The following is a 72,089-nucleotide window of genomic DNA, read 5'->3' as shown; positions in this document are numbered from 1 at the left end:
TCCTTGCTCGCACACACTTTTTCAGTTCTGCTCACAAATTTTCTATGGGATTGAGGTCAGGGCTTTGTGATGGCCACTCCAATACCTTGACTTTGTTGTCCTTAAGCCATTTTGCCACAACTTTAGAAGTATGCTTGGGGTCATTGTCCATTTGGAAGACCCATTTCCGACCAAGCTTTAACTGATGTCTTGAGATGTTGCTTCAATATATCCACATAATTTTCCTGCCTCATGATGCCATCTATTTTGTGAAGTGCACCAGTCCCTACTGCAGCAAAGCACCCCCACAACATGATGCTGCCACCCCCGTGCTTCACAGTTGGGAAGGTTTTCTTCGGCTTGCAAGCCACCCCCTTTTTCCTCCAAACATAAGGATGGTCATTATGGCCAAAGAGTTCTATTTCTGTTTCATCAGACCAGAGGTCATAACTCCAAAAAGTACAATCTTTGTCCCCATGTGCAGTTGCAAACCGTAGTCTGTTTTTTTTATGGCGGTTTTGGAGTAGTGGCTTCTTCCTTGCTGAGCGGCCTATCAGGTTATGTCGATATAGGGCTCGTTTTAATGTGGATATAGATACTTTTGTTTCCTCCAGCATCTTCACAAGGTCCTTTGCTGTTGTTCTGGGATTGATTTGCACTTTTCTCACCAAAGTACGTTCATCTATAGGAGACAGAACACGTCTCCTTCCTGAGCGGTATGACAGCTGTGTGGTCCCATGTTGTTTATACTTGCGTGCTATTGTTTGTACAGATGAACGTGGTACCTTTTGGAAATTGCTCCCAAGGATGAACCAGATTTGTGGAGGTCTACAATTTGACGTCAAGCAAAGAGGCACTGAGTTTGAAGGCAGGCCTTGAAATACATTCACAGGTACACCTCCAATTGACTCAAATTATGTCAATTAGCCTATCAGAAGCTTCTAAAGCCATGACATCATTTTCTGGAATTTTCCAAGCTGTTTAAAGGCACAGTCAACTTAGTATATGTAAACTTCTGACCCACTGGAATTGTGATACAGTGAATTATAAGTGAAATAATCTGTCTGTAAACAATTGTTGGAAAAATGACTTGTGTCATTCACAAAGTAGATGTTCCAACCGACTTGCCAAAACTATAGTTTGTTAACAAGAAATCTGTGGAGTGGTTGAGAAACGAGTTTTAATGACTCCAACCTAAGTGTTTGTAAACTTCCGACTTCAACTGTATATGCTTCTTCCTGTAGATTAAATAAAAATTGTTTGACAATAATCGTTGTCAGATCTGTAGCCAGTACAGTATCCTGCAGGTCTCATTCCAACATCCCTCCCATGGGGATAGAGAAAGGGATGTGCGCTCACTGTGCTGCTGTGGGCCTACACAGTACTCAGTAGTGGGAGGAAACATCATCTCACGCTCCTCTGGGTATTAGTGAATAATTGTTCAGCCAGATGATAGGAAGTCATTGCTCATCAGTAGGGCCATATACAAAAACAGATACATTACATTGACAGTAGGCCTGCGTCCCTAATGGAACCCTATTCCCTCTGTAGTGCACTACTGTTGACCAGCTTCATGGTAGGGTGCCATTATGACACAAACTAAGTCATCACCAGTAGGGCCATAAAAAAAAAAACATTAGGAATGTTCCTGTATGAAATGGGATCTTCGTCACCAAGGGCTTTTGTCGAAACCAAAATAGTAGTGTAGCCTACTGTAAATGTTCATATGACGAAGTAATAGTTGTTAAGCAGTAGAGGGCAAAAACAGAAAGGTGGGTCTCTGTATCCCCAAGGCTAGTGATAACAAAACAGTGGTGCTGTAGGAGCCAGACCGATGGATGGGAACAGTGTTGCTTGAAGGTTATAATGGAATTGAAGAAAAATACATGCTTCAGGTTCAGAATAATGCCTGTAGTAAAAAGAGTAATGGTGGACATGAGAAAGAGAAATCTAATGAAAAGGTTCTAAAAAATTAATTGGCACTCCCAGGTCTATTAAATACGTGGCAATAGCCGGGTGTAATTTCTCTCGATCGCAGCACTCAATGCATTGAGTTCAAAGTGATTGCAGAAGTTAATTATGTTCAAAAGAGCTGCGTTGTTTCATCACACTAGATTGCAGGCAGCTAGGATTAATGGCAGCAGGCGTGGAGGGAAAATCCAATAGAAGCATCATTAACATTCTCCTTTGAGATACTCGCATTCAGTTTCAGTGTATTGCTCAATAATCACAGCATATTACTCCTCCTCATCTCAATACAGAACATGTGATTCCCTCCTGGAGTACGACTATTTTGTGTCAGTGATATGAAGGACAAAATCATTTTGATGAAATCTTGTGAAACGGATCAGCATTTTTCTTTTCCACCAAGGGGTTTATGTGACATTATATGGCTCTCTCTCTACATGTAGTGTAACAACAATTACACATTAATGTACAGCTATACATTTTGCAGCACCTGTTATTGTACATTGTAACAGTTAGGCGAGAGAGATTATACGGCTGTGTTCCAGATCTTCATTTTCTGGGGGAACAGGCTTTGCAGCAAAGTCCATGCAGCCCCCATGCCTAGACTCATGTGACCCCCTCTCTCACCCCCACCACAGACACATCTCTGGTGCCCTGTATCTTTCAGAGCAGCACCAGGCATTACTAAAGGTGTTCAGGCATTCACCCCATTCCTCACATGTGTTGTTTAAGCATTGACGCTCCTCCACCCATGTTCAGCTCTGGGCAAATTTTGTTTATATTAATTAGCATAAATACATGTATGTGATTCCTCCTTCCCGTCTCCTCAACCAAACCCTAGTAATCCAATATGCAAATGATAATTGGAAATGTATGTATTTCAAAAAAGCTCTACTGTAATGACATCGCTGGGGTGCCTGATGATAATAAACCTGTAGACTAGTCTAGTAATCCTACTGAAGCTTCACTGCTGAAGAATATCTACTGGAATATCACTACTGGAGCATCTCTACTGAAGAATCACTACTGGAGCATCTCTACTGGAGCATCACTACTGGAGCATCTCTACTGGAGCATCTCTACTGGAGCATCACTACTGGAGCATCTCTACTGAAGCATCACTACTGGAGCATCTCTACTGGAGCATCACTACCGGAGCATCACTACCGGAGCATCACTACTGGAGCATCTCTACTGGAGCATCACTACTGGAGCATCACTACAGGAGCATCTCTACTGAAGCATCATTACTGGAGCATCACTACTGGAGCATCTCTACTGGAGCATCACTATTGGAGCATCACTGCTGGAGCATCACTACAGGAGCATCTCTACTGAAGCATCACTAGAGGAGCATAACTACTGGAGCATCACTACTGAAGCATCACTACTGGAGCATCTCTACTGGAGCATCACTACTGAAGCATCTCTACTGGAGCATCTCTACTGAAGCATCACTACTGGAGCATCACTACTGGTGCATCACTACTGGAGCATCTCTACTGGAGCATCACTAAAGGAGCATCTCTAATAAGCATCTCTACTGAAGCATCACTACAGGAGCATCACTAATAAGCATCTTTACTGAAGCATCACTACAGGAGCATCACTACTGGAGCATCTCCACTGAAGCATCTCTTGAAGCATCACTACTGAAGCATCACTACTGGACATCTCTACTGGAGCATCACTACTGGAGCATCACTGCTGAAGCATCACTGCTGGAGCATCTCTACTGGAGCATCACTGCTGAAGCATCTCTTGAAGCATCACTACTGAAGCATCACTACTGGACATCTCTACTGGAGCATCACCACTGGAGCATCACTGCTGAAGCATCACTGCTGAAGCATCACTGTAGGGCCTCTTGAACAATAATCCTAGGCAAGCACCCCTTGAAATGAATGGATTTGGCCACACTCGTTGCTGACTGGTGTATAAAATCAAGCACACAGCCATGCAATCTCCATAGACAAACATTGACAGTAGAATGGCCTTGCTGAAGTGCTCAGTGACTTTCAATGTGGCACTGTCATAGGATGCCACATTTCCAACAAGTCAGTTGGTCAAATTTCTGCCCTGCTAGAGCTGCCCCGGTCAACTGTAAGTGCTGTTATTGTGAAGTGGAAACGTCTTTGAGCAGCAACAGCTCAGCCGTGAAGTGGTAAGCCACACAAGCTCACAGAATGGAACTGCCGAGTGCTGCAGTGCGTAGCGCTTAAACATTGTCTGTCCACAGTTGCAACACTCACTACCGAGTTCCAAACTGCCTCTGGAAGTAATGTCAGCACAGGAACTGTTCGTTGCACCATGTGCAATGCCAAGCGTCGGCTGGAGTGGTGTTAAAAAGCTCGCCGCCATTGGACACTGGAGCAGTGGAAACGCGTTCTCTGGAGTGTTCAATCACGCTTCACAATCTGGCAGTCCAACGGACTGGAGGAATAATGTTCTGGGGCTGTTTTTCATGGCTCGGTCTAGGCCTCTTAGTTTTAGTGAAGGGAAATCTAGATGCTACAGAATACAATGACATTCTAGACGATTCTTTGCTTCCAACTTTGTGGCAACAGTTTGGGGAAGGCCCTTTCCTGTTTCAGCATAACAATGCCCCCGTGCACAAAGCGAGGTCCATACAGAAATGGTTTGTCGAGATCGTTGTGGAAGAACTTGACTGGTTTGCACAGGGCCCTGACAACTCCATCGAATGCTCTTGTGGCTGAATGGAAGCAATGTTCTAGTATCTAGTGGAAAGCCTTCCCAGAAGAATGGAGTCTGTTATTGCAGCAAAGGGGGGACCAGCTCCATTTTAATGCCCATGATTTTAGAATGAGATATTCGACGAGCAGGTGTCCACATACTTTTTGTCATGTGGTGTATATGGTGATTTTCATTTTCGAGAACAGTTGTATTACTGTTGCAAGTTACATTGGGCAACGTTTTGACCAGAAGGTGTTCCTCAGGCTTTAATGATAAAGACATTAGTCATGTTTTCTTTTAACATAGACCTTGTGGTCGAAATGCTGTCTAGTAAATTCACATGGGAGCATAATTCAAGCTGCCATATTGACGCATTCATTAACAGTCTGTTGTGACAATGAAACGTCTGCTGTGAATGAGAACGTACACTGTTATGTGTCAAAAAAAAGAGTGATTCTTGTTTACATTTTTGCATACCGGGTGTTGTGACGGCTTTCACCATCAAACTAATGCTTTGAATGGCACATGACAAATTTAATCTCTTGACAACGTTGTCCACTAAATGGAGTCTCTGGCCTCTGTAGCTGAAATAAATTAAATGATAGACATGGGGTGAAATCCTTTTGTATGTACAGCACTACCTGGTCAAGATAGGTTGACCTGACAGTAACAAGAACTAACAGGCTACATGCTTGACATCAACCTTCATTTTGAATGCATCCCAAATGGCACCCTTTTGAGCAGTACCCGTAGGCTATAGGGTGCCATTTGGGACACAACCATACTGTTCTTTTTTTTTAAACTTTCACCCAAATCCAGCCAATGAGGGAACTGTAGCCTAGCACTGTATCTAATCTACCCACAGAAAGACACCCATCTGGTAAACATTTCAACTGGAACCATGCAAATGAACTCTGGGTAATTATCAGTTTGATGGATGGGAAGGGGAGGTGAGGTGACAAAATTACAACTCACCTGTTGACGTAGTTGGGCTAAGTGATAAATATCAATATCGCCATGGAAACTGCGAGTTGCGTGCTTACTGATCTGGAACGTAAATGTTCGGGGCGGGGTGGACGTTTCAGAGAGAGGTGGCATAGCATCACAGAGGGTGTCAAGAATTAGTGTGTCCCAAATGGCACCCTATTCCCAACATAGTGCACTGCCCTTGTCAAAAGTAGTGCACTGCATAGGGAATAGGGTGCGATTTGGGAAGCAGAAGGGTGTCAAGGATTAGTGCTCCAACCTGCGGGTGATAAATAACATAGGCATGCTGATATTCCTCTGCTGGAAACCCCTCATACTTCTGAGTGGTTACCAAGGAAACCAGATAGAGAGAAAAGGCCCCCTAATTTAATGTTGGACTAGATGACCTCTTGAGTGCACAGGGTGGGTGGATAGGGGGAGGGGTTTCTCTTGTGGACATTTCTAGTGTAGTTACAGTAAAATGCATACAAAAGCACTTCATATACAGACAATCAATATACACAGGGCACAGAATAGCAACATCAACATACTCTAACACTCCTGTATCATAGCTTCAACTACGGTAAATGGCGTACCTCCTAAAACTCTGCATGGTGGTCAAATTGAGTCTTTGAGATTGAGAATCAATCCATTTTTCACATTCAATTATTCATTTGCCATTAATGTTCATCAAGAAAAGACCTTGGGAAGTTTAGTTGTCCATTATTTAATTCTCAAAATATTGAACAACAGCTTACAGCTTTTGAAATCACTCAGGGCTTGGAAGCATTCCATAATGAGAAATAATCCCCCTGCTTCAGGTTCTCTGTATCTGTCATACAGCAGGCTATAAATCAATACTGTATCAGTGGGAGCGACATCTGTGGGAAAGCTGGGAAATCAGAACCTTTGGGCAGAGAGAGGGAGACGAGTTATCAAATGATCAAATAATGAGCAGCTCCAAGAAAATATTAGTGTGTGACAGACGCATCGAAAGTTCAGAGGATTAAACTCAGTCAAAAGTGTTTGTGGTGTATTTGAGCGTGTGTGCAGGGCCGGCTCCAGGCATAAGCAATATAAGAGGTCGCTTAGGGCCCCAGGAACTCAGTCGGGGTCACAACTTACTGGTGAGAGTTAGAATAGTAGGTACAAGTTTGACATTTGGTTGTGCATCAGAAATGTTTCTCTTGTTATGTCATTCAATGGCAATCACTCAATTCGCCATGTCAGCTAAAAAAAATTATATTGGTAAGTTAGTCTATCTAAACTGCCCAGGGGCCCTGACCTACAGGTGGCCCCCATTGATTTTGTTAGTCACTCACACTCAGATATCACTAACATCGCATTAGTCATGAGCAATTGTATTATTACAGTATAAAATAACATAATTTAAAAAAAATGTTAGCATACAGTATAGCTCAGTGTTTGTATTATTTATTTTAGTTAGTCGTTTTTGATCATCTTTATCAAGGGTACCGATAATGATGGACCTGACTGTAGGTCGAATTAAGATCCTACACCTGTATGTCTTGCAACATGTGAGTACGTGCACTTATGCAAGTGTGTTTTGTCTTCGAATGTGTTTAAGTTTTGGCTGGATTTCCGAGTTCATTCATAATGTATCAAGGAGAGTGCTCATAAAGCATTACCACGCTGATCATCTCTCAGACAGTCGTCTGGCATTGATCCCAGTGCTGCCGTGGGCAACACAGGGCAGGACACACTGGGGAGGAAACTAAAGCCCTTCTGTTCAAATATTGATCCAACGCCAACGGCTCCCTCCCATTCACACTCACTCACACTTCTGAAATCCACATTCACATCTTACAGCACATCAAAGAGAAAAATAATGGCCATGAACTGAACTGTTACAATGGCAAGGGCTAATGTCTATATCAACAGAGAATTAAAATGACAACAACATTCTACAGCCCTGAAGGTATAGGCTGATTTGTTGTTGTGTTCTTCTACCCTGAACAAAATTCTGGATAATCAATGTTATGAACACTGACAGTTCTCCAGCTCAAGGTTTTCTCCCTGCAGACATGCCCAGGGAGACAGTGACCAAAAATTTGCTCAGGCATTTCAAACATGGCTCATTGTTCTCATTGAGGCCCCCATTATTAGTCAAATAATGATAATTCTTCACACACAAAAAACGAACAATTTACACCAGCCCACTGCACTAAAGCTGGACCAGCCCATCTGCCATTTCCCCAAACTGCCCAATGGCCAGTTCGTTCTGGACCTGCCCCCAGTGAGTCAAATAGTAACTAAATGAGGATCTGAACCTCCACCCGTTTAACCCTTCGTAGGTTGAAGAGAAGAAGACAGACGAGTGGCCTGAAAGAGTCGGGTCCTAATGGATTGTGTGGATACAGCGTAATGAGGTAATGTGTCTTGTATAGAGGAGGGAGTCTGTGGCTGTTGTCTTCATTAACCTCCAACAATGGGCTTGTGTTACATCACTCAGTTACAAAGCAGTAGGGAGAAAATAGTATTCCTAAAGGACAGGTGTTTACTGGTACATGTAATAAACCACAAGGGATTTTAACACTAAACTCCTGATGGACTACTATGGTCTGTAGTTTAAAAGAAATGAACAGAATGGCAAAGCTGAGTAGTGTTTATTCATTATTTAATTGCCTAATGCTTGAAAGTGGATGTTAAGGATAGGATATGACCTAGACTCCATACTGCTTTCAGGGCCTTAACTGAAGAGATGCATACATGTACAGTAGCGGCTTTTACAATACATTCTGCTCTCCCTGAAATTCACTCTCCCAGTATTACTGATTGAGGTGTAGACCCCGGGCTGCATCCCAAGTAGCACTCTATTCCCTACATACTATAGTGCACTACTTTTGACCAATGCCCATAGGACTCTGGTCAAAAGTAGTGTACTACAGTATATAGGGAATGGGGTTCCATTTGGGATGCATCAAGGTGAGCGAGCTCGCCATCTCATCACCCCCATAACATACCCTCGAGAACTGAGCTGAGCAGGGAACAAATGTGCTCCTTCATAGCCCAGTAAACCACCAACTCAGTAACCACTGGAACCAGTGGAGTAAGAAAGATGTATGGTCCTGTAAACCATTCCAGCCCTCCTTCCATGTGTTGAGGCTGTAACTTGACACCTTGACACTACACATCACATTCAGAATAAAAAATGAGGTGAGGCGGAGCAAAAATGTGAAATGTTGTCAGCTGGGAATGTCTGCTCTGGGTGATTTAGTAACTGGGCTGGAGTCAATTAATGCCATGTATTAGGCTAATGTAAATACTATGACAAGGTTGGTCAGGTGGTTGACTAGAGCTACTTTTAGAACTGTTGAGGGTACTCCAAAGAAGTGAATGGGAGATGTTATGGAAAATAAAGTGTTCCTCCCATTTTCTGTTTTCTGAAATGTAGTACTAGATGTATAGTTTCAAGTTGTATTAGTCTTATGTACAGGATACACATAGTATCCACCATCCAACGAAATGCTTACTTGCAGGTTCCTTCTCAACAGTACAACAACAATAAGAAACAATAAAAGATAAGAACACGAACATGAAGTATAAATGGCTCAATAGAATACTTTACTTATTGAGTTTATTTTTCCAGAGACAGTGCACATGAATCAACGTTTCAGTACAAGTGACGGCTTTAGCCAGCCGGCTAAATATCAACCGCAGTCCCTGGACAAGTTATTAAAAAAGTAACAACACAGATGAACAATGAGCTTTGAGCACATGCAGAGCAACCAAGGACAAGCAACACACAGCATGCAGACAGAGCCACAAAGGACAAGCAACACACAGCACACAGACAGACAGAGCAATATACATAACAGCAACTAAAAGTGTTTACACACCTCAAAAGCTACAGGCAACAGATAACATGGAAAGTGGCAATACACAGCTAGGGATTATGTTCACAAGTGTGATTGAATAAACGTTTTAGCATAAGTATAATACAGGAAGGCACAATTTCTAGTCCAATATTTACAGAGTCTGGTAGCAGCAGTTGTGATGTGTGTGTAGAATTAATGTACAGGCGTAGGATCTTCATTTGATCACTATTTTTTTGCTGAGAATTTTCCTGCACGGCAGGAAATGCAAACTTGTAGTGTACTTGAGTTTTAAATTGACTTTCCACTTTTAAATATCAAACTTGGTTTGCCCTAATGAAAAATGTATCAACCCCTACAAAAATGTCCCATAATTATTAGCTACATAATAATTCACATTTCCTGTTGCTGCAAGATTATTCCCTTCTATAGCAAACGGGTTCAAATTCAGATCCTACATCTGTATATGTGTGAGCGTATGTCTGTGTGGGAGCGTGCATGAGCGAGTGCATGTGTGCTACGGTGCAGAGAATCAGGTGCTCAGTCCAGTCCAAGTGTTCAGCAGTCTGATGGCTTGTCTCTGAGCCTGTCGGTATCAGACCTCCTACTCTGATACCGTCTTCCCGATGGTAACTGAGTGGACAGCTCGTGGCTGTGGTGTGTGGTGTCCTTGATGATGCTGCTGGGCTTCTTCAGGCACCGTTTCGAGTAGATGTCCTGGATGGCTGAGAGCATGGTCCCAGTGATATACTGGGCCGTCTTCAACACGCTGGAGGGCCTTGCGGTCGTTGACAAAGCAATGCTCATACCAGGCCGCTCTAAATGGTGGATGACACATTTATTCAGCCGCCTTAGGAAGTAAAGACGCTATTGTGCCCTCTTGACAAGAGTGGTGGTGTTGTTGGTCCATGATAAGTCCTCGGTGATGTGGACGCAGAGGAACATAAAACTGCTCACTTGCTCTACTGCAGTCCCATTGAAGTGGATTGGGGCATATTCGCTCCTCTGCTTCTTAAAGTCAACAATCAACTCCTTCGTTTTGCTGACATTGAGGGAGAGGTTGTTGTCCTGTCACCACAATGACAGTTCACTTCCCTCCTCCTTATAGGCTGACTCGTCGTTATTGTTTATCAGTCCTACAACCATGGTGTCATAAGCAAAATTGATGATAGAGTTGGTGTCATGCAAAGCCACACAGTCATGGGTGAACAGGGAGTACAGCAGAGGGCTGAGGACACACCTATGGGGGGCCCCTGTGTTAAGAGTCCGTGTGGAGAAGGTGTTACCAATCCTCACAGCATGTGGTCTGCCTGTCAGGAAGTCCAGGATCCATTAGCAGAGGGTAGCGTCCAGACAAAGGGCTCTGAGCTTGTTGACGAGCTTGGAGGGAACAATAGTGTTGAATGCTGAACTGTAGTCAATGAACATCATTCTCACACACAGAAAATTCTCCAGTGTTAAATCAACACTGAATTAGTGAGACCATATACACACTGGAACCAGTGTTAAATTAACACACTGCTTAGTGTAAAACCTTATTGAAATATTTCCAAGTGTGCCTTTCGAGTGAATTGTAAAGTTACCACCTATGACTGTATTTGTTTGTGACAAAGACATGGTTGTTGCATTCATCCATTTTCGGTCCTATGGACTTCACCAAGGGAGATCCTAAGTGAATATGTTATCATAAACATATATATATATTTGACACAATACCATACATATTTCATAATGTCTTATTTAGATCCTAAATTTAGAACCTAATTTTACCCTACAGGGGCCTGAAACTCACTGTGAACCCAAACCACGCCCATCGTTATTATATTTTGCAGTGTGCTCTGTCGCAGGCAGATTTTTTAAATTGTTTGTTGCAACATCTGTGATTGATTACACAACTATAAATTACATACATTTTCTAAACGATTTGGACATACTGCACCCATTACTGAAATGGTTGTTTAGATGCTTTAGGTCAGGGATGGGCAACTCCAGTCCTTGGGGGGCCCCAGTCCTTGGGGGGCCCCACATCCATAGCAATACAGCTGATTAAACTAATTGCATTCTAAACTGAAGATCATGATTAGTTAACTGTTGTAGTCAGGTGTGTTAGCTGGGGCTGGGGTGAAAATGTGACACCATTTCATGCCCCCGAGGACTGGAGTTGCCCATCCCTGCTTTACTGTAGGTAGTCTCATATAATAGTCTTCCCAAACCTGACAGAGGTTGTGGGTGCAAAAGAATTCCAAATGTCAGATATCCTCACTCTGGCTGGATTCCAACAGGAATTACGCAATACGTTGGAAGCCAATACAATGTGACTTGCAAGCCTAATGTGGCCTGTAAACTGTGAGTTTCAAGCCAATGTATTACACTAAACAAAATAAGGTTTAGATTTGTTCCTAAATGGGTACAAAAACAACTTAAACTGGTATACTCACGGGTGGCCAAAAATTACTAACTGAAAGCCATGCCACCATTAGGCCATGCCATCAATATAATTTCCCAGAGTGCCTTGCCTTTTCGAGTGAATTGTAGAGTTACCACCCATGACTGCATTTGTTAGTGACAGAAACATGGTTGTTGAATTCATTCACTTTCAATCCTGTGGTCTTCACCAAGTGAGTTGCTAGGTAAATGTTATCATTAAAGTTGCACTTAAGGCACTAAATGACATATCTCACAAGGCATTATTTTGAGGCCTAGTATAACCCTAGTACAGTGGCCTGGCACTTGTGTTTTACAGGAAACATCAAGCCTGCAAGTATTTCCAGTAACATTTGCTAACCTTGGGAAAGGCAACGTGATGTGTAATTCCTATTGGAATCCACCCAGAGACAAAATATCCAGCAGATGGAATTTTTATTCACCTGGAACCTGAATTCAGAAGTACTGGCAAGGTCAGGAACATTGTGAGGAGACTACATAAGCCATTCAATCTGGAACAACCATTCCAGTAACGGGTGCAACAAATCAAACTAACTTGATTGGATTAGTTTAGAAAAATATATGTTATTTATCTTTGTGTAGCATAAGATTAATCAATCAATGTACACCCAAAAACACACGTATAAAAATGTAAATCAACCCCACAAAATAAGGCCTTATAAAATACATACGTTATTGTGTTAAATATTTTCTTCATTTTTTATGATAACATATTCACTTAGGATCTCACTTGCTGAAGTCCATAGGACAAAAACTGGATGAATGCAACAACTATGTCTCTGTCACTAACAAGTACAGTCATGCGGTGGCATGTAGCCTGGTGGTTAGAGCGTTGGGCCAGTAACCGAAAGGTTGCTAGATCAAATCCCGACCTGTAGAGGTAAAAATGTGTTGTTCTGCCCCTGAACAAGGCAGTTAACCCACTGTTCCTAGGCTGTCATTGTAAATAAGAATTTGTTCTTAACTGACTTGCCTAGTTAAATCAAATGGGTGCTAACTTGGCAAGGCAAGTTATGTGTTAATATAAGACTCTTTCAGTGTTGATTTGACACTGTGTAGGTGTTCCTCTTGTCCAGAAGTTTTGGGGCCATGTGAATAGCGCTGGAAATGTCATCTTCTGTGGATCTGATGGAGCGGTAGGCAAATCGGAGTGGGTCCAGTGTTCCTGGCATGTTGACCTTGATGTGGGCCATGATGACCGGGGTGAGTTCAAAGGGGATGTCAAGTTCTTAGGCACTGACTGGAGATACGGTGGTCTACCTGAAGCAAGTGGGGACCACAGCCATGGACAGGGACATTTTGAAGATGTCAGAGAAGTCGCCCGCCAGCTGGTCAACACACGTACAGGGCCAGGGATGTCTTAGGGGCCGACGGCTTTGTGAGTATTCACTCTTTTGAGAGTTTTCCTCACGTTAGCTTCAGAGAGTGAAAGCACCTGGTCGTAACAGCTAGAGCCTTCCTGGATGGCTCGGTATTGTCTGCCTCAAAGTGAGCTTTAAATGTGTTAAGCTCGCCTGTTAGGGACGCTTCGGTGGATTTGCCTTTGTAGTTTTTGGAAGTCTGTAGTCCTGGTCACATGCGTGACGAGTCTGAGTTGTCGAACATCGATTTTGAGTCCGCATTGTCTTTTTGTGTCCCTAATGGATTTGCAGAGCTCATACCTGCTTGCCTTGTACGTGTCGAGCGTCATCGAGTCATCAAATCAAATCCAAATCAAATGTTATTTGTCGCATACACATGGTTAGCAGATGTTAATGCGAGTGTAGCGAAATGCTTGTGCTTCTAGTTCCGACCATGCAGTAATATCTAACAAGTAATCTAACCTAACAATTTCACAACAACTACCTTATACACACAAGTGTAAAGGAATGAATAAGAATATGTACATACAAATATATGAATGAGTGGTGGCCAAACGGCATAGGCAAGATGCAGTAGATGGTATAGAGTACAGTATATATATGAGATGAGTATTGTAGGGTAGGTACATTATATAAAGTGGCATTGTTAAAAGTGGCTAGTGATACATTTATTACATCCATTTTTCCATTATTAAAGTGGCTAGAGTTGAGTCAGTATGTTGGCAGCAGCCCCTCAATGTTAGTGATGGCTGTTTAACAGTCTGATGGCTTTGAGATAGAAGCTGTTTTTCAGTCTCTCGGTCCCAGCTTTGATGCACCCGTACTGACCTCGCCTTCTGGATGATAACGGGGGGAACAGGCAGTGGCTCGGGTGGTTGTTGTCCTTGATGATCTTTTTGGCCTTCCTGTGACATCGGGTGGTGTAGGTGTCCTGGAGGGCAGGTAGTTTGCCCCCGGTGATGTGTTGTGCAGACCTCACTACCCTCTGGAGAGCCTTGCGGTTGTGGGCAGAGCAGTTGCCGTACCAGGCGGTGATACAGCCCGACAGGATGCTCTCGATTGTGCATCTGTAAAAGTTTGTGAGTGTTTTTGGTGACAAGCCAAATTTCTTCAGCCTCCTGAGATTGAAGAGGCGCTGCTATGCCTTCTTCACCACGCTGTCTGTGTGAGTGGACCATTTCAGTTTGTCTGTGATGTGTATGCCGAGGAACTTAAAAGTTCCCATCCCATCGATGTGGATAGGGGGCTGCTCCCTCTGCTGTTTCCTGAAGTCCACTATCATCTCCTTTGTTTTGTTGACATTGAGTGTGAGGTTAATTTCCTGACACCACACTCCAAGGGCCCTCACCTCCTCCCTGTTAGCCGTCTCGTCGTTTTTGGTAATCAAGCCTACCACTGTAGCGTCGTCTACAAACTGATGATTGAGTTGGAGGCGTGCATGGCCACGCAGTCATGGGTGAACAGGGAGTACGGGAGAGGGCTGAGAACGCACCCTTGTGAGGCCCCAGTGTTGAGGATCAGTGGGGTGGAGATGTTGTTACCTACCCTCGCCACCTGGGGGTGGCCCGTCAGGAAGTCCAGGACCCAGTTGCACAGAGCGGGGTCTAGATCCAGGGTCTCGAGCTTAATGAAGAGTTTGGAGGGTACTATGGTGTTAAATGCTGAGCTGTAGTTGAGGAACAGCATTCTTATATAGGTATTCCTCTTGTCCAGATGGGTTAGGGCGGTGTGCAGTGTGATTGTGATTGCGTCGTCTGTGGACCTATTGGGGCGGTAAGCAAATAGGAGTGGGTCTAGTGTGTCAGGTAGGGTGGAGTTGATATGGTCCTTGACTAGTCTCTCAAAGCACTTCATGATGACGGAAGTGAGTGCTACGGGGCGGTAGTCATTTAGCTCAGTTACCTTAGCTTTTTTGGGAACAGGAACAATGGTGGCCCTCTTGAAGTATGTGGGAACAGCAGAGTGGGATAAGGTTTGATTTAATAAGTCCATTAACATACCAGCCAGCTGGTCTGCGCATGCTCTGAGGACGTGGCTGGGAATGCCGTCTGGGCCTGCAGCCTTGCGAGGGTTAACACGTTTAAATGTTTTACTCATGTTGGCTGCAGTGAAGGAGAGCTCGCAGGTTTTGGTAGCGGGCCGTGTCAGTGGCACTGTATTGTCCTCAAAGCGAGAAGTTGAAGTTGTTTAGTTTGTCTGGGAGCAAGACATCGGCGTCCACAACGGGGATGGTTTTCTTTTTGTAGTCCGTGATTGACTGTAGACCCTGCCACATACCTCTCGGGGAAATTCTCTGAATGGTAGTGGATTGAAATCAAGCAGTGTAGTGTCTATCTCTATGTCAGTAGGCTTTGCAATGTAAAACATTTTTAAAAAAGGTCAGTTTCCACATTGAATTTCGTGTTTGGTTTGGAGTCTTTCTACAACATGATCTGAGTTGCTTGGTGATAATGAACGCTCAAATATGGTAATTCGAGTGTTTTGGCTATACACTGTTATACACAGACTAGCGTCCTGTCCATGGGGTGTGCTTGTACATCAAACTGCCTCACACTATAGAAACAGGAGGTTTCTGCCCCTATGGACCGTTCTGGCTCGGACAATGATTCCTTTTCCAAGGCTTACTTTACTTATGTACTGTGCAAATTTAACACGATTCTGCATTGCTCTACAGGATGCCAAGAATTCATCAAGATCAGAGTGATATCCGTTGCTTATAATGAGTTGTACATATTTGCTCATAACTTAGGATCAGTACATACAGTGTCTACTCTGTCACTCAACGTGAGAGCATCCACAAGCTCCAATCAAGAGTGCCTGACCCCTTTGATAATAACTATTTCATCTGTATTGTTTGTCACATTTGATATCATCAGTTGTGTATCAATAACAACCACGAGCTCAATGGACTCGACATTAAATCATGTTTCCTCATCCTATCTTGCTATATCATGCTGTATAAAACAGAATTTAAAAAAAAACTGGGTTAAGATTACCTCCTGATGACAAACGGAACATTACAATCTCCTCCACCTCCACTTCTCTGTGTTCAGACTTGACACAAATGAAAACACATTTCTGTAGATGATCTTATCACTCTTCTGCAGATGAGCCAAATAAGAGCAGCTGCCAGATAGTCTTGATCTTTTTATATCACGCTGCTGTCTAGGTTTGATATGGAAAATAGATGAGAATCCACTGCTGTGATACTATGGGATTGGTGACTAATAACAACTAACGGAACGACTTTTGATATATTCTGTGTATATTTTCAAATGCCTCCTAGTAAACTGAAGGCATTTGGTCTTTATTAACTTCTGGATCGTTGGACGTTGACAATGGTGGCCTGCCGTTTTATCTCTGAGCTCTTTCGCCATAACACAGTAATTGGTGTGTTGAATCCTTGGTGCTTGTCAGGGCATGTTTTGAGAGGACAGACAGAGATAGTGTGTCTGTGTCTTCACTGCCCTCCTGGCCTCCTGGCCCTTTCCCACAGACTCTGTGTCCCAAATGGCACCCAATTCCCTACATAGTAAGGCCACAGTATCTGACCAGCGTAAACACACTCAATCAGTGGCTCAGGCTGTCAGACGCCCAGGATGTCTCAGACCGCTGAGCTCTGCCTGACTGATTACACTGTCACTTACAAACTTTAACCTTTGAGCTATAAGCTTCTGGTTGGTCTGGAGCCTTTCTCCCCTTATACCTGACAAGAGACTTTTCTATTAAAAACATTGTCGACACAGCACAAAAAAAGTTTTGTCCCTAAATTCAGGCATGTCATATGCCAAGTTATTGTAGGCTTCATCTTATCCTCCCTGATGTTTTCAAACCAACTAGTTAGTTGGAGGTAACATGATCAATATGGATTGTATGTTTTGTACAGGCAGAGAAGATATGCCCATACTGCCGTTATTTCCTCCAATACAGAGTTCCATTTTGGATAAGTAGTATAGAACTTGTGAGAAACTTCACTTCGGGCCATAAAATAAGCTGAAATTTCAGAGACTTCAGACAGGAACCCAGAGGAACTCTAACTTTCTCAAAGCTTCAGCCCTCTTAAAAACACAGAGGTAATTGCAGACAGTTGATTTGCCAGCAACCCCTTTGGAACATGCACTAACACACACACACACGCCTGCACGCACGCACGCACGCACGCACGCACACACACACACACACACACACACACACACACACACACACACACACACACACACACACACACACACACACACACACACACACACACACACACACACACACGGCCTCTGGAGATCCCCAGCACTGTTTAGGTTTGAACCAAACAAGACAGCTGGACTCCGCTCTCAATGTCACGATGTGTCCTCCCCATGTGATTCAATGTAATCCACTACTTTGGTCTCTGGTCAAAAGACATCATCTCTTCTCTGAGCCTGTCCGTCTGTGGGTCTAGGACAGCAGGGCTATGTTCAGTAACCACTCACCTTATTACCAGGGATCTGGGAAGGGAGACCAGCCCATCAGTTGAAACAACCAGGCTGCATCCCAAATTGCACCTATTTCCTATATAGTGCACTACTTTTGACCAGGGCCTACGGGACTCTAGTCAAAATCAATGCACTATGTAGGAAATAGCGTGCCATGTGGGACTCAGGACCTGTGGTGGTGTGGTATAGCAGGCTACTGACAACATGCAAATGACTCAGATATAATTGGGCATGCTGTGTCAACCCTGATAGTCCTCTATGAAAACACATACTGTAGTTCTGGCGAGTGGGGAAATCAGAATCATGATGGTGTAATAAAACACCATCTAAAAGAACAATCAATATTTCCATAGCAATTTGAATGTGTTACACACATGTCTTGTCTGGAACAAGTTAATCGAAACCATCTAACATGAGTCATTGATCATGTCATTGTCACGGCGGTTAGAATGGACGGACCAAGGCGCAGCGTGATTAGAGTTCCACATCTTTTATTTAGAATAAAAAAAAACAATAAACAAACAACGTCCGTGAAGTAACGTAGTGCTACAAAACACTAACACAAAACAATATCCCACAAATGCAGGTGGGAACAGGGACACCTTAACTATGATCCCCAATTAAAGACAACGATAATCAGCTGCCTCTAATTGGGAACCATACTCAATCCCAAACATAGAAATAAATTGACTAGAACACGCATTAGTCACGCCCTGACCTACAACACCATAGAGAACCAAGGGCTCTCTATGGTCAGGGCGTGACAGTCATATGGTTTAGGAGTGTTGGTGGGCAAGTACTGTAGTAGGAAAATAGATATAGCTAGAGCACTTAAACATCTTCAAACACAAAAGCCATGTCATATAAGACCTTATGATAAATACACCATACCAATGTTGATAACAAAGGCTATGCGAATGAAAAGGAGAATTTAAAACAGCTTTTTGCTAAAAATTCATGAGATGCCTTGAATCTCACACAGGAATGTGTCACAGACATGAGAAGCGTTAATATATCACCCTGTTAGACCTGTCATGTAAACGATGTGACGAGGTAAGAAATACATCTCAGTAGTGGTGATAGCTGAAATGACTGTATTTACAGAATATTTGGCACCGATTCACTCAGTGGTATTAAACTTTTGAAAAAGAGCTGAGGCCTGATGGTACCATTGTTCTCGACACAGCAGAGGAGACAAGAGACTCATACACCCACCTCACATTCAAAGCAAACTGATGAGACAGCAAAAAGACAGCAGCCAAGAAAAGGTTGTCCCAAATGAACAGTAAAAGGGACCCTGCATGGGTCAACGATGACAACGTAATAGTGAGCTAAATCTGGATCCTGTGGCAAAAAGGTATTTAGCCTTGGCAGATGATTTCTCCACTATCTGATCCCCTCATTAGTCCCTGAGGACCTGGGGTGCGTCCCAAATGGAACCCTATTCCCTGTGTGGTGCACTTATTTTCAACAGAGCCCTCGTCAAAAGTAGTGCGCTACACAGGGAATAGCGTGCCATTTGGAACGTAAAGCACTCGTCTTGGCTGGGCGGTTCACCCGAAAGACAGCACCACTGGCAGCTTGGCCTTTGTTTGAGCTGGGTGGGAAACGATGACAGTTCCATGGGTGCGATTCATCTCCAGCACCATGTTCTTATCATGGCTATATGACCTCATGATGTGTCCAACCATAGAAATATAATTAGTTATATTTCAATATGTCCAAATGTCTTCCTCTGCTAGAAATTGTGTGATTTAACTAGGTTATGTATCTGAGATCAAACAAGAGGTCATTCTTGGCAGTGGCAAAAATGGCTTCTTCCAAGGTGGAATTAGTGTGATTTGCTCCATGTGTGAAGGCTTGCGTGTGGATGTGTGTGTTTACAATACTATACACCAGTATGCACTGTACCTTCAAAATGGCGTTCCACCTCAAGTCTCGCCATAACTGTGTAATGCATCACTGTCACTCAGTCTGTAATTACAGTGATATTACTGTGCAATTACAGAAACTGCTCCTCTCCTCCATCATTCCTGGCTTATTACCTGTCAGAGGAAAATGCACACATGCACGCACACGTAATAAGCCATTACATTTTTTTGGTAACCAAATTTGACACTCTCTCATTGATCTCCTACAAAAACTCCTTGTTTGGTGAGCAAAAATGTTTTTGTTTTTTTAAACGCCACCTGCTGGAGAAGACAGATTTTGGGCCAAGTTATCCTTCTCGCTTCGCCTCTTAGATCTACTCTCCCCACAGAGAGGACCCTCTCTCTCACTCTCCTGTTATCTCTTCTCTCTCTCATCTCTCTCTCAGTGCTCTGATGCTGGCTGGGTGGTGGTGGGGGGGGGGGATAGCCATTTTAGAGCTACTCTAGCTACTGTAGCTAGCTACAATAGTGAGCTTCTTCTCACACATACACACCCCTTGTTATCTCTATCTCTCTCCGTAAATCTCTCTCTCTCACTTGCTGTCTCTCTGTGTAACTCTCTCTCTTTCCCTCTGTGTTACTACTCTCAATCACACTCACATAAACACTCACACATGGTTATCTACAGCTACCATAAGTCTTGTGTGAAACAACAGCGGGTTCAAATCACAGCATAACCATATAATCCCCTCATGACTGCTGCTATTTTTGTTGTGTTTGGGATTATTTGGAGTAGTGTGTGATCCACTATGATGAATGTTACACGGTTGAAATCCCAACGTAAAATAATTTATTACCGTACACACACATGCATGCACACACACACAAACACACTTATTGTTTTCCCTTGACTTGCGCATGATCCCCCATGATGCATAGGAATGGCATACAGTTGAAATCCCAACTTCAATGAGAAAAATATACTGTGACAAGTTCATCGAACACATGATAACATTTTACAGGAATTCAAGCCCTGTTACTGTGAAGTGCCTCAATAGATAAGCAAATGTCTCAAACACCGACATCCTCCTCCCTCCTCTGACAGTAAGATCATTTATCATTGTACACAAACACTCACACCCACACATACACACCCATACCCACACACACCCACACACACACACCCATACCCACACACACCCACACATACACACCCATACACACCCACACATACACACCCATACCCACACATACCCACACACACCCACACATACACACCCATACCCACACACACCCACCCATACCCACACACACCCACACATACACACCCATACCCACACACACCCACACATACACACCCATACCCACACATACACACCCATACCCACACACACCCACACATACACACCCATACCCACCCACACCCATACATACACACCCATACCCTCACCCACTCATACACACACCCACACATACACACTCATACCCACACCCACACATACATACTCATACCCACATCCGCACATACACACTCATACCCACACCCACACATACATACTCATACCCACATCCGCACATACACACTCATACCCACACCCACACCCACACACTCATACCCACACCCACACACTCATACCCACACCCACACACTCATACCCACACCCACACACTCATACCCACACCCACACACTCATACCCACACCCACACACTCATACCCACACCCACACCCACACACTCATACCCACACCCACACACTCATACCCACACCCACACACTCATACCCACACCCACACACTCATACCCACACCCACACACTCATACCCACACCCACACACTCATACCCACACCCACAAGGTCTCACAGTCTCACGTCAGAATGAGATGTTCATCCATGTTTCTCAAACGTCAAATTTTGAAATTGTTCCAAATGTCAAATTGCAAAGTGTTAAGTTTAGGCATTAACTCTGAATTGTTAAGGTAAGGGTTCATGTTTGGGGTAGGCTTAAAACCAAATAACTTTCTATCATTGTATTTGAACCTCCAACCTGCCCACACACACACACACACGCACGCACGCACGCACGCACACACACACACACACACACACACACCGCAGTGTAGTTCTGTCATATAAGACCTGTTACTATGACACAACTTAACTCGACACACCCAGTCCGGTGTGACTGGCAGTCAGAGATAGAGACCTTGACATCCTCTTCAGAAACTTACCAACCTCAACCCAGATGCACAGAGTCAATCGTTCCTACTTCCAAATGAGAGATTTGGGCTCCTATTCATAATGCATCTCAGAGTAGGAGTACTGATCTAGGATCCGTTTTCCCTTTGACATCATAATGAACACGATTGTATGGACAGGTGGGACTTGAGCTTGCACAGTTGCACCAGGTGGTGATAGGGTTTAAGATGTATTCACATTCTACAAAATGTGGATGTTACTTACCATACGGGAGCTAGCTATGGCGAGAGATTATGTGAAATGTGCTGCCTTTAGTCAAATATTTTGTCAATGCAGAATGTTTTTATTTGTGTGTGTGTGTGTGGGGGGGGGGGGCAGTGTGCTGATGATTGAGTTACTTTCTTTCTCACTCCCTTCAGCCTGATCTTTTAACAGACTGTTAGAATGGTGTGTGATCATTAGATAACAGTTGGCCGAAACACTCTGCTTTAATAAGCAATAGGCTACAGAAAACTGTTACGGACATGGCAGCATTCTTAATGCGTTCTTAATTGGAACAGAAGACAGCTTTCCATATAGCAAAATATCCCTCTTAGAATTGAAGTGCCAGTAAAACAATATATAATACTGTAATTGCATAAGAATATAGTAGCCTACTGCAGAAACAAGGATCTATCAGAAGCAAGGCATCAAGTGAAGTGCTTAAAGTGATTATTCCGCAAAACCCCTTATGCCATTGTTATAAGGGCCTATTGTTATACGGTCAACGCTTGTTGTTTTTTGAATTTGCGACAGGTAGCGTAAGATTAGTATATCAAAATGAATGGTTCAACTTTGTTTGTGTATTATCTTCATTCCTTCCAATCCAGAACATCTCCCTCTGCTGTGCGCCAGCGGGAGGAGTGCGCACAGTGTCTTTCGCTCCTGCCCACTCTTCTCGTAGTCATCTGTCTGTGCCTGTGTGCGTCTTGGAGCTGGAATTTTGGGAGTGAAAATGCCACTGTTACTTTCACAGTTGGCGTCAAGTCGAATGAGAGTGACCCTCTGACATTCTACTGTGTCGGTCAGACAGCGCGCATCGGAAAAGGGCCGAACGGTTACCGAACGAACGCAGTCAAAAGGAATAGGAATTGGGGATTTTAGACGGGGTAGTAGTGAGTGTATGAGATATTATTGAATCTTTTAAGTTTATTATTCCACTTTTGATATACAATTATCAGTTATCGATTGATAGGCTAACTGTTGGGGCACTTTAGGCGTCTGGATTTTCGGAATCAACAATTGTTTTCTGCGTTTGGATTATTATTATTTTTATTTTCCTGGGAAATGGCAAGTTCTTATTCTGCGAGAGAAACACGACTTTCCGAGGAAAGAGGAAACAGCAGCTGAATAGGCTACTAAAGGATGCTGGCAACCTGAAGCTGTCAGACACATTTCTCCTACATTTCTGAGACATTTGTTGTTTTGCTTTGAGGACTATAAAACCGTGGAAATATCAAAGTTTATTTTTTATCTTTTTTTTATTTTTTTTTACAGATTTGTGTATTTTACAGTCCAATGATGTATTGTGGATTTATACTGTTATTTTCAACCCAACTCATTGTTGTGGCTTCATTGATTCAAAGCGGTAAGTGTAGACTGTTGAAATATCATATTTTCTAACATTGGCCGTATAAAAGCCTTAATTTGGACGATTTGAAATCACGACTCACCTGTTTTCGTCACGTCTACGGAGGTGCACCTAGGCTACAGTACATGGGTTTGCAAGACGCATCTGAAGCGTAAGCTCTCTCGTCTAAATCAGTTGAAAGGCAACCTTTCCAAAACGGTAGAGTTGCTTGGTTATGTATTTATCTAAAGGTATCGTTCCCTCAACAATAGGGAGAGGGAATACATGATTTTTGTTCCAAGGTGTTCCTTCTCATGTATTGTTTATGGTGTCGGTAAATGGGCACTTGTGAGAGCATGTCTTCATATGTGCTATGTTATTTACTATTCATGTAGTAAATAACATTAAAAAAAAGATAGAAAAATGACACAAAGTTGCTTATTTCTGACTCATATCTCATGCTTCACTAGTTTTGAAACAAGTACACTGGTAAAATGTGTGTTTTATTCTGTTAATAATTTCCACTGACGATTGGCAGAGCGTTATTACTCTTTTTTTCTGAATGATAAAATATATATTTTTTAAAGGGTCGCCTACAACATCATCTTGTTTTTTCCTGTTCATTCAAAAATCAGATGTCATTTCTCGCTCACGGAATTCGTTCTTAAATAATTATCTCTGTCTGTTTTAGTTGCAGATAAATGTGGAGATAACATTGAGATAACCAATGCAGATTATCTCACCTCGACTGGCTATCCGAACTCATACCCTCCATCACAGCAATGTATGTGGGTGATATCAGCCCCAGAACCGGGCCAGAAGATACTCATCAACTTTAACCCACATTTTGATCTGGAGGACCGAGAATGCAAGTACGTAAAGCGCTCTTTTTCTGGACGTAGTGTGTAACTCTGCCACCTATTGGTCAATATAAGAACTTTATATTCCAAGGACTCCTTCTGGGGCCGTAGGTATCAGAGTAAGAGTGCTGATCCCCCCCCCCCCCCCCCATGTTTTTTATTAATTTAGGTCTACATTGCAAAACTGATCATAAATAAACACTCCTACTGTGAGATGCTTGATGCGAACATAGAAGAGGACTAGACTGGAGCATCAACCATTACCTACTTAAGGGTGTTGTCATTTGAGAAGAAATATAATTGGATCGATGTGTTTTGGTTTTATTAGTTGATTTGCTCTGTAGTGCTGTCTACAATATTGTTGGGTCAAAGATCACTTATATTTTGCCTAGTCCCTGTCTTTAGCTGTGCTACCTAGTGCCGATCATTGATTATGATTTGGGTCACACATACAGTATCTGACAGACACACACACACAACAACACACATGCATTCGGCACCTTAGGATAAGTGTGCATTCTCACTAACGCCCATATGTTCACAATCTGCCATAAATAACCCCATTCGTATAATGATCCCTTTGTCTGTGTAAATCACAGGCTCACTGACTGTCTTGCACATGGGGTCCTTGACTACTATTAGATCACATTTCACCACCAAGGGACCTATAAAATGTGAGCACTCTTTAGGATTCTGGCAGATACTGGATAGTGTATAGCTTTCTATAAGGAGAGATGTTCTTGGGAACCATGTTGGGAATGCCTTCTGTTCCGTGCTACTGCATCCCTAGGTTTTTAGAGAGCAACCAAGTCTGTGTTTTTGAATCTGATGATAGATTTACTGTAATATTCATTCTGACATACACTACAATACGGTGCCTTCGGAAAGTATTCAGACCCCTTGACTTGTTCCACATTTTGTTGGGTTACAGCCTCATTCTAAAATTGATTGAATTGTTGTTTCCCCTCATCAACCTACACACAATACCCAATAATAACAAAGAAATAAAGTTATTTAGACATTTTTGCTAATTTATTAAAGAGAAAGAAATCTAATGTCACATTTACATAAGTATTCATACCCTTTACTCAGTACTTTGTTAAAGCACCTTTGGCAGCAATTACAGCCTCAAATCTTCTTGGGTATGATGCTACAAGCTTGGCACACCTGTATTTGGGGAGTTTCTCCCATTCTTCTCTGCAGATCCTCTCAAGCTCTATCAAGTTGGATGGAGAGCATTGCTGCACAGCTATTTTCAGGTCTCTCCAGAGATGTGCGATCCTTTTCAAGTCCGGGCTCTGGCTGGGCCACTCAATGACATTCAAAGAATTGTCCTGAAGCTAATCCTGCGCTGTCTTGGCTGTCTGCTTAGGGTTGTTGTCCTGTTGGAAGGTGAACCTTCAACCCAGTCTGAGGTCCTGAGCGCTCTTGAGCAGGTTTTCATCAAGGATCTCTGTACTTTGCTCCGTTCATCTTTGCCTCGATCCTGACTAGCGGAAAAACACCCTCACAGCATGATGCTGCCACAACCATGATTCACCGTAGGGATGGTGCCAGGTTTCCTCCAGATGTGACGCCTGGCATCCAGGCCATAGAGTTCAATTTTGGTTTCATTTCACCAGAGAATCTTGTTTTTCATGGTCTGAGAGTCTTTAGGTGAGTTTTGGCAAACTCCAAGCAGGCTGTCATGTGCATTTTACTGAGGAGTGGCTTCCATCTACCATAAGGGCCTGATTGGTAGAGTGCTGCAGAAATGGTTGTCTTTCTGGAAGGTTCTCCCATCTCCACAGAGGAACTCAGAGCTCTGTCAGAGTGACCATCGGGTTCTTGGTCACCTCCCTGACCAAGGCCCTTCTCCCCCTTTTTCTCAGTTTGGCCAGGCAGCCAGCTCTAGCAAGCAACTTCTTCCATTTTAGAATGATGGAGGCTGCTGTGTTCTTTGGGACCTTCAATGCTGCAAACATTTTTTTGGTACCCTTCCCCAGATCTGTGCCATGACACAATCCTGTCTCAGAGCTCTACGGACAATACCTTCGACCTCATGGCTTGGTTTTTGCTCTGACATGCACTGTCAACTGTGAGACCTTATATAGACAGGTGTGTGCGTTTCCAAAGCATGTCCAATCAATTGAAGTCACCACAGGTGCACTCCAATCAAGTTGTAGAAACATCTCAAGGATGATCAATGGAAACCGGATGAACCTGAGCTCAATTTCGCGTCTCATAGCAAAGGGTCTGATTACTTATTTAAATAAGATATTTCAGTTTTTATTTTTGCATAAATTTGCTCACATTTCTAAATACCTGTTTTCGCTTTGTCATTATGGGGTATTGTGTATAGATTGATGAGGATTTTGATTTAATTTAATCCATTTTAGAATAAGCCTGTAACGTAACAAAATGTGGAAAAAGTCGAGGGGTCTGAATACTTTCTGAAGGCTCTGTATATAGTGTATAGGATCTATAAGGAGAGATGTAGTTCTTTGGAACCATTGGAACACCGCCAGATTCTCCAGTAAATGAATCACTGTTGACATTGCGTCTCCGAGTTGTAACGCCAACCGAGCCGGTGTTTTTTACTTTGATGATAGGTTTACTGTAATATTTGTTGTGAGGATTTATTTTATAGCTCATAGTCACGGTTTGGTTAATGTGAATGTTGTTTTTGGCTATTAAACAAAAAAAATATCAAATGAGGGGCCGTGGCAAAACCACAGATTCCTACGAGAAAACGTACCCCTTTTCCTTTCATCAACAACATCTGCAAACCAAACTCCAAAACGTGATATTTCAGTGTCACCTATAAAACATATGACTGAAACGGTTAGGGTCGTTGTCCTACAGTGGTGGCACTGACCCCGGCACACATGTCGGCGTGGGTTCGAATCCGGCCCACTGTTGACTCCACCTCCTCCTACCTTTCCTGTCTTCTCTCTACTGTCTTATCTGTTCAGTAAAAAACATAGAAAATACAAAAGGAGTGTGACTGCCTCACTGCCTCACTCCTTAATATGTATATACAAAAGTATGCGGACACACCTTCAAATTAGTGTATTCGGCTATTTCAGACACACCCGTTGCTGACAGGTGTATAAAATCGAGCACACAGCCATGCAATCTCCACAGACAAACATTGGCAGTAGGTTGACCCATACTATGGACTTTCAACGTGGCACCATCGTAGGGTGCCACCTTTCCAACAAGTCCTGTTGTGTGCTGCTATTGTGAAGTGCAACACTCACTACCAAGTTCCAAACTGCCTCTGGAAGCAACATCAGCACAATAACTGTTCGTCGGGAGCTTCATGAAATGGGTTTCCATGGCCGAGCAGCTGCACACAAGCCTAAGATCACCATGCGCAATGCCAAGCATTGGCTGGAGTGGTGTAAAGCCTGCCAACATTGGACTCTGGAACAGGGGAAACGCATTCTCTGGAGTGATGAATCACCATCTGGCAGTCTCAAGGTCCATACAGAAATGGTTTGTCGAGATCGGTGTGGAAGAACTTGACTGGCATGGACAGAGCCCTGACCTAAACCCCATCAAACACCTTTGCGATGAATTGGAGCGCCGACTGCGAGCCAGGCATATAATCGCCAATATCAGTGCCCAACCTCACTAATGCTCTTGTGGCTGAATGGAAGCAAGTCCCGCAGCAATGTTCCAACATCTACTGGAAAGCCTTCCCAGAAGAGGGGAGGCTGTTATAGCAGCAAAGAGGGAACCAACTCCATATTAACGCCCATGACTTCGGAATGAAATGTGCGACGAGCAGATGTCCACATCATTTTGGTCATGTAGTATATATATATATGTACAGTACCAGTCAAAAGTTTAGACACACCTACTCATTCAAGGGTTTTTCTTTATTTTTACTATTTTCTACATTGTAGAATAAAAGTGAAGACATCAAAACTATGAAATAACACATATGGAATCATGTAGTTTCCCAAAAAGTGTTAAACAAATCAAAATACACTACCGTTCAAAACTTTGGGGTCACTTAGAAATGTCCTTGTTTTTGAAAGAAAAGCACATTTTTTGTCCATTAAAATAACATCAAATTGATCATAAATACAGTGTAGATATTGATAATGTTGTAAATGACTATTGTAGCTGGAAATGGCTGAAGAGGCGACTCCGGGATGCTGGCCTTCTAGGCAGAGTTGCAGAGACAAAGCCACATCTCAGACTGGCCAATAAAAATAAAATATTAAGATGGGCAAAAGAACACAGACACTGGAAAGAGGAACTCTGCCTAGAAGGCCAGCATCCCAGAGTCGCCTCTTCACTTTTGACGTTAAGACTGGTGTTTTGCAGGTACTATTTAATGAAGCTGCCAGTTGAGAACTTGTGAGGCATCTGTTTCTCAAACTAGATACTCTAATGTACTTGTCCTCTTGCTCAGTTAGGCACCGGGGCCTCCCACTCCTCTTTCTATTCTGGTTAGAGCCAGTTTGTGCTGCTCTGTGAAAGGAGTAGTACACAGCATTGTGCGAGATTTAAGAACGTTTTTTGTTTCTGGACAATTTGAGCCTGTAATCGAACCCACAAATGCTGATGCTCCAGATACTCAACTAGTCTAAAGAAGGCCAGTTGTATTGCTTCTTTATTCAGCAAATCAGTTTTCAGCTGTGCTAACATAATTGCAAAAGGGTTTTCTAATGATCAATTAGCCTTTTAAAATGATAAACTTGGATTAGCTAACACAATGTGCCATTGGAACACAGGCGTGATGGTTGCTGATAATGGGCCTCTGTACGCCTATGTAGATGTAACATTAAAAAATCAGCCGTTTCCAGCTACAATAGTCATTTACAACATTAACAATGTCTGCACTTTATTTCTAATCAATTTGATATTATTTTAATGGATGAAAAATTTGATTTTCTTTCAAAAACAAGGACATTTCTAAGTGACTCCAAACTTTTGAACGGTTGTGTTAATTTTATATTTGAGATTCTTCAAAGTAGCCACCATTTGCCTTCATGACAGCATTGCACACTCTTGGCATTCTCTCGACCAGCTTCATGAGTTAGTCACCTTGAATGCATTTCAATTTAACAGGTGTGCCTTGTTAAAAGTTAATTTGTGGAATTTCTTTCCTTCTTAATGCGTTTGAGCCAATCAGTTGTGTTGTGACAAGGTAGGGGTGGGTATAAAGTAGATAGCCCTATTTGGTAAAAGACCAAGTCCATATTATGGCAAGAACAACTCAAATAAGCAAAGAGAAACGACAGTCCATCGTTACTTTAAGACATGACGGTCAGTCAATCTGGACATTTCAAGAACTTTGAAAGTTTCTTTAAGTGCAGTTTCAAAAGTCATCAAGTGCTATGATGAAACTGGCTCTCACGAGGACCGCCACAGGAATGGAAGACCCAGAGTTACCTCTGCTGCAGAGGATAAGTTCATTGGATTTACCAGCCTCAGAAATTGCAGCTCAAAAAAATGCTTCACAGAGTTCAAGTAACAGACACATCTCAACAAATCAAATCAAATTTTATTTGTCACATGCAAATAAATACAACAGGTGTAGACTTTACAGTTAAATGCTTACTTACAAGCCCTAACCGGCAATGCAGTTTATCCACATATGTGGTTCCCACCGTGAAGCATGGAGTAGGAGGTGTGATGGTGCTTTGCTGGTAACACTGTCTGTGTTTTATTTAGAATTCAAGGCACGCTTAACCAGCATGGCTACCACAGCATTCTGCAGCAATACCCAATCCCATCTGGTTTGCGCTTAGAGGGACTATCATTTGTTTTTCAACAGGACAATGACGCAACACACCTCCAGACTCTGTAAGGGATATTTGACCAAGAAAGAGAGTGTTGGAGTGCTGCATCAAATGATTTCATCTGGTTGGTTTGGGATAAGTTGGACCGCAGAGTGAAGGAAAAGCATCCAACAAGTGCTCAGCATATGTGGGAACTCCTTCAAGACTGTTGGATAAGCATTCCAGGTGAAGCTGGTTGAAAGAATGCCAAGAGCGTGCAAATCTGTCAAGAAGGCAAAGAGTGGCTACTTTGAAGAATCTAAAATATATTTTGATTGGTTTAATTAACACTTTTTTGGTTACTACATGATTCCATATGTGTTATTTCATAGTTGTCATGTCTTCACTATTATTCTACAATGTAGAAAATAGTGAAAAAAAGAAAAACCCTTGAATGAGTAGGTGTTCTAAAACATTTCACCGGTAATGTACATAACTAAGGGGTCATCCATTGGAATGTACTGGAAAGCAGGCGGATGTCGTTCTACTTGCATGGCAGCCACAGTTTGACTTTCTTATGGCTCATCCTAATAGACATGTATTGTCTGAACTGAATTCCTCCCTTATCAGATAGAATGTCCGGGGAAGCTGCAGTGCATGACTGCATCCCAAATGTCACCTTATTCCCTATTACACTACTTTTGACACCTCTGGTCAAAAGTATTACACAATATAGGGAATAGGGTGCCATTTGGGATGCAGACCACTAGGTGTCTGCCATCGCTCCCCTATATTTGAATTAAATTACAGAGCCAAATAGAACATACATGTCCCTGTGCCATGGAACATGTCTGTAACTATCCAACCAAAGAATTTTAAACGTGATGGTTCTTTTTGCCTTCAAGCATTAGTCCAAAACATTCGTTTTTTTTCTTCGAACGAGAGGTCTATAATTATGTTTTCAGTGTGGTGCCCGAACAACAACCTCTCCCTCAACATCAGAAAGACCAAGGAGCTGATCGTGGACTACAGGAAATGGAGGGCCGAGCACGCCCCATTCACATCGAAGAGGCTGTAGTGGAGGGGGTTGAGAGCTTCAAGTTCCTCTGTGTCCACATCACTAAGGACCTATCATGGTCCAAATACACCAACACAGTCGTGAAGAGGGTACGACAAAACCTCTTCCCCCTTTAGGAGGCTGAAAAGATTTGGCATGGGCCCTCATATCCTCAAAACGTTATACAGCTGCACCATTGAGAGCGTCTTGACTGGCTGCGTCACCGCTTGGTAAGGCAACTGCTTGGCACCTGACCATAAGGCGCTACAGATTGTAGTGCATATGGGCCAGTGTATCACTGGCGCCGAGCTCAATGGCATGTCATCCAGGACCTCTATACCAGGTGGTGTCAGAGGGAGGTCATACAAATTGTTCAAAGACTCCAGACACCCAAGTCATAGACTGTTCTCTTTGCTACCGCACGGCAAGCAGTACCAGAGTGCCAAGTCTGGGAACAAAAGGCTCCTTTACAGCTTCTACCCCCCAAGCCATAAGACTGCTGAACAGTTCATCAAATCTCTACCCTGTCTATTTGCATCGACCCCCTTTTTATTTTCACTGACCCTCTTGAACTGGCTCTCTTCACACTCACTGAACTCTACTCACAGACTCACACATACTACACCGACAGTCTAACACACACACACACACACACACACACACACACACACACACACACACACACACACACACGCACACGCACACACACGCACACGCACACACGCACACGCGCACACACACACACACACACACACAATCACGCTCTTTCACGCTCTTTACATGCGCTGCTACTACTCTGTTAGTTATCTATCCTGATTGTCAAAATCAAATACAATTTCATTGGTCACAAATACACATGGTTAGCAGATTTTAATGCGAGTGTAGCGAAATGTTTGTGCTTCTAGTTCCGACCATGCAGTAGTATCTATGTTTAGTCACATTTACCCCTATGTACATGCACATTTTACCTCAATTAGCTCAACTATCTCGTACCCCTGCACATTGACTCGGTACCTGTAGTGAGGTGTGTACTGGCGGCAGAGAAGTCAGGTGCAGGAGAGTGAAAACATATTTACAACGGTTTAATATCCATAAACCACCGTCAACAGAACAATACAATAAATGGGTCAAACAAAACCCTGTAAATAACAGCATACCGTTGTACTACAAGAAACAATTACGGACAAGGACATGGGGGGGAACCGAGGGTTAATTACACAACATGGAATTGATGGAATTGGAACCAGGTGTGATGGAAGACAAGACAAAACCAATGGAAAATGAAAAGTGGTTCAACGATGGCTGGAAGGTCGGTGACTTCGACCGCCGAACGCCGCCCGAACAAGGAGAGGGACCAACTTCGGCAAAAGTCGTGACAGTACCGGTATTCCTTGTGTATAGTCTCGTTATTGTTATTTTATTGTGTTAGAGAGAGAGAGAGAGAGAGAGAGAGAGAGAGACAGAGAGAGAGACAGAAAGACAGAGAGAGAGGGACAGAGAGAGAGACAGAGAGAGACAGAAAGACAGAGAGAGAGACAGAAAGACAGAGAGAGAGAGAGACAGAGAGAGAGACAGAGAGAGAGACAGAGAGAGAGAGGGACAGAGAGAGAGACAGAGAGAGACAGAAAGACAGAGAGAGAGAGAGACAGAGAGAGAGACAGAGAGAGACAGAAAGACAGAGAGAGAGAGAGACAGAGAGAGAGACAGAGAGAGCGCTAAATGGAAAGGTTAGAAAGGAGGTTTGCTGGAGAAATGCAGTTTTGAACTCTTCCCTTGAAATCACAGTTGGAACTGACACAATAACATTCATGGAGTGGTCAGATATCAAAATAACATCAATAAGGCTTTTGTGGAGATGCTCTGTGCCTTGAGTCGATATGCCAGCATGACTGTGGCCAATGTGGAGAAGCATCAAAGACAGAGTGTGTCCCGGTCAAAATGTTGCACTACATATGGAATAGGGTGCTATTTGGGATGTAATCCTAAATCTAACCAAAGACAGACTTATCTCACACTGACACTAAAATAGCATGACCGTTTTTTAAATTTGTTTGAACAGTTTCCTCGAGCGTGAGACCATGACACAGAGAGAGAGGGAGAGAGAGAGAGCGATAGAGCGAAAGGTTAGGAAGGAGGTCTGAATCATACTCATAATCACAGACAGCACTTTGAATCGTTCTGAATCATACTCATAATCACAGACAGCACTTTGATTCATTCTGAATCATACTCATAATCCCAGACAGCACTTTGAATCATTCTGAATCATACTCATAATCACAGACAGTACTTTGAATCGTTATGAATCATACCCATAATGATTCAAAGGAGAAATGCCACATCAGCATGGCCTACTGTTCAATCAGCCGTTTACATTTAGGTTTTACCTAGCGTGTCAACCTCCAGACACACCAATGTGTTTAGCTTCAATGTGTTCGTTTCAATGGAAGCAGAATGGCTCTTTCCAACTGCTTTCCTCAGCAGTGGAGGCAAAATCAGGAAAGGCCAGGTGTATTATTGGATCCAACATGGGTTGTTTGTGGTTTTGCTTCTAAGGAACTAAATTGGGTCATGAACTTCTACAACAATCTGTTTGTTTGTTCTTGGTTCCATGGGCATGTTCCTTTTATTTCACCACTTTGAAGTTGACAGGAATCTTAACAGATAAATGAACTGACAGACTGATTATATTAGAGCCTTGGAAGGTCAGTCTGCCCTCCCATCTTGCACGTAAATACCGTTGGTGGCTCCAAATTTACTCACAAGAGTATATCCTGTGTCATTTCGTGACATTGGCCTAGGATACAAGTTTTAAAAACAACCATAACAGATCTCGTAAATCAAAGAGACAGTTTCCTGTACGCACATATCCTAATTTAAGATCTTTGGCGCTTGAGATTAGAATTTTCACCCAAATCTCCCAATTACATCTATGGAAGATTAATGCGAACATCAGAGTTACGACTGATGTGCTTGTCTGAAGTTACTCTCTCGTGAACTTCAAGTCGTGTATCTGAATCAAATCTTAATGCCAGGATGTAGGGTGATTACAGGACTAAAGGCTGCATGAGGCACACTTCATTTTCCCTTGTTGTCTGTAGTTGACGTAACCTTTGTGGTATGACAAATATAAAACAAAACCACAACTGCAGACCTGCAGACTCCCAACCAGCAGTGGTGCTGCTGTTGACCTTGCCAAAGACATTGTCTGAGTACCAAATGGCACCACTATGTAGGGACTATGTAAGGACTATGTAGGGACTATGTAAGGACTATGTAGGGACTATGTAGGGACTATGTAAGGACTATGTAGGGACTATGTAAGGACTATGTAAGGACTATGTAGGGACTATGTAAAGACTATGTAAGGACTATGTAAGGACTATGTAGGGACTATGTAGGGACTATGTAAGGACTATGTAGGACTATGTAAGGACTATGTAAGGACTATGTAGGGACTATGTAGGGACTATGTAAGGACTATGTAGGGACTATGTAAGGACTATGTAGAGACTATGTAGAGACTATGTAAGGACTATGTAGGGACTATGTAAAGACTATGTAGAGACTATGTAGGGACTATGTAAGGACTATGTAGGGACTATGTAGGGACTATATAAGGACTATGTAGGGACTATGTAGGGACTATGTAAGGACTATGTAGGGACTATGTAGGGACTATGTAAGGACTATGTAAGGACTATGTAGAGACTATGTAGGGACTATGTAAGGACTATGTAGGGACTATGTAAGGACTATGTAAGGACTATGTAGAGACTATGTAGGGACTATGTAAGGACTATGTAGGGACTATGTAAGGACTATGTAGGGACTATGTAGGGACTATGTAAGGACTATGTAGGGACTATGTAGAGACTATGTAGGGACTATGTAAGGACTATGTAAGGACTATGTAGGGACTATGTAGGGACTATGTAAGGACTATGTAAGGACTATGTAGGGACTATGTAGGGACTATGTAAGGACTATGTAAGGACTATGTAGAGACTATGTAGGGACTATGTAAGGACTATGTAGGGACTATGTAAGGACTATGTAAGGACTATGTAGAGACTATGTAGGGACGAGGGTCTCCTGCTATGGAGAAATGGATACAACTCTAATTGAATGATCCCCTCGGTGTGGTCAATTCATTTCCACTGCGCCACTATGGCTCTGTGGTCATTGTGGTCATCCAGATGAAAGACTTGGAGTTAGTTAGATGGCTGGTGGTGGCTGTTATAGAGCCACAGGCCAGTTAGCGTGATGACCGGTTGCACTATGACCTCTTGGACAGACCTCTGGATTTCTTATTTTCTGCCCTGAGGCTCTTGCGTCTCTGCCTTTCCTTAACTTTCCTTTCATCTCCTTTCCTCTCCTCTCCTCTCCTATCCTTCCCATCCCTCTCCTTTCCTCTCCTTTCCTCTCCTCTTCTTTCCTCTCCTTTCCGTTCCTCTCCTTTCCTTTCCATTCCTTCCCTTCCCTTTCCTCTCCTTTCCTCTTCTTTCCTTTCCTTTCCTTTCCTCTCCTCTCCTCTCCTCTCCTCTCCTCTCGTCTCCTCTCCTCTCCTCTCCTTTCCTTTCCTTTCCTTTCCTCTCCTCTACTTTCCTTTCCTTTCATTTCCTCTCCTTTCCATTCCACTCCTTTCCTCTCCTTTCCTTTATATTCCTTCCCTCTCCTTTCCTTTCCTTTCCCTTCCTCCCCTTTCCTTTCCTCTCCTCTCCTTTAATTTCCTCTCCTTTCCTCTTCTTTCTTTTCCTTTCCTGTCCTCCTCTCTTTTTTCTTCTGACTTCTCACTCTACTGTATATGCTCACTGAACTCTGTACACTCATCGGTTTCTCATTTTTCTTCTCTACACACATTCTCTCTATCTCTCTCCCTCTCGCTCTCTCATTGTAGCTGAAGGTATAGAGTTGAAGTCGGATATTTACATGCACTTAGGTTGGAGTCATTAAAACTCATTTTTCAACCACTCCACAAATGTATTGTTAACAAACTATAGTTTTGGCAAGTCAGTTAGGACATCTACTTTGTGCTTGACACAAATCATTATTCCAATTGTTTACAGACAGATTATTTCACTTATAATTCACTGCATCACAATTCCAGTGGGTCAGAAGTTTAAATACACTAAGTTGACTGTGCCTTTAAACAGCTTGGAAAATTCCAGAAAATGATGTCATGGCTTTAGGAGCTTCTATTAGGCTAATTGACATAATTTGAGTCAATTGGAGGTGTACCTGTGGATGTATTTCAAGGCCTACCTTCAAACTCAGTGTCTCTTTGCTTGACATCATGGGAAAATCAAAAGAAATCAGCCAAGACCTCAGCCAAGTTGTAGACCTCCACAAGTCTGGTTCATCCTTGGGAGCATTTTCCAAACACCTGAAGGTACCACATTCATCTGTACAAACAATAGTACGCAAGTATAAACACCATGGGACCATGCAGCCGTCATACCGCTCAGGAAGGAGACGCATTCTGTCTCCTAGAGATGAACGTACTTTGCTGCGAAAAGTGCAAATCAATCCCAGAACAACAGCAAAGGATCTTGTGAAGATGCTGGAGGAAACAGGTACAAAGTATCTATATCCACAGTAAAACGAGTCCTATATCGACATAACCTGAAAGGCCGCTCAGCAAGGAAGAAGCCACTGCTCCAAAAACCGCCATAAATAAGCCAGACTACGGTTTGCAAATGCACATGGAGACAAAGATTGTACTTTTTGAAGAAATGTATGACCATCCTTATGTTTGGAGGAAAAAGGGGGAGGCTTGCTAGCCAAAGAACACCATCCCAACCGTGAAGCACGGGGGTGGCAGCATCATGCTGTGGGGGTGCTTTGCACTTCACAAAATAGATGGCATCATGAGGGTGAAAAATTATGTGGATATATTGAAGCAACATCTCAAGACATCAGTTAAAGCTTGGTCGCAAATGGGTCTTCCAAATGGACAATGACCCCAAGCATACTTCTAAAGTTGTGGCAAAATGGCTTAAGGACAACAAAGTCAAGGTATTGGAGTGGCCATCACAAAGCTCTGATCTCAATCCTATAGAATATTTGTGGGCAGAACTGAAAAAAGCGTGTGCGAGCAAGGAGGCCGACAAACCTGACTCAGTTACACCAGCTCTGTCAGGAGGAATTGGCCAAAATTCACCCATCTTATTGTGGGAAGCTTGTGGAAGGCTACCCGAAATGTTTGACCCAAGTTAAACAATTTAAAGGCCATGCTAATTGAGTGTATGTAAACATCTGACCCACTGGGAATGTGTTGAAAGAAAGAAAACCTGAAATAAATTACTCTCTCTACTATTATTCTGACATTTCACATTCTTAAAATGAAGTGGTGATCCTAACTGACCTAAGACAGGGATTTTTTACTCGCACACGCTTTTTCAGGATTAAATGTCAGGAATTGTGAAAAACTAAGTTTAAACGTTTTTGGCTAAGGTGTATGTAAACTCCCGACTTCAACTGTATGTTTAACTCTGTACAACCCATGTCCTTCCTCTATTAGGGCAAAGTGCACTCCAATAATTTTTTACCCCCTGCACAGTGGCACTGCCAGCCTGTTAACATCTTGGGACAATGATCTTTGCAGTTATTTGTGAACACTATTTGTGAACTTCACGACTGGGTTTCACTGAATAGCCACATAATTTGGAGTCACTTACATAAACATGACAGGAGGGAGTGAGTCCCAAATGGCACCCTATTCACTATATAGAAGCCCAATGGGCCCTGGTCAAAAGTAGTGCACTAAACAGGAAATAGGGTGCCATTTCAGATGCAAAAATAATGAACCATCCTGTGTATAAGTAAAGACTTCCTCCAGAGGACTTCTGTTTAAAGCAGAAAACATTTGCTTGATATATAAATAGGTATTAACTGTTCTATAATTCTGATTTTGAGCAATTGTGTTCCTTGTTATTTCTCAAGACTGTTGTCATGATTGTTTGGATGGGTTTTCCAAAGCAAATGTAGTCACTCACATTGGCTTAAACCAGACGAAACACTGGTCTGTGTCCCAAATGGCACCTTATTCCCTTTGTAGTGCATTACATTTGTGGGCTCTGGTTAAAAGAAGTGCACTATATAGGGTGCCATTTGAGACGGAACACTGTGTGTGTTCTGTTTACCCACACACAGACAATGGATGTAAAATGTGCTCTTCAGTCATCTTCAGTCTAAAGTGCATTTTAGTAATCAGAGCATCAGAGGTCCTTTGCCTCCCTACTGATCAGCGGGCTGCAGTGCTGCGCAGCCAAATGAAAACACATGTCAGATTAAGGCCTAACGAGCAGATTAACGAGGAGAGAGTTTAGACAAAACTCAGATTCAGAGCAGTGCTGCACTGCGATCTCACAGCTGCTTTCCCTCCCTGGATTTACAGAACAGAAAGCACCCACTTCCAGATGTCTTCAGGACTTAGTAAACGCCTCGAGTCACAAGAACTGCGTACCAGACCTGGGTTGAAGTACTCTTTGAAATAATTTCAAATACTTAATCTGTGCTTGATTGACCTTGCCTGGTTTAAATAGACCAATAGAATAGTAGCACACCAAGCTCATCTGTCACTCCAGGCAGGCTAGATCAAACATTCAAAATATTTGAAACATTTCAAATAGTATTTGAACCCAGGACCTGCTGTCTACAGCATGTTTGTACAAAGCCTGTCCCCCTTGACAGTGAAAGTTCACTGTGAATAGTCATATTGTCCTATTAATATGTCGACTTTTGAGATACCATGGTAACATGATGTGTATTCGTGTCTGTGCTAACAACTGTTTGGATCATGTGATTCTCATGTGATTCTAGCTTTAGGCGATTTCAGAGTGGACAAAAGGTCCATAGGAATGCAAGGAGACGTCTTGCTGCATAGGTCAGGATCTCTAAGGGGTCAAAGGTGAGTCAGACGGTTGCCCAGTTAGTGTCCTCAGTTAAAGGAAGGATGGTCTATATCACTTCAGCATGGCAGAGGCTGCGTCTCAAATGGCACTCTATTCCCTATACAGTGCACTACATTTGACCAGGGCCCATATAGGGAATAGTGTGACAGATAGGAAGACAGATAGGAAGTTATGGTTAGCCGCCCACCAACAGCAGGGACCCTGGCGGAGAATAACTCTCTATCACGAGTGGCATGGAGGAATGCAGTCTAAAGGCACGCCTGTATCAGGCGTCACTACTATGCCTTGTATCTGCTCCTCACGCAACACAAGGCCCTCAGGCTGACCCTCAAGTCTGTCTGAACTCATAAAGCAGCATTGTTTATTAGGCGGGACCGGAGAGGACCAATGATATGCACTGAGTGTACAAAACATTAAGAACACCTTCCTAATACCTTTCCAAGCCAACCCGTCATATTATAGCCGCTAACTGCTACACACAGCTTACATCGTTAATGTCACCATATTAGGTAACCTTGTCACCATCATAGCTAGTCAACATAGCTACTAGAAGTAAACCCACTACAATCATGCAGCACAGTGTACAGTCAGCAAGCAGTTTAGCAGTTACACCGTCGGGCCCCGGTCGCAATAAATTAATATAACCAAAAGCTTACCTTGACTTAGAACAGTTCCAGTGGATAGCCATAGCCAGCTAGCTAACATAGCACCCCTCTCTATTTCAGATCGGTGTTGGAGTAGGATAAACTAGCTAGGTGCATTCGCTAGCTAAGTGAAAGTGTTTTAAAAAAAATGTTTTTTACAAAATATGAAATCTCTCTCTCACTCTTGCTTTTCCTTAATTTGTTAAGAAATACATTTGTTCAAAACTGTTCAACTATTGTCTTTCTCTCTCTTTGAGTCAACTACTCACCCCATTCCGTGCACTACAGTGCTAGCTAGCTGGAGCTTATGCTTTCAGTACTGGATTGATTCTCTGATCCTTTGATTAGGCAGACAACATGCCAGTTCATGCTGCAAGAACTCTGATAGGTTGGAGGACATTCTCCAGAAGTTGTCATAATGAGTGTGTAAGTCTATGGAAGGGGTGAGAAACATGAGCCTCCTAGGTTTTGTAGTGAAGTCAATGTATCCAGAGGAGGACGGAAACCAGCTGTCCTCCGGCTACACCATGGTGCAGAGTTACTGTCGACTTTCATTGTTTTAATCAATTATTTGATGATGTGAATATATTTAGTATAGTTTTATCTTTAAAAGATAACGTTTTTAATGTTTCTCTATTTTTATTTTTATGAAATTCACTGAGGAGGATGGTCCTCCCCTTACACCTGAGGAGCCTCCACTGACTCCAACATTTCCCACGGTTGTGTCAAGTTGGCTGGATGTCCTTTGTGTGCTGGACCATTCTTGATACACACAACAAACTGTTGAGTGTGACAAACCCAACAGTGTTGCAGTTCTTGACACAAAACAGTGTGCCTGGCACCTACTACCATACCCTGTTCAAACGCACTTAAATATTTTGTATTGCCCATTCACCTTCTGAATGGTACACATACACAATCCATGTCTCAATTGTCTCAAGGCTTAAAATACTTATTTAACATGTCTCCTCCCCTTCATCTAGACTGATTGATGTGGATTTAACAAGTGACATCAATAAGGGATCATAGCTTTCACCTGGATTCACCTGGTCAGTCTATGTCATGGAAAGAGCAGGTGTTCATAATGTGCATAATATACAGCGAACACTGTTTTGAAGCCACTGTGTCTCCATGTTGGTTCTCCCTCTCCATTGTGAAAAAGATTTTGGAAGCTATGGATATGCATTTATTAATGTCTACATTTGTTTTTACCACGTTTATTCCACTAGACACCTTAATGCATACGTAAAAAAATATATAATGTGAGCTAAACATTTAAAAAAAATCTTAAATACATGACATTTTGTCCTTGAAACATTGAATTGAAATAATCTATGGTTCTATTCATTCCTATGGAGGACTGCTCCTACTGAGGTGACAAGTGGCTTCGAAGCGCATCTCATTGGCCAATACATAGCCTTAGCAATCTAGTGTTTATATACATCATTGGAGAGGACAGCATACGTCTTGAATACTTGACTCATTCTCCACACGACTGTGGAGGAGTTGGAGATTGGAGTTGGAGATTAGATGTGTGTCCCAAATGGCACCCTATTCCCTGTATAGTGCACTACTTCTGACCAGAGCCCTATGGACCGTGGTGCACTAGAATCGTAAATAGGGTGCTGTTTGGGATGGAGATCAGATCCCCTGTCCCCCCGGCCACTCAACGGCTTGTAATTAGGAAGGACTAGAGGGCTATCTATCACCACTGACTACACCTGTATCAAAACAGAACAGGCAGTGGACTGGAGTACAGCTGTAAGAGTTAAATAAGAGTTACTGCTGTGTCCTCTGCCTGCCCATGTGGATAGAAGAGAGTGGACAAGGTCTGGTCACTCTTGTGAATCAACTCAAAGGTGTTTGTGTTTTTCAGGTGTGCTGTGTAGAAATGGATTATTGACATCTTTCTAATGACCGCCAGGACAAACATTAATGTATTGATAAGTACGTTGTTGTGCTATAATATGGATGAAAAATAGCCTTGATCACCAATCATCATGAGGACTCCAGTCACCATGTCTGTGTTTCCATCTCGGGGTCAGTCAGACACTACAAGGCTGAAACAGAGGTGTTTGTGGCCAGCCGGCTGGAATCACACAGCCCAGTAAGCCCCATTAGGGAACACTGCTTTTCTTTCAGAGAGAAGGTGACAGTGTTTGTCTGCCTGCCTGTCTATCTGTCCGGAATGCGTCCCAAATGGCACCTATTCCCTGCATGGCTACTGGTCAAAAGTAGTGCGCTATATAGGGAATAGGGTGCTATTTGGGATGCAGCCTTTGTCTGTCAAGCTGAGCGGAGAGGAGGCCATTACCAGGGGAGGTTGAGAGGAGGTTGAGGTGGTGAGTTTGAGTTAATTAACATCATATGTTTTGGGGGAGTGGGTTCCGTCTCCTCTCCTATGTCCTCCCCTCAGGCTCAGGCAAAAAGGGGTGATAAACTTTTCTTGGTGACAAATACTAAAACCATGTCAAAACGCGGCCAGACTGACAGTGTTTATTGCTTTCGCTTAACTCACTTAAATGTGTAGAAGGGTAGACGGTGTGTCATCTGACAAAGGGCTCTTTTCCCGTTAACTCTCAAAGGTATATACGTTTAATTTTCAGTATTTAGACTTGGGTACACACTTTAAATGTTTGTTTAACCTAAACGGTACACTGACTGAGGCATTTGGTATAGTGACACATTTAAGTGGTTGGCCCCCTAGGTTCAATTTGACTGTATTTGTTCAAGGCCTGAACAGACAGGTGTTTTGTAACGTTGTGCTCATTAACAGTGGCATACGCTGTTCCTAGACACCTTAGCTAGACCTGTAAAATGGCGCTCTGTTGTTGAAGACCCAGGTAATTATGGTACGTTGTTTGTCGACACCCAGCAGGTGAGGATCACCTGCGTGTGGCCGAAATTTGCAATGTCCTGTCTGGTCCTTAAGGGAATCTGTCTATTATCCTCTGCCTATGTACATTGTGTAGCTTATGATCACCTATAAAAACACGTCGTCGTTAATGCACCAGCCAAGAGATCCTCATACAATACCATCAATCAAACTCCAAACATAAAACATACATGAATTATGACGACAATCTTTGCACCTGACTAGTTTATTGGTCACAGACAGTCATAGCTTAGGGCATAAAATGTGTTTCCAATGTTTAAATGAACACTGCATTATAAAATCTATTCATTCTGTTCACGGCAGGCTTTATTTGACCTGTGGGAAGCGTTTTAAGTGGCCTCTTGTAAAGCACTAGTGCCTAGCACTTCAGTGATGTTGTGTATGTATGCCATTTTTATTCATTTGCATCATGCCCCACTCAGATGGACTTGTAAAAGCAGCACCATGGGGAGATAGAATGCAGATGGCTATACAGGCCTGACCTGGGGCTTTCATTGCTCACTGAGACAGCCCTATTAACCAACCAAAAATCTATCCTCACACCCTTGTTAAATAGACTACTTTCCCCCTTATTGTCCAGTAGAATCGCTGGTTAGGTTATTCATGCCCTCTTAGGAGAATGGTCTGGTAAGTGCTTTACTATGGTTCACTACAAATACACACACACACACACACACACACACACACACACACACACACACTACAATAGCAAGTCCATCTGGGGCTTAAAACAGTAGTAACCTTCTTGTCCTAAAGTAAGGACTTCCTTAACAACTGAATGTGATATTCTAACACAATAATTGTCCTCCTATATCATATATCTTATTACCATTTGGACTATGCTAGTTGTGTTACCCTCCCCACGGCTATATTCTCTCCATCATCTATCATCTGGAAGGCATCATGGGAACGTTTACAAGCCCGGCCAGCTTTTCTTTACTTGCACACACACACACACACACACACACACACACACACACACACACACACACACACACACACACACAAAATACACGCTGGGAATAAATCAGTGTGCCTGCAAGGCTAGCAGCCTCCCTCCATCCTCTCCTCTCCTCTCGCTAGAGAAGTCAAGTCATTAGTGATTCCACTGGCAAAGCCACGCTCAGGGTTAATTCAGCCTGCGGTGTCAAACAGGCTGGAAACTGGAAACTGTCGATGGACGGACACACTCTGTCTGAGTCTCAGCTGGGTCCTGCTCCAGGGCAGATGGAAAATGTCTCATCAGACACAGTCAGACATACCGTTAGCCAGACACAGCTGTAACACCATTGCCAGAGACAGAGACACACTTCCAGGACAAACTCACTCACTCCTAGTCACTCCCCCGGCCCTAAAATTAGATGCAACCCTACAGATGGTGTGTCTTAGAACAGAATGCAACACTGTGCCTCCCTGCTGGTGCAGACAGACACCAACCCCTCCCTCCCTTTCTCTCTTTCTCTCTTTTGTCTTTCTCTTTCGCTCTCTCTCTCTCTCTCTGTGTCTCTCTCTCCTCGTCCTCCCAACCCCACTCCGTTTGCAGTTCAATTGGGCCAAGCAGCTGAGGAGGATGAGCAACCCCATCCTTCCCCCTCTATTTCCACACAGGCAGCAAAAAGAACCCACAGTGAATCCTACAGGGAAATTAAAAAGAGGAGAGGTGGAACCCTTCATTGGTGATCTCTAATCCACCCGAGGATGGGGAGTTTTTGGGGGGAGTGGGACAGAGACAGCCGTCGTCATCAAGCCTGCTTAGACAGCAGCCATGGGATTAGGAAGAGTCAACTATACAGGATTCAGAAAATACTAATTCACCCTTGAGTACCATCCAGTACTTGCAGTGTTGCTGTTTTCATTTTACATATTGATCCCATTATGTGTGATCCGTGGGGTAAACAAAACGGTTAGTGTGTTCACATTGATTCATGTGGTTAGAGTAGATACTATTGGTTCACGTGTTGTCCATATGTTAGCAGGCTGGGTTACAAAGATATACTCTCTCACACACACACACACACACCCCAGAGAGGTGCCTGAGAGCCCAATGAGAGAACAAACCTGGCCTCTAGTAGTTGCCTTGAAAAGGGCATTGTCTAAAACCTCACGTCAACAGCTTTTTACAAGGGCTTGTGTTCTTAGCCATGAGAAAACAACTTGTCCACAGAGAGAAATTCCTCTGCCAATGTACCATGATGGGGCTGTCTACGTACAGAATCAAACTCCTGGGCAAACTTGCTGATGAAGTAACTGTGTGTAAAGCCTAGCATACGTCCCCAATGGCATCCTATTCCCTATGTAGTGCACTACCTTTGAACCGGGCCCTGGTCAAAAGTAGGGCACTACATAGGGAATAGGGTGCCATTTGGGGCGTAGCCCTAGACTTATTTTTGCAGGCCAGGCAGAGGCTGTTTCCACAGCTGGCTCAGAAAGGAAAAGGGTTGTTGGCTCGGCTGTGCCTGGAAAAAAAGTAGTATGTTCTCCAACAGGCACCATGAGCTCATCATTTCATCTCCGCATTTCACACACATACACACGGTCACACATGAGAGAGAGAGAGTGCCTTAACAGTTCACACCCAATTACGTTTAATTGAATTAGGTACAGTATAAAACAAAAGGGTTGGGGTTGGGTTCATGTTTTGTGGACAGATTCACTTTAAACGGGAGTGACAACTTTCGCGAGAACTTTACTTCTGGGTAACCAAGATTAGGGTTGGGTTATCCTCCGCTTGTTCTCAAACACTCACACACAGACGTTACAGTACACACACAAACATGTACGCACATTCTAGTACTGTAGAGATTAGAGAATTATCTTTGTTAGCTGACCCAGAGTGGTAGGGCACAGGGAATGGTCTATTTAAGAATGAGCTGATAATATTTTAGGTGATAATGTATGAGGTTATAATGTATGAAGTGACCATGTATGAGGCGACAATGCATGAGCCGATAATTTATGGGACGATAATGTGTGAGGTGATATTGTCTGAGGTTCCCATGGAACACTGATAACAGAGGCAGATGAAGTCACCCCTGGAGCATACTGCTCCGTGGGAGTACAAACGTTCTCATGTTTCCTCATCTTCGTTGTCTTGTTATTATAACCCTCCCAGTGGGTATAGACCCTCAGTAGTTACCTCAACTCCCATATCATCCATCCATTGCATTCTACAACGGTCTTTTCATCTCAGTAGATTGAGGGCATGTGGTCAAATCTCTAAACCTAACAAAGGAGTTGGGTTTGAGGAGCAGAGCTATTGTATGATTAACCCAAACCGCTGTCTGAGTTGGTCTTGGAATGACGCTATGTGCAACATAGCCTGGAATCCAAACTGATTATTGTTTCCGTATTGTTTGATCAACTCTGGGGCCTTTTTCCTGAACCAACAGGTGTGTTTGACTCCCCCCTCCCCTTTCTAGCTCTAACTTGGCTGACAGCTACTTTATTGAGGATAATTATACTTACTATGCCTGTGACATGTGCTTGTCCCACCTAGCTATCTTAGGACGAATGCACTAACTGTAAGTCGCTTTGGATAAGAGCGTCAGTTATATAACTAGAATGTAAATGTTCATGTCCAGTCTGAGATTCAAAGGTTGGGGGTTCAATTCCTCATTCACGCTATAGAAACAATAAATGGGCTCCAGCCCGTTCTTTATTATTATTTTTTACATATATTTTTTTAAATCTCCCCAATTTGGTATCCAATTGGTAGTTACAGTCTTGTCTCATCGCTGCAACTCTCGTACGGGCTCGGGAGAGGCGGAGGTCGAGAGCCGTGCGTCCACCGAAACACAACCCAATCAAGCCGCACTGCTTCTTGGCACAATGCCAACTTAACCCGGAAGCCAGCCGCACCAATGTGTCGGAGGAAACACCGAACACCTGGCGACCGTGTCAGCGTGCACTGCACCCGGCCCGCCACAGGAGTCACTAGTGAGCGATGGGACAAGGACATCCCTGCCGGGCAAACCCTCCCCTAACCCAGACGATGCTGGGCCAATTGTGCACCGCCCCATGAGTTTTCGGGCCGCGGCCAGCCATGACAGAGCCTGGACTCAAACCCAGAATCTCTAGTGGCACAGCTAGCACTGGGATGCAGTGTCTTAGACCACTGCGCCACTCGGGAGGCCTTTCTACAGGTCGTTCTGGCTCTGACAAGGCTTTATACTACTACTACTACTACTACTACTACTACTACACTCTTGTTAGCTATAGCAGCAGCAGTTTTGTACAGTAATTCTTACACTGATCCTCTCCTATGTCCTCTCCTCAGGTATGACTATGTGGAGGTGTTTAACGGTGGGGACGAGAAGGCTCCAACCCTGGGGAAGTTCTGTGGGAAGATCGCCCCCTCCCCTATCATCTCAAGTGGCAGCCAGCTTCTCATCAAGTTTGTGTCCGACTACGAAACCCACGGGGCTGGATTCTCCGTACGTTACGAGGTCTTCAAGACAGGTCAGCCTCTTTGGATATGGTGTTGAACCGTTTGTAAAGTATTTCTAACTGTTGTGTGTTATTACTTGTGTCCCTCTGTTCAAATACAGACTTAAGGTCTTAGGGGCAAATTCTAACTTCCACCTAAGTCACATGTTCACTTAGTGATTCATTGATAGCAACGGGAGACTAAGGGAAAATTCGACTTAAGTGGGAGTAAGGATTTGTCACTAAGAGGCTGTTCAAGGTTTTACAGGCTCAAGTCTGAGAGAGAGAGAGAGAGGGGGGGGGGTGAGGAGAGAGAGGGAGGAAAGGAGGCAGAGGGAATTGATAGAGGAGAGAGATGGAGAGAGTGAAAGAGAGAAATATAAAGAGACAGAGAGAGAGAAATAGAGAGAGAGAGTAGGGAGGATGTACCAGACAGGTGCAGGAGATCCCAGGCTCATTTAGTTCATGGGCTGTTTGTCATTGGAGGTTTGAGGGTGACCTACACATTAAATGGATGCTCTGGCAAGGATAGGCTGAATCTGAATCTAGAACAGCAGAGGGAGGTAGAGGCGGGGGGAGTTGGGTGGGATGGGGTGGGGGGGATGGGGGCAGCCAAATGTGGGTTGTTTTAACCAAGGTGCGCCCCAAATGGCACCCTATTCCCTATATAGTGCACTGTATCTTCGAAAAGTTGTAGTCAGAAGTAGTGCACTATATAGGGTACAAGAGCGTATAATTTGGGAAACACCCAAGTGTATGAGTTAAAAATTGTCCCGCCTACATAATGTTGGAGTCCCCTCTTGTCACATTTAAAAACCCATTACATTCGCAAAAGCATATTGCCCTGTTGTTCCCTCTATGGCTATGCTCCCATTTACCAATGTAATATACTGTGACAAACCAAGCTACGACACTGACTACAAGTCTACCATTACAGAGAGAGAAACGCAACACTGGAAATGGTCGTAAACGGCTCTCGTGATGACGACAAGCACCATTTGTGTTAAAGATAGCATATCGTCAGGGTGACTAATGAATATGGCTTGCGTCCCAAATACCACCCTATGCCCTACATAGTGCACTACTTTCAGCCAGAGCCCTGGTCAAAAGCAGTGCACTCACTATATAGGGAATAGGGTGTCATTTGGGATACAACAAACAAATGGAGCACATCTGCCCGCCATTGCCAGAGCTCCTCCTCTCATTGACCACATAATATGCATCAATGGTTGCGTAAATGATACACACCGGGTCCTCCACAGAACCGTAAGGCTATATCTGTCTAGCTCTCTACTCTCACTGTCGTTTCACTGCCATTCCTCGAACCAAAAACACGTCTTGTGGTTTTGAAAGACGGCCATTTTTACAGAACCACTTCAAACTGTGGCTTAGATAGGGAAGGGACTCCATCAAAGTGGGTGGAGTTTGGCAGGAGATTCATTGATGGGCGTATGTGCAGGAAAGACAATCTCTCATCAACACTGTGTGCCTCTGTCATCTCGTCTTCCTTACAAAGAGCAGTCAATGTTACAACAGTAACCTGGGCTTGCACATGTCCCTTTTTGACAGTGGGAAGAGGGTCGAGTGACCCCCTTACTTTTGGACTGAGGTGAACTGTGTCTGCCTTCATAGGCATGTGGGGGTCTACCAACAGGCTCATAGGTCCCGTACACTGTACTATGCATTTTGAGCAATGGTTTTGATACAATTGTGTAAAATAATTACACAAAGCATTGTGTCACCAGAACCGTTGTATTGAACATGTTGTACATTAGTTGTAGAAGCTGAATGTGTACAGGGGCCAGATAGTTTCTTCAGGCCACTTCTTCAGCAGAGCAACCATGAAAAGAGCACTTCAGTCTTCACAGTGGGAGTGGTCTCTTCCTGACTGAGACTCATTGGGGGTGGGGTGGAGTGAGGGTGAGGGGTTTGTTGGGGTGAGGGATTTGTTGGGGTGGGGTGAAGTTGGGATGAGGGGTTTGTTGGGGTGGGGTGCAGTGGGGATGAGGGGTTTGTTGGGGTGGGGTGTAGTTGGGGTGAGGGATTTGTTTGGGTGGGGTGCAGTAGGGGTGAGGGGTTTGTTGGGTTGGGGTGTAGTTGGGGTGAGGGGTTTGTTGGGTTGGGGTGTAGTTGGGGTGAGGTGTAGTTGGGGTGAGGGGTTTGTTGGGCGACGTCTCCAAAAACAACCCAGAGTGTTTGTGTCTGACTGCAGCAGTCAATAAATACCAGACGGTTCCCCCCAGTCAAAACACAGACATAGCCAGCTAGTGGCACCGAGGGTATGACCAATAGGAACAGGCTCAGTGGACACCTCAGTGATAATGGAGTAAATGGACTCAGGGCCCATGAACCACTTACGGTGGCCCATCAAATAATCCTAAATTACAACATTCTAGTTATGGCAACACCTTTCTTGTTTTCAGATCCTCAACTATGATTATTGTTACAGGCATATAAGAATGGAGCTTATTAACAGCAGTAATACATTTAATACAAGCTTGAAGACAAAAACCTACAGCCATTGACGCAAATATTATTCATCAAAACAGGATAATGACATGCAACGCTTAACATACAATACATATTCCTCTCTCAACTTCTCCACAGGGCCTGAGTGCTCCAGAAACTTCACCTCATCCAAGGGCGTAATAAAGACACCAGGCTTCCCAGACAAGTACCCCAACAACCTGGACTGCACCTTCATGGTCATCGCCCCCAAGATGTCCGAGATTGTGGTGGACTTCGACGCGTTCGACATGGAGCCTGACACCACCCCTCCACCCGGGGCACTGTGTCGCTACGACTGGCTGGAGATCTGGGACGGGTTCCCTGCAGGTGAGAAAGGGAGGGAGGGAGGGAAATGTGAAGGGCTTGTGTTGAAAAAGAAAGAGATAGGGGGTGAGAATGAAAAAGATTGCCAAAGAGAGAGATGGAGGAAGAAAGAAAAACAGATTTGTCTCATCAGCCAAGCAGTGCTGTTGTTTTCACCCACCAGGCCACACAGATTGATTTAGCACATTAAGGAGACAGGCAGAACCTACACTATTCATGGTCTACAGTGATGGTTTTTCACTGGAATGCCTTGCCCGGTCTCCATTGTTGTGTGATTGGGCAGAGGTCTGAAGAGAAGAGGAGGAAATGTACATTGAAAAGCATCAGAGTGGTGCCTGGCTAGGCACACTGCTTTGTCTGTCTCCCTGAGACTCCCTCTATACTAGGGCCTTGCCAGGCTAGGTTCTTCAACCCAAACTAGAACACTAGAAAGGGAATAATGTGCCATTCGAGACAGGACTGGCACAGCCCTTTAGAAACTATCACACACCTCATAGCTGGGCTCCTCATAGCTGGGCTCCTCATAGCTGGGCTCCTCATAGTTGGGCTCCTCATAGTTGGGCTCCTCATAGCTGGGCTCCTCATAGCTGGGCTCCCCATAGCTGGGCTCCTCATAGCTGGGCTCCCCATAGCTGGGCTCCCCATAGCTGGGCTGCTCATAGCTGGGCTCCCCATAGCTGGGCTCCCCATAGCTGGGCTCCCCATAGCTGGGCTCCCCATAGCTGGGCTCCTCATAGCTGGGCTCCTCATAGCTGGGCTCCCCATAGCTGGGCTCCCCATAGCTGGGCTCCTCATAGCTGGGCTCCTCATAGCTGGGCTCCCCATAGCTGGGCTCCTCATAGCTGGGCTGGTGCTGTATACATGCCTGCCAGGCCTCTCAATAAACATGTTGTCTGTCCCGGTGTCTGCTAAAGCTTTGTATTTGCGGTGTGTAGATGTGTAACCGTCCAGATAGCAGACAAAACACTGTAGCCTATATCCCAGAGAGTTATTTCCTTTGTCACAATACATTTGACAAAAAAAGAGAGGGAAATGGAGACAAAATAGGGAAGTAACATTCAATATATTACCTTGACACATAATTGGAGATGAGGGACATTTTTTCTGTGCCATACACGTTATATATTGGCTGTCATTTTGGAGTCACTTTGACTGAAAATAAGAATAGAATGTATTTCCAAACACTTCTACATTAATGTGGATACTACCATGATACCGGATAATCATGAATGAATCGGGAAAAATGATGAGTGAGAAAGGCATTAATATAACCCCCCCCAAAAAAACATGCTAACCTCCCCTGTTATTGTGATGGGGGTATGATATTTGTGTGTCTGTAACTAACCACTCATCATTATTCATGATTCCTTCAGGACTATCCGTTATCATGGTAGTAGTAGAAAGTGACTCTAAAATGACACAATATATTACCATTACTTTCCATTGGGCACAAGCTTATCTGAAACACAACCAAAACAAGCAGGAAATGTTTCCAACAAGTTTGTGGAGTCACAAGCTTGTAGTTTGTCATTGCGTGCTAGGATTATGAGACCAAAAACTCAACTTTTGACTACTTGAATACACTTGAATGAGTTTGTCCTAATACTTTTGGCCCCCTAAAATAGGAGGACTACAGTATGTTCAAAAAGTGCTCTAATTTCTAAACGGTTCACCCGATACTGTATGGATGAAAATACCCTCAAATTACAGCAGAGAGTCTGCACTATAACCTCAAAGTCATTGTGTCATTTCAAATCCAAAGTGCTGGAGTATTGAGCTAAAACAACAACAAACAATTGACTGGCCCAATACTTTTGGAGCTCACTGTAGCTGAATCATGATGTTGTCTTGGCACCTACTGTCATAGAGTTGACATAACTCTTTGTTATTGTCTTTCTGTTCCTCTTTCTGTTCCTCTTTCTGTTCCTCTTTCTGTTTCTATTTCCTTAACTCTCTCTCTCTCTCTCCCTCCCTCCTTCCTTCCCTCCCTCCCTCCCTCCCTCCCTCCCTCCCTCCCTCCCTCCCTCCCTCCCTCCCAGTGGGTCCCCACATCGGGCGGTACTGTGGTAACAGCAGTCCTGGACGGGTCATCTCCTACACTGGGATCCTGTCTATGACCATCAACACTGACAACGCCATCGCCAGAGAGGGCTTCTCAGCCAATTACACTGTCAGAGAGAAGAGCCTGCCACAGGGACAGACACCAGAGGGTTAGTACAGCCTACTACCTCACGTTAAACCTTGTCCCAGCCAGAACTGCCATGCCACAGACTAGCATCCTGCACAGGGGGCGTACTTGTATATAACTCTGGGGCCACAGTGTCCAACTCTAAGTGCACTCACAGTAGGTGGGATTGGGGCAGGGAGGGGATTAGCTGGGATGGGGACGGGGAGGGGGAGGTCAGGAAGGACAGTGTGTGGGGCTGACTGGTGACACAGGGTCTAAATGCCTCACAAACACACAGAGCCAGGATGGACTTACGACACCCCATCCCAGAGAATAAAAACAGTCTCTGTCCCTCCTTCTATCTCCTCTCTGCTTTCTGTTAATTCTACCATTTCTATTCATGAGTCTACTCCTGTTCGCTCCTCTCAGCACGCAGCGGCAGAACCTCAAAATATCCACATATCATTGCAATCTAAATGAAAGACCTTATCAGAGACTATTTCAACAGTTAATGTGATCAAAGCCGCAGTATGGAGTGTTCCAAGTGATAAGATTAAGTCATCAGGGGAACAGGAAGAATACTGATATCTGACAACATAACATTACATTCCATCCGCCTTCCTCTCATGTAATGGAAAAAAAAGAGTCTAAACCGTTTTAAGAACATTTCGGCACACACATTTCTACTTCCAAACCGACTGATAGGGAAGTAATAGTGTGTGTGTGTGTGTGTGTTCGTATGGTGTTCTATGTTTGGTTTTTTCATCCTGCAACATTTAAAATAAGTAATGAAAAACATGTATTAATTCAATAAAGACATGACATTGTTTGTGTCAACGTGTGGGCCTATGCTTGCTTTTGGGAATCTCATAATAATATTTGACATTATTAACTTATTAATAACATATCTTGAAAAAAAAGCTACTTTAAAAAAGGATGCTTCTAGTTTGTGTGTGTGTGATTTTTTTGAGAAAAGTTAGTCAACCCAGTACCTCTGTGGTGTACTCAGTGTGGCTCGTTACGGAAGGTTCTAGATGTGTCATCTTTGAATGGCTCCAGCTGAGATACACAAGAACGTGCTGTTCTTTTCTTCTGACTCAGTTCAGAGAGGCTTGAGGAAGTTTGCGTTTAGTTCCAGTAAGACACAGTTCTTTCCCATTGCATTTCTCTTCCAAGTTGTCTTCGAGGCCAAGATCTCCCTGAGTCACACAACATCTCTTTAGAGACTGACAGGACAAGACAGAGGATGGAGGCTCATAGCCCTCACCCTAATTCTAACCCCAAAAACCCAACTCTAACCATAACCCAAAAAAGTTGCTGTTTAACAACAGAGTTGCTGTTGATGGTCTATTGATGATTTAATCTGTCAAACATTTATAGCAGTGTTTCTCAAATTCTTGTCCTGGGGACCCAAAGTGATGCACATTAAACATTTTCCCTAGCCCTCAGACACCTAACGATAAGTAGATTAGCTGAAACCACTGTGTTAGTACCAGGACAAAAACTAAAATCGTCAACCCCTTGGGTCCCCAGGACCAGGATTGAGAAACACTGATCAACAGAGGACTGTCCAAATAAAGTCTAACTCAGGTTCTATATCTCTGTTGACAGACTTTAAGTGTGTGGAGGGCCTGGGGATGGAGTCAGGGGCGATCACCTCGGATCAGATCACTGCCTCCTCTCAGTACAACTCTAACTGGTCTCCTGAGCGCTCCAGACTCAACTACAAAGAGAATGGCTGGACCCCCTCTGAAGACTCCAGCAGAGAGTGGATTCAGGTAAGAGACAGCTCTGGGGCAGCTGGGTTACATGTGTGGCATTTGCGTCCCAAACAGTTGGAAAGTAGTGCACTACATAGGTGAATAGAGTTACATATGTGTGTCAGTGACAGTACCAATGCTTTTGGTGTGTGTAAAACATCATGGCTGCACATGAAGCCCTGGGTTGAGCAACAGTTGGTTATTCTAGACTCATCCCGGACTGTGTGTTTTGTCCTTCATCACTATCAGTTCGGGACAGCTACTGTCATAGTGAAAAGTGTTAAGAGTGCATCTCTATGTATCCACACAGTCCGGTAGGCAGACAGTGTGGGAGACTCAGGTCTGTCTCCACCAGTCTGTCTGCCAGCATCCCTAATGAAAAGTGTGTGATCCATTAGGTGTGTGTGTGTGTGTGTGTGTGTGTGTGTGTGTGTGTGTGTGTGTGTGTGTGTGTGTGTGTGTGTGTGTGCGTGCGTGCGTGCGTGCGTGCGTGCGTGCGTGCGTGCGTGCGTGCGTGCGTGCGTGCGTGCGTGCGTGCGTGCGTGCGTGCGTGCGTGCGTGCGATCCTTGCAGCACAGGTCATGAGGGTGTTCAATAATGACATTCTTGGAAAAATAAACATCATAAAGTCACAAACAAGACAGATTGTGATCGAGAGGCCAGACTGACTAGACTAGTTGGCATTTGGGTTGATTAAGCTCCTTCCTACACACACTGTCTAACAGGGACATGACTTCTATAATCTAGTTTGTTAAAGGTAGCCACACCCTCAGGGGGATGCTTCTTGTTGTAAATGCAGATTGTTACATGAGGCTATTCTGTAACACTACTCTACACCAACACTCCAAACACGATGAACTGAACAGACCGCGTTTTTTTCCCCAAAACAGAACTCCAGCAGTAAAGTGGTTATATTGTCTTTCAATATAATCACACTCCAATAACTCTGAACTGAGCAGGAACATGTACTTCAAGATTGCATTACTAAAACAGAATAGAATAATAATAATAGAATAGAATAGAATACAACCAAATGCAATAAATGATATGAACTGATATGAAAAAAACATATTTATCAAATGGACTTCCCCCATAGTTTGACACCAAAGCATTTTGCAAATATGTCGCGCTTCAAATCATGGGAAGTCTGTAAATCGGGGTATATAATTACATGACCACAGAATAATGCAGTAACACAGTCTAAAGGATGGGAAGGCACCACAGTGTCCTGTTTTTGGCCTCACTCCCGAACTCTCTGGGAGAGGAAGAAATAGCCTCCCCATGGGTTTGTGTGGGGGGTGTGTGTGTGGTGTGTGCATGGGTTTGTGTGGGCTGTGTGAGTGACAGAGGACCCCTGGGAACGTCAAGCCCCAGATGGACTTGCTACTGTAGTGTGTGGGTGTGTGTGACTCTGCATGGGTTTGTGTGGGCTATGTGAGTGACAGAGGACCCCTGGGAACTGGCACTCTATGGTGAAGCTGTAGTGTTACCATAGAGCTGTACATTCCTTATAGCCTATCCTGGTAAATCCCCTAGAGTTTCTATATATTCCCCTCCGCCTTCAACAAAGTCATGGCAACCCCTTTCTAGCACACAAGCCACGCTGTTAAGACTCCTTGAGCCGCTTGAACATTTGATCCATGTACTCAATGGTATTCGTGATACCATTGAGAATCATGCACAGCAGTGTAATTAAAGAGCCCGACAACAAATCTGTATAAATTAAAAACGGCTGAGTTTGTTTGCCAAAGGCAAAGTCCACTTGAGTACACATGGGCTTGAGTCCACTTGAGTACAGAGGAGTTGTGGACAGTGTCCTGGGTTGTCTTGGCACGAAATACCTTGTTGCTCTGCTTCAGTCCCGGTCTCAAGTTGATCTCGCAACCAAACCAAAGCCCTTTATTATGATAGAAACCTCTGAGCTGAACACTCTGTCCGCCGTTTCCTATTCTATCTGACATGAACTCTGCAGCGGGCGGCCAAGCCTATTGGCCAGACTTCCTCTATGAAAGGACTGATGCTAATTACTCTCCCATATTCCTAATTACTCAACACTTGGCAGCGTTGACACTCTGTGGCTGAAAATAAAACCCTCTGCTCAGGCCTTTAATGGAGAAAACAATGGGATGCAGACACGGCTGCATTCATCAGCCGGACCGTGACTAAATGAGATTGAACAAAAACATTGGCACATCCTTCAAAACAGGATATTGGTGTTTTTCTGGCGAGGAGAGAAAGAGCTTGTAACCAGCGCTAGGCTGCTGTGACTGACTGCTGTGACCCACTTTGTCACGAAAGTGCTGTGTCATAACTGTGGGGTTAGACTGGACAAGATCAGGACAAGAAAAGGGGTCTGACCACATGCAGGGGAAATAAAGCTACGACGTTCACTGAACAAGGTTCTCTAAAGTGACAGAGGCACTCATGGTGAGGTCAGTTGAGGGTGCGGCTTGTCGCTTTTGATCATGTTAACATATTCTACATCAGAGATGGGCAACTTTGACGGGAGTGGAGGCCACACAAAAAAACGGAACTCATCATGAGAGGCCGTGGTGGCTCGTGGGTCTGCGTGCCCACATCCATACCAGAAGATTTTGCAATTTACAAGTAATTCCTTTCAATTCTACTCATTTAGCCATGGGGCAGAGAGAGAAATGTGCAGTTTTATAACTAGTTAATGACTAAAGCATACCAGAATAATTGAATTCTTCTACAGCCTTCAACCATGATGCCCAACGTTCCTAAATAAAATGCCACGCTCAGTCTATAGTAAATCTTCCAGTATGATTCTGATTTGTTTCTCCTGACAAGTGGCATTGGATCATATTATGGGACCTAAATATCACATCCTTCGTGTTGTCTCTTAGGGTGATGGGAACTCCTCCAACAGTCTCTGAGGACTCCTTTGTTTTCATCTCTTTCCGCTAACAACATTCACTCGCAGAGCAGCCAGGCCCAAATGTGTTCTACAGATGTACGGCCCTTTCCTGGTTTCCAACGTCACAGACCCGAGACAAACGTTTCTCCTCAAGCAGTACGCCTCTATAAATACTTTGTCTTTGGAGAGGAAGGAAACCTTTCCTGCATAAGCTTACCTCACAGGTTTCAATAACATGTCAATCTCACTGTAATTCAAAAACGGCCAGGTTGGGGATAAATTACGCACAGTGATGGGTTGGCAGTTTCATCCATAGCTGTGGTATCCGGAGGAAACTTGCTACCGACATGAGGCCTAGATATATCCCTTTAATATAAAAGCCAAGCTGTAACGCTCGCTGCTGGGAGAGAGAGAGAGGAGGACCAAGGTGCAGCGTGGTAAGTATTCATATTATCTTTTAATGAAAACGAATACTCGAACAGGAAATAACAAAACACGAGAACGAAACGAAACAGTCCTGAACGGTGAAATAGAAACACAGAACAGAAAATAAATACCCACGAAACACAGATGGAAAAAGGCTATCTAAGTATGATTTTCAATCAGAGACAACTAACGACACCTGCCTCTGATTGAGAACCATACCAGGCCAAACTCAAAACACAACATAGAAAAACGAACATAGACAACCCACCCAACTCACTCCCTGACCATACTAAAACAAAGACAAATCAAAGGAACTAAGGTCAGAACGTGACAAAAGCACACATTACTGCCAGGCGACATTAAAATAAAAAATGGTGTCCTGGAAATAGTATCAATAAAATGTTAACTGTTGACTCAATAATAGAATTGTATGTATTGATGGCACACACGCATGAATTAGGTAAGTCATTATATTCAGCTGAAGTAAGACTAATGAAGTACTACTTGTATGTGTCCCAGATGGCACCCTGTTCCCTACAAAATGCCCTACTTTTGACCGGATCTCTTGTCAAAAGTAGTGCACTGTAAGGAATAGGGTTCCATTTGTGACACAACCTCTGGCTAGCTGCACCATGCTGCGGAGTGGGCCACGCACTATAGCATACTTCATCATAACAAAATTCATCAACCTCAAAATACCTCTACCTCAAAAACATAAATCATCATTTAAACCTCCTTAAAGTAGAAGGCATGGAGCTGCACCGTTTTTTAGGCTATAAATCAATATTATCTCAAAGACTCTCTCTAACGGTTCTCTGAAAGAAAGATGCTCTACTTCGATGACGCAAAAAAAGCGACAAAAAGACAAAAGCACAGACACAAACACACCCACACTAATATCATGAAGCAACCAACCGTACTAAGCCCCACCTAGTTTAAAGTACATAAATATTTAATACATGAAGCCCAGAGCAGAAGGGTGGCCAGCAGGCAGCCCTGCCTTCCATTTCCCTGTGCCCTTGAGAGACCAGGGAGTGTGTCCCAAAAGTACATCTTATTCTCAATATAGAGGGCCCTGGTCAAAAATAGTGCACTATATAGGAAATAGGTTGCATCCCATTTGGGACACAGCCCTAAAGAGACCAGCTGCTCCCTGCAGCTCAGGAATTCCCCAGACAGACAATGGAGTCTCTCTCTCTCTCTGCTCTGCTGGCCAGGCCAGGCGGTGGAGCTCACTTCCTGTGGACCTGCCCCTGCTCCCAGAGGAAGGGCCAACGCTCCTGTTTTCACCGTCAGAGGCATTATGGCCTTCCCACCGGTTCCGTCCTGTCCCCCACAATCGGCCTAACAGGCCTCGCCCTGCTCAGAAAGTAGGCAGAGGCTCTATGTTCATTCATACAGAGTGTTTTAACATGGTCAACACTGACAACCCACTTAACAGACCACATCATGAGTGGCTCTGTCAGTAGCTGCCCCCCGACAGGTAGCTGGAAGTGGCTTCTGTCAGATCTTTTCTAACACGGTTAGCAGGTTAGTTGGCAACTTCCTGCCTTTAAGCCCACTGTATATGATGCTCATCCACATGCAGGACATTGAGAGTTGTACTGCAACCAATTAACTAATTGGCTATTTTCTTCGTTTGCACCTGGCAAGACTTCTGTGAAGTTAAAGAGTTTTGGTTGATTTGGATGCAGGAATAAAGCACTGGGTAGCAGCACTATTCCCTGTGCAGGTCTTTCAGTCCTTTATCTCTGTTTTGCCTAATGCATGAGCTAACAGGGTTCAAGCTAACTGGGTGTTTCTGGTTTGTGTTGCCAGGTGGACCTGGGATTTCTCCGCTTTGTCTCAGCCGTGGGAACACAGGGCGCCATCTCCAAGGAAACCAAGAAGGAATACTTTGTCCGCTCCTACAAAGTGGATGTGAGCTCCAATGGAGAGGACTGGGTCACAATAAAGGAGGGATCAAAGCAGAAGGTAAGACTGACTCATAAGATCATTTTTAAACCTTTTGTTTAAATGATCATAAAGGTCTTTACTGTCACCCGGCCTAGAACCCAAAGAGCAGGTAAAGGAGAAGCAAGAGAACAGTGGCCAGGACAAATTCCCCAGAAGGAAGAAATCTAGAGAGGTTATATACATGAGTAATAGAAAGACTGGGTTCAGTCTGATTTGGAAATCAAAACCACACATTTCACAAAAGGGCAGATTTCCTGTACTCTGGACAACAAACACCAGGGGAATCTGTCCTATTTTACAGAACAGATTCAGACATTTCTATTTAACATATGTGACTGAGGTAAACGATTTTGTCTCTATTCTTCTGGAATAAAGCAGAAGATGTGTTTCTGCTGGACATCATGATGATCTCCTTCCTCTTTTCTTCTTCATCTTCTTCATCATCTTCTTCTTCTTCTTCTTCATCTTCTTCATCATCATCATCTTCATCTTCTTCATCTTCTACTTCTTCTTCATCTTCTTCTTCGATTGCATCATCGTCATCTTCTTCTTCATCATCTTCTTCCTCTTATTCTTCATCTTCTTCTTCATCATCATCATCATCTTCATCTTCATCTTCTTCTTCATCATCTTCTTCATCTTCTTCTTCTTCATCATCATCATCATCATCTTCTTCTTCTTCTCCTCCAGATTTTCCAGGGGAACCACAACCCTACAGATGTGGCCAGGTCGTTCCTGCCCAAGCAGACTCTGGCGCGCTACGTCCGCATCAGACCCATGTCCTGGGAGATAGGCATATGCATGCGCTTCGAGGTTTACGGCTGCAAGACCTCAGGTACACACACACACACACACACAAATGCACTCGCAAACACACACTCACACATACACACACATTTTCATTCTAATCTAGACCCTATTTACCATGCTTTCCAGTGCTCTAAGAAATCTAATTAATCCTGTACTTGGCTGTGCAGAAGACAGCCTTGTGATTTAGAATAATCACTGCTTCCAAAGCTGGTCGAGGGTCATGCTAGGTAGTTATTCATTGTAAAAGTGCAATGGAAAACAGCAAAAAGGCAAGTTGAGTCATCGTACATCCAGTATTTACGATATTACTAAGCGCAGCACTTGGTTCTTCCCAGAAATCCATCCTCTCTTATTTCCCTCAGCAGGAGAACATTATAAATATGGTATTACTCTGTTCCTCACTGCAGGGCAGTGTGTGTGTGTGTGCGTGTGTGCGTGTGTGCGTGTATGTGTGTGTGTGTGTGTGTGTGTGTGTGTGTGTGTGTGTGTGTGTGTGTGTGTGTGTGTGTGTGTGTGTGTGTGTGTGTGTGTGTGTGTGTGTGTGTGTGTGTGTGTGTGTGTGCGTGCGTGCGTGTGTGCGTATGTGTGTGTGTGTGTGTGTGTGTGTGTGTGTGTGTATTGTACAAGATGATTAAGAGCTTGGAATGACACAGGGAGGATGTAGACCGTCTGTCTCTGTCCTCCAGTTATACTGCCTCTGTGAGTTCAGCCCAGCCACCTCGTATGATACACACACATGACCACACAAACGCGGGCGCACACACACACACACACACGCACACAAACACACACACACCCCCACACACACACACAGGGTAGTTCCCACAAAGACAAATCACAAAATAACTCACAAACATCTCAGGACTGAGTGCATGTGTCCCAAATGGCATCCTATTCCCTATCTGGCACACTACTTTTGGCCAGAGCCCATGAGGACACAACCTCAATCTGATCCCTTCTCTACTTTCTCTCTCTCTCTCTCTCTCTTGCTCTCTCTCACACACACACACACACTCACAAACGCAGACTACCCCTGTTCAGGCATGCTGGGGATGGTATCCGGACAGATCTCAGACGCCCAGGTCACTGCGTCGTCGCACGCGGAGCGTGGCTGGGTACCGGAGAACGCCAGGTTGCTAACAGGGAGGTCGGGATGGACCCAGCAACAGACCAGACAGCCCTTCAGGAACGAGTGGCTGCAGGTGGACCTGGGCCAGGACAAGCTGGTCAGCGGCCTGGTTATCCAGGGAGGACACCACAGGTAGGTAGCCTAGAGGACAGAGACGGGGGCCAGCAACCAGAGAGTTGGAACCTGTGTGTGTTTGTGTGTCTTTCTGGATCAATAAAGTTGTATTTTTATTCTATAGAGACAAGAATGTGTTCATGAAGAGGTTCAAGGTGGGTTACAGCAGCAACGGCTCTGACTGGACCATGGTGAATGAAGACAACGATGCCAAGCCTAAGGTAGGGGAAGCAGCCTGAGAATTCATGTTTGGAATTCACCTCCTCCCACAGAGACCCACTGATCAATAGAAAATCATTCCGATCATATAGGATGTTGCCAAGATTGATGTTGACAAGAGCGCAACATATCCTGTTGGTCAAGTCAAGGATGACATGTCAGTGTGTGGAAGCCATCAGCACCTAGCTGGTCCAAATATCCAGCAGTACTCTTCATACTCCCTGTCACGGTCGCAAGACATTGAACATCCATCTATTCCAGATGGTGGGACTCCTGATTTATGGCAGACAGAGGAAGATCTTATTTGTGTCCCAAATGGCACCCTGTTCCCTATGTAGTGCACTACTTTGGACGAGGGCCCATAGGCCTCTTGCCCAAAGTAGTTTACAGCATAGAAAATGGGGTGCTATTTGGGATGCCGCCCTAGATATCCCCCTGCCCTGTTTCCTGTGTCTTTTTATAAAGCTCCTTTCCAGCCTCCAATCTTCAAAGACGAATAGAGAGGAAGTCTATTTCAGTGGCTTCAGCCATACATCCCGGCAGCATCTCAAATGGCACCCTATTCCCTATACAGTGTACTACTCTGGTCAAAAGTAGTGCACTGTATAGGGAATAGTGAGCCATTTGGGAGGCAGAGAGAATGTTTTTCAAACTGCCACACCAGGCTTCACTTTGATTGAGGGTTTTAGAGGGAAACTTAAGAACCTAGGGCCTGGCACCATGGTGGTAGCAGGCCTGGTGTCCCGGACTCCCACTACCTGCTCACCGCACGGGCTAACCATTTTCACATGTCCTCTCACTTTAAATAATATATTAAGGAGGAACTCATAGATCCTAGAGGTCTTCAAAGAAATGTGTTTTGTTTTGATAGAAAGTCGATTCTTTTTCAATAGACTGGAGCCTCAAGGTGTGTGTGTGTGTGTGTGTGTGTGTGTGTGTGTGTGTGTGTGTGTGTGTGTGTGTGTGTGTGTGTGTGTGTGTGTGTGTGTGTGTGTGTGTGTGTGTTTGCGTGCATGCAAGTGCCTGTGTGAATCCTAACTAACAAACGTTTCTTTTCTCTCTTCCAGATCTTCATTGGGAACCAGAACCATGACACCCCAGAGCTGCGTACGCTGGGCCCTCTGCTTACTCGCTTCCTCAGGGTTTACCCAGAGAGAGCCACCCCCGAGGGCCTGGGCCTCAGACTGGAGCTGCTGGGCTGTGAGATCCAGGGTGAGATAGTGCAAACATCTCACACACACACAGTTTTGGCTTAACAACGACAGCAACAGAGTGAACAAACAGATCTTGGACCAAAAAATAATAAAAATAATAATAATAATAATTGAACATTTATTTAACTAGGCAAGTCAGTTAAGAACAAATTCTTATTTATAATAACGGCCTAGCCCGGCCAAACCCGGACGACGCTGGGACAATTGTGCGCTGCCCTATGGGACTCCCTATCACGGCCGGTTGTGATACAGCCTGAAATCGAACCAGGGTGTCTGTAGTGACGCCTCTAGCACTGAGATGCAGTGCCTTAGACCGCTGCGCGACTTTGGAGCCGCTCAAGCAGGACAGTATTAGGATTAAAGAACCCCTCTGACAGGGTCTAGAGTTAGACATCAATCATAGTGGCCTCACACAGATGGAATCCCAGATAGGCTTCACTCACCTACTCCTAACTACAGACCTGAGACCTGGGTGAGTGACAAGCCTTGGGCAGTAGGGGGAGTAGTTGTGTGGACTTTTCTGCTTGATGACAATGTGTACCCTACCTGTCAGGGGGGCAGTCACAGTGGGACGGTGAGGTGGGAGTGGGGCTGAGGTGGGGGTGAAGTGGGAGTGGGGGTGGGAGAGTGAGTGACTGAGGGTTGGGGATTTCTAGGTCTGGTATGGGGTGTCTGGTTACCCTAGTAGGAAGGAAGATGAGGATCAGTAGTACAGGCCAGACGGTGGGGTAGTGGAGGGGAGAGGAGAGGACGTGGAAAAAAGAGGAGGAGAGGAGGGGAGAAGAGGTGGAAAAAAAGATGATCTCCACATCAAAGAAAGAGCACGAGAGCTTCCGAACACACACTCACTTGGGAACAAGCACAAACTCACACACACTCACAGGGCCACATTGGGAAATCCACTATGAGCAATCTACTCTAATTATTTCCCCAATTCTCCTTCACACCTTGATTCCAACCCCTCTGCAGCTACCAGGCTCTCCACACTTGGCTCTCCACACTCCGACTTTCTGTATCGATCTTGCTACCAGTAGCAACCAGCCTCACTCCACAGTCTCATGGTACCGGATCGTTTCCTATCTCCACCCAGACCATGTGCCCTGGAAGCCTGCTTGGTTTCACCATGTCAGTGTCATTAACATCTAAAATCAAACAAATGGCCATATCCCCTAATCCAATCACAAAGGTTGACCTGTAAACTGGCTGCTTACTACAACCAAACAGCAGAGGTATCCTTTCCCTTTCCCTCTCTCCCTCCCTCTCTCTCTCTCTCTCTCTCTCTCCCTCCCTCCCTCTCTCTCTCTCCACCCCACTCTCTCTCTCTCTCTCTCTCTCTCTCTCTCTCTCTCTCTCTCTCTCTCTCTCTCTCACCCCACCCCACTCTCTCTCCTCTCTCCTTCCCTCTCCAGAGCCCACAACTGTCCCACCGACCACGCCTGTAGCGATCACGTTTGCTGTGACCACGTTCGCTGCCACCACGACCGCGTCTGTGACCAAGCCTGCGCCGACGTCAGAAGAATGTGACGACGAGCAGGCCAGCTGTCACAGTGGAACAGGAACAGGAGCAGGAGGGGAGGACTACGACCCAACAGGTGCCGACCACCAGCCTCCCTTGCTCTCTCTCTCGTCATCCCACTCTCCTTCTCACACCCACCCTTTCTCTATCTATCCATCCTCATCATGTCTCTCGCACTCTTCTCTACCCTACCCTAGAGGATTTATTGTTTGTATATCGTTGTATTTTACATTTGTGTTACTCTCCTTGTGTATTCATGTTTTGTCTTTTTTTGTGGTCCCTAGGAAGAATAGCTCCTGCCTCGGCAATTACTAATGGGGATCCAAATAAACAAATATCTATCTGTCTAATATATCTGATCTATCTATCCATCAATTGTGTTTGTATCCCTGACTGGGGGTTTGACCCATCCTCTGATCCATGAACCCCACTGACTGTGCCCATCTGTGTCTGACAGGTGACACCACAGTGGCAGACCCTATCATAGAGGGAGACCGCATACCAGGTGAGAACGTCCATAAATTACCGGCTCATGTACTCCACCCATCCATTCATGCATCCATCCATCTCTCCGCCTCTCTTTTGTTGTCTGTCTATAAAGCAAATGAGGCAGATCATCATGGTTGGATTTTGACATGAAATACAGAACAGGATGGTAGACTTGACCATATAATTGATGTCATCCAAACTACAGAGATGTTGCCAGATCTATGTGTGCTGTTGACCAGTGCTGGATCCTGGTCTAATGTTGTGCGCTCTAAAATAAATAGGCTGCCATTTGGAACACAGCCGGTGTTTGGCCTTGAGATGGAAAAACATAACTGCAGAAACAGAAAAAGGAGCCTTGAGTCTCAATTAACCGAGCAAGTCATATGACAACAACCAGAGGGCACAACAACAGTTAGTTATTCTCTGAGTACTGCAACAGCGTCTGACAACAAAAGAAACATTCTTTGTAAAAAAAGAAAAGGGAAAAAAAAGATAGCTAACGTCGAACATGTGTCCATAAAATGTATATAGTATGTATAAGCTGGAAGTAGAAGCCTGGGTATTTTTTATTTGATTAGTTTACTCCAATTATGGGAGGGGTGGTAGGGTTAGGGGAAAATAAAAAAGAAGGAACATATATTTAAAATAATTTACCTCAAAATGTATATGGGGGATTGAAAATGATGGAGACAAAAGATTGATAGAAGCCACAATCTATCTGCAATATTAAAGCATTATTTTTACTCATAGCTGCAGCATTAATTTGGATGCTGTGATTAACCACTGCCGCCATGTTATGTTTTGTCCCAAATGGGCCCATTATTCTCTTTATAGTGCACTACTTTTCACCACGGCCCATTGGGCTCTGCTCAAATGTAGTGCACTATATAGGGAATAGGGGCCCATTTGTAGCTGGCATAGAGGGGATGAGAAACAAGTTTTTCGTTGTGTACATTCTGGGAATGGTTTAGTCTTCATTACTGTTCTGTTCGTGGCACTACTTCCTTCTCTCTGGAAGGTCCCTTCAGTCTTCCTTCTCCTGGTACTAAACACATGTTGGATCTGTGAATCTGTCTTTTGTTTAATATGAAATATCGTATCTAAGTTTGAGTGCCTTCAAGTTACTGTAAGAAATGGTCATTTTCCTGAATACAAATAGTGTGCTTGCTTCTTCAGCTGTTCAAAAGTATTTTCATATATTTTATTTGTTAGAGGGAAATTGGAAATGACACGTTGTTATTACCTTACCTCACTCTCTATTCACGTTGTGTAACATTAAGTTAATAATAGTTACACTTAGCGTCTGCTAAATGACTTAAATGTAATGTAAATGTAAATGTAAACAAGCTAGGTTACTTACAAGGTTGACCTCTTTTCCAGAGTACCTGTGGTTCGCGTGTGACTTTGGCTGGGCGGACAACCCATCGTTCTGCGGCTGGACACTGGAGACGGATGCTGGTGCTGGGTGGATGATTCATACCAGTGGGGCCCCTACAGTCCACAGAGGACCCAACCTAGATCACACAGGTGAGAGGACAGAGAATGCATAAACACTCACACACACACACACACAGTGTGCACACACACAACACAGAGTGCATGTGGACACACACACACACACACACAATAATATTACTGTAGTAAATAAGCACTATCACAATGAACATGGACTCAGAAATAGCTACTTAGCTTGTCTCTTACTGCCCTCTAAAGGAGGTCCAGGAAATTTCATCTACATGCTGCTGGCTACTGAGACCGAAAGGAAGGAGGAGGAGTCAGAGGAGGAGAGGATGGAGGAGAGGGTGGCACGCCTAGCCAGCCTGCCCGTCACCGCCCCTGACGCAGACCTGTGTGTGTCCTTCTGGTACCACATGTTCGGGGAGCACGCCGGCACCCTGCACATCAAACAGAACAAGGAGACAGAGGAGGGACGGACTGAGGCACTGCTCTGGACTGTCAGTGGACACCAGGGCAGCCGATGGAGGGAGGGACGAGTGCTGGTGCCCCACTCTAACAAACCCTATAAGGTAAAGCACTAGGCTAGACCTTGGTCATGAGTCTGTTAGACCTCGGTTAGGTTCCAAATGTCACCACATTCCCTTGTAATGCACCATCTGGGCCCTAGTCAGAAGTAATGCACCATCTGGGCCCTAGTCAGAAGTAATGCACCATCTGGACCCTAGTCAGAAGTAATGCACCATATGGGCCCTAGTCAGAAGTAATGCACCATCTGGGCCCTAGTCAGAAGTAATGCACCATCTGGACCCTAGTCAGAAGTAATGCACCATATGGGCCCTAGTCAGAAGTAATGCATTATATGGGCCCTATGGTCAGAGGTAATGCACAAAATGAGAAGTAATGCACAATATGGGCTCTATGGTCTGAAGTAAGGCACTATGTGGGCCCTATGGTCTGAAATAATGCAATATATGCAATATATGGGCCCTATGGTTTGAAGTAATGCATTATATGGGCCCTATGGTGAGAAGTAATGCACTATATTGGCCCTATGGTCAGAAGTAATGCATTATATGGGCCCTACGGTCAGAAGTAATGCCTTATATGGGCGTTATGGTCTGAAGTAATGCATTATATGGGCCCTACAGTCAGAAGTAATGCAATATATGGGCCCTATGGTCAGACGTAATGCATATATGTCGCCAATAAAGAACAAAACGAACGTGGAGCTATGCAGTGCTCAAGGCAACTATACACAAATAAGATCCCACAACAAACAGGTGGGAAAAGGCTGCCTAAATATGATCCCCAATCAGAGACAACGATAGACAGCTGCCTCTGATTGGGAACCATACCAAGCCAAACTAGAAATAAAGTAACTAGAATGCTCACCCTAGTCATACCCCGACCTAACCAAAATAGAGAATAAAGGATCTCTAAGGTCAGGGCGTGACATATGTGGGCCCTATGGTCTAAAGTAATGCATTATATGGGCCCTATGGTCTGAAGTAATGCATTATATGGGCCCTATGGTCTGAAGTAATGCATTATATGGGCCCTATGGTCTGAAGTAATGCATTATATGGGCCCTATGGTCTGAAGTAATGCATTATATGGGCCCTATGGTCAGAAGTAATGCATTATATGGCCCTATGGTCAGAAGTAATGCATTATATGGGCCCTATGGTCAGAAGTAATGCATTATATGGCCCTATGGTCAGAAGTAATGCATTATATAGCAGTATTTCACCTATATGTTTATGTTGTTGTTGCTAGGTGGTGATTGAGGGAGTGGGAGACAGGAGCACAGGACATATCGCGCTGGACAATATCAAGATCCTGGATGGACTCACAACAGAGGAGTGTAAGGGTAAGTGTCACTGCCCTGGTCTATAACTCTCTGCTAGGGCTGCACAGCCTGGTTGGAATATTCCTGGAATAAGTAGGAAATAAGCAGAAAATGCAGATTCCTCCAACCATGATTTCTAGAAAGACTGAGACATTTGGGAAAGTTACGGGAATTTTGCAACCCTCTTTGCTCTCTGGTTTTGGTGCTTTATTACACTTCTGATCCTGCTTAAGATGTGTAACAACTCAAATAACGTGGCCATTTTGGATGGGTGTTGTTTTCCCCCCTTTAGATCCAGATATACGCGAGGCTCCTACGTCCCAGCCAACAGAGATCTGCATATACCGTAAGTACACTACCTCAGTGCTCATTCATGGTTGTAATATTTGTTAGAGCTTGTGGGTGACGAGCCTCCTAACGTCTAACCTATGCTATGCCTATATGTATCCAGCTGTTCATAAATTTTTAAGGCTCTTTCCATCCTTAAAAAATAAAGTGAAGCGAGACAGGAAAGGAAGGAAGAGAGATGGTGTGCTAGACGGGCCGTGGGCCAGATTCAATCCCACACCAGCACTGGGATACATGTGTGTTCCGAAGGCAGCGGCAGGAACTGATAGAACCCCCCAAGCCAATAAAGTCATTTTTTTCTGTCTCAATTTCAGCAATAGACCCATACTACCCAGCGGTAGTGGAGAACAGTGAGCTGGGTGGCCCAGGCAACATGCTGAAAACCCTGGACCCCATCCTCATCACCATCATCGCTATGAGCGCTCTGGGGGTCTTGCTGGGGGCTATCTGTGGTGTCGTCCTCTACTGTGCCTGCTCACACGGCCACATGTCCGACAGCAGGAACTTGTCGGCTCTGGAGAACTATAACTTTGAGCTGGTGGACGGAGTCAAGCTAAAGAAGGACAGCAAGCTGAATGCACAGAACAGCTACTCAGAGGCGTAAGCTAAAGGCGTGAGCTTCCTCTGAGGGACGGAAGCACAAGCAGCCTCATAGCTGGAGGAACTAGACCACCGGACGGAGGGTTGGGACCCAAATGGCACCGTATTCCATATATACTGCACTATGTAGGGGATAGGGTGCCCTGTAGTGCACTATGTAGGGGATAGGGTGCCATTTTGGACGCAATCAGCCGTAGAGATGGTAGGAGGTTGTGACCGAGTCGTGATATTCTCAGGGGCTGCAGTGAAAGGAATTTACCAGTAGGGGGCACTGTGTATAAAGGAAATGTGTACAGCAAAAAGGATTATTTAGTTTTTTGGATGTTTTGTGACGTGCTTTGTTTTTATGTAATCAGATGCTGGTGTTGAGACCAATTAATATGAAAGTATTTATCATCTTCTGAAAATATATGATTTTTCATTTTTCTCTGAAGTCAATACTGTTTCACAGAAAGAAAGAGCATAAAAACTTTGATTCACTATCCTGACGTGCGGCTGGCTATTCAGCTGGCCATGTTATGTTTCTGTTGTATGTCGGCATCGATTTGTGCATTTTGTGTGTGTGTGTGTGTGTGTGTGTGTGTGTGTGTGTGTGTGTGTGTGTGTGTGTGTGTGTGTGTGTGTGTGTGTGTGTGTGTGTCCGTGTCCAGAGGGGTGCTTGCCCTGGCCCTAGACCTGTGTCTAGTTCCGACAGTGCCTTTTGAAAGTTTGTGTTGCCTTTTCTCTACTGATTCTGATCACAGCAGTACATAGGCATCCACTGGTAGAGTCTGATTCTGTTCTGATCACAGCAGTACATAGGCATCCACTGGTAGAGTCTGATTCTGTTCTGATCACAGCAGTACATAGGCATCCACTGGTAGAGTCTGATTCTGTTCTGATCACAGCAGTACATAGGCATCCACTGGTAGAGTCTGATTCTGTTCTGATCACAGCAGTACATAGGCATCCACTGGTAGAGTCTGATTCTGTTCTGATCACAGCAGTACATAGGCATCCACTGGTAGAGTCTGATTCTGTTCTGATCAGAGCAGTACATAGGCATCCACTGGTAGAGTCTGATTCTGTTCTGATCACAGCAGTACATAGGCATCCACTGGTAGAGTCTGATTCTGTTCTGATCAGAGCAGTACATAGGCATCCACTGGTAGAGTCTGATTCTGTTCTGATCAAAGCAGTACATAGGCATCCACTGGTAGAGTCTGATTCTGTTCTGATCACAGCAGTACATAGGCATCCACTGGTAGAGTCTGATTCTGTTCTGTACATAATTATGTATAAGCATCGGCTGGTAGAGTCTGATTCTATTCCGATCATATGAGTGAGTAGGCATCAGCTGGTTAGAGTCTGATTCTGTTCTGATCATAGCAGTAAGTAGGCATCCACTGTTAGAGTCTGATTCTGTTCTGATCATCATAGCAGTAAGTAGGCATCCACTGGTAGAGTCTGATTCTGTTCTGATCATCATAGCAGTACATAGGCATCGGCTGGTGGAGTCAGATTGGCAGGACCTCATGCCATCCCCATAGTACATGACACATCCAACTTATTGTACATAGGTTTTAATATATTTGAGCGGCCTTTTATATAAAAAAAAATACAAACTTGCTGCAGTATCCTTTCTTTGTGCTCTCTGTATCATAGGTGATGTTGTCTGGATGTCCTCATGTATTTAATGGGTATTTTGTGTTGTTATGTTCCATTGGTGCTCTCACAATGCTGCCTGGGAAAAGAGTGTGTTATTATGGCCAATGGTTATATTCGCTACAAAGGCCTAACAAGAAGAGAGTGAAGAGCCCATCGGCTGTGTCTGAAATGACACCCTATTCCCTAGAGTGCACTACGTGCCCTGATCAATAGTCGTGCACTATATAGGGAATAGTGTGGCATTTGGGACGCAACCAGACAACAGACTGGAGGGGGTGAAGCATCTCTAGGAGAGAAAAAATGCTGCTATGACAATACTTGGGCCAGTTTCCCAGACACAGATTAAGAATCTCTTTGAGAATGCTTTTTAGTCCGGGACAAGGCTTAATCTGGGTTCTGGGGAACTGGCCCTACATGTCTATGGTGGAATGATGGACCTTGCTAGAATGAAAGATACTCTTCTGCCATGCTGTTTTCATGTACTGTAGCTTACAACCTATGTGCTCTGCTTTTGTCTGTATTGAACACTAACGTAAAGAGTTCATGAAAAACAAAGTACTATATAAAACGGCAAAAACATGGATCCAAGGTTCAATGAATGGATGTGATGTAGCTATACCGTTTATTCCTTCGGCCGGGGTCTATTTGAGCTTCTATGTTTCGCCTCTGTCATGTTTCCTTCATTCAGGGAACCTAGTTAGACAGATGCTTCATGGTTCTGCTTTGAGCTCTTAATGGTATTCCATATTCCACAGGATTAGAATCACTCAAATTAGAATGAGTCATTCCTGTTTCTATGGGTTCCACCTCTCAAAAATGTAAGGGCCTCATGTTTTGGTGTGGTCCTCTTCAATAGGAAAGGATGCTGCAGCACTAGATGTGAAAACAATGTTGCACTGATATATTTAAAATAACTTTGTGTTGTTTATGATATTGTTTTGTGAGAAAAAAAATAGAGAGAGAGAAAGCGAGAGAAGGATAAGACAGTGTTACAGATAACTATTTTATATGGTTTCAGATGACATGATATAATTCTGAAATGTACAATTATGGAGATGTTTTTCATTATTGAAAAAGCTATACACGTCTCTTTACTTACGTAATGTTCATATTTAGTTGGTATGTTATATCACCTTGTGTTTTTGTACTGTCACTAATGTCTGTGCCATTTTTTTCTACAAAATGTTTTTTTTTCTTCAATACTGCTAAATGTAATTTGCCATCCCAGATATAAAAAAAAGGAAAGAAAAAATGATTAAGCAGTTAAGGCCTTATTGACTGAGGTAATTATGTTTCTATACTTGGACCCAAATGTCCGCATTCCCTATACTGTGCAATACCTTTGTCCTGGGCCCATAGGGCTCTGGTCAAATGTAGTGCACTAATGTAGGGAATAGGGTGCTCTTTGACTCCCTGGTCAGCTTCAAGACCTACGTAGTTTCTGACTGATCAATGACTACTACATTCCAAAGAATTTGATCAAATAAATGTTTGAATAAGATTCATTCTTTCAAGTGGGTTCAGTTCAAAGATAAGTGGCAAATCCTAACTTCCATTTATGTCTAATTGATATTTACAGTGGGTTTCCATAGCAGACGACAAGGGACGTTGAAACATCGAAATCCTTTCATTTTCAACAGAGGGAAGCGAAGTGGGCTGGGGCGTGAACAGGGCCAAAATTGAGGATAGCTGAATTTTATACAAGTACTCTGCCATTGACCAATCACTTTGGCTTCCAGCCTCTGCTGGATTGGCTGTTGATAC

General features: G+C 44.0%; 1 protein-coding gene across 1 annotated transcript; it reads left to right on the top strand.

Moving 5' to 3' along the window:
* The first annotated feature begins 22,710 nt into the window (after window positions 1–22,710).
* On the top strand, window positions 22,711–71,826 carry LOC115114833 (neuropilin-1a-like). The gene is made up of 18 exons (XM_065013374.1): window positions 22,711–23,413; window positions 24,087–24,267; window positions 46,765–46,946; window positions 49,521–49,748; window positions 51,785–51,955; window positions 53,524–53,690; window positions 58,795–58,950; window positions 59,623–59,767; window positions 60,769–61,003; window positions 61,110–61,206; window positions 62,272–62,416; window positions 63,828–64,010; window positions 64,392–64,439; window positions 65,804–65,950; window positions 66,137–66,450; window positions 67,658–67,751; window positions 68,023–68,076; window positions 68,393–71,826. Exons 1-18 carry the CDS (start codon window positions 23,344–23,346, stop codon window positions 68,680–68,682), a joined length of 2,907 nt encoding a protein of 968 aa, XP_064869446.1. The 5' UTR covers window positions 22,711–23,343; the 3' UTR covers window positions 68,683–71,826.
* The last annotated feature ends 263 nt before the right edge of the window (window positions 71,827–72,089 follow it).

This window comes from Oncorhynchus nerka, linkage group LG9b, assembly GCF_034236695.1.
Source record: "Oncorhynchus nerka isolate Pitt River linkage group LG9b, Oner_Uvic_2.0, whole genome shotgun sequence".
Lineage (NCBI taxonomy): Eukaryota > Metazoa > Chordata > Actinopteri > Salmoniformes > Salmonidae > Oncorhynchus > Oncorhynchus nerka.
This window is presented reverse-complemented; position numbering and strand designations above follow the sequence as displayed.

What these genes read in the sequence shown, in the direction of transcription:
- LOC115114833 (XM_065013374.1), top strand. Translation starts at nt 23,344, where the DNA reads ATGATGTATTGTGGATTTATACTGTTATTTTCAACCCAACTCATTGTT. An exon ending in GGCTTCATTGATTCAAAGCG is followed by an intron (nt 23,414 to 24,086) that starts GTAAGTGTAGAC and finishes TGTCTGTTTTAG; the next exon opens with TTGCAGATAAATGTGGAGAT. An exon ending in GCTGGGCTGTGAGATCCAGG is followed by an intron (nt 62,417 to 63,827) that starts GTGAGATAGTGC and finishes TTCCCTCTCCAG; the next exon opens with AGCCCACAACTGTCCCACCG.